Genomic DNA, 72089 nt, shown 5'->3' with positions numbered 1-72089 from the left:
CACACCATCACACCCGACACTGCCCATCACCCTGAGCCCACCATCAAACCCGACACGGCCCATCGCCCTGAGCACACCATCACACCCAGCACTGCCCATCACGCTGAGCACACCATCACACCCAACACTGCCCATGACCCTGAGCACACCATCACACCCAACACTGCCCATCACCCTGAGCACAACATCACACCCAACACTGCCCATGACCCTGAGCACACCATCACACCCAACACTGCCCATCACCCTGAGCACACCATCACATCCAACACTGCCCATGACCCTGAGCACACCATCACACCCAACAATACTCATCACCCTGAGCCCACCATCACACCCAACACTGCCCATCCCCCTGAGCCCACCATCACACCCAACACTGCCCATCCCCCTGAGCCCACCATCACACCCAACACTGCCCATCACCCTGAGCACACCATCACACCCAACACTGCCCATCACGCTGAGCACACCATCACACCCAGCACTGCCCATCACCGTGAGCACACCATTACACCCAACACTGCCCATCACCCTGAGCACACCATCACACCCAACACTGCCGTCACCCTGAGCACACCATCACACCCAACACTGCCCAACACCCTGAGCACACCATCACACCCAACACTGCCCATCACCCTGAGCACACCATCACACCCGACACTGCCCATCACCCTGAGCCCACCATCAAACCCGACACGGCCCATCGCCCTGAGCACACCATCACACCCAGCACTGCCCATCACGCTGAGCACACCATCACACCCAACACTGCCCATGACCCTGAGCACACCATCACACCCAACACTGCCCATCACCCTGAGCACAACATCACACCCAACACTGCCCATCCCCCTGACCACAACATCACACCCAACACTGCCCATGACCCTGAGCACACCATCACACCCAACACTGCCCATCACCCTGAGCACACCATCACATCCAACACTGCCCATGACCCTGAGCACACCATCACACCCAACAATACTCATCACCCTGAGCCCACCATCACACCCAACACTGCCCATCCCCCTGAGCCCACCATCACACCCAACACTGCCCATCCCCCTGAGCACACCATCACACCCAACACTGCCCATCACCCTGAGCACACCATCACAACCAGCACTGCCCATCATGCTGAGCACACCATCACACACAACACTGCCCATCACCCTGAGCTCACCATCACACACAACACTGCCCATCACCCTGAGCACACCATCACACCCAACACTGCCCATCACCCTGAGCACACCATCACACCCAACACTGACCATCCCCCTGAGCACACCATCACACCCAACACTACCCATCACCCTGAGCGCACCATCACAGCCAACACTGCCCATCACCCTGAGCCCACCATCACACCCAACAATACCCATCACCCTGAGTCCACCATCACACCCAACACTGCCCATCACCCTGAGCACACCATCACACCCAACACTGCCCATCACCCTGAGCTCACCATCACACCCAACACTGCCCATCACCCTGAGCCCACCATCACACCCAACACTGCCCATCACCCTGAGCACACCATCACACCCAACACTGCCCATCACCCTGAGCACACCATCACACCCAACACTGACCATCCCCCTGAGCACACCATCACACCCAACACTGCCCGTCACCCTGAGCCTACCATCACAGCCAACACTGCCCATCACCCTGAGCACACCATCACACCCAACACTGACCATCCCCCTGAGCACACCATCACACCCAACACTACCCATCACCCTGAGCGCACCATCACACCCAACAATACCCATCACCCTGAGTCCACCATCACACCCAACACTGCCCATCACCCTGAGCACACCATCACACCCAACACTGCCCATCACCCTGAGCTCACCATCACACCCAACACTGCCCATCACCCTGAGCCCACCATCACACCCAACACTGCCCATCACCCTGAGCACACCATCACACCCAACACTGCCCATCACCCTGAGCACACCATCACACCCAACACTGACCATCCCCCTGAGCACACCATCACACCCAACACTGCCCGTCACCCTGAGCCTACCATCACAGCCAACACTACCCATCACCCTGAGCGCACCATCACAGCCAACACTGCCCATCACCCTGAGCCCACCATCACACCCAACAATACCCATCACCCTGAGCACACCATCACACCGAGCACTGCCCATGCAGCTGAGCACACCATGACACCCAACACTGCCCATCACCCTGAGCCCACCATCACACCCAACACTGCCCATCACCCTGAGTCCACCATCACAGCCAACACTGCCCATCACCCTGAGCACACCATCACACCCAACACTGCCCATCACCCTGAGCACAACATCACACCCAACACTGCCCATCCCCCTGAGCACACCATCACACCCAACACTGCCCATCACCCTGAGCACACCATCACACCCAACACTGCCCATCACCCTGAGCACACCATCACACCCAACACTGCCCATCACCCTGAGCACACCATCACACCCAACACTGCTGATCACCCTTAGCACACCATCACACCCAACACTGCCCATCACTCTGAGCACACCATCACACCCAACACTGCCCATCACCCTGAGCCCACCATCACACCCAACACTGCCCATCACCCTGAGCACACCATCACACCCAACACTGCCCATCACCCTGAGCACACATCACACCCAACACTGCCCATCACCCTGAGCCCAACATCACACCCAACACTGCCCATCACCCTGAGCCCAACATCCCACCCAACACTGCCTATCACCCTGAGCACACCATCACACCCAACACTGCCCATCCCCCTGAGCACACCATGACACCCAGCACTGCCCATCACGCTGAGTACACCATCACATCCAACACTGCCCATCACCCTGAGCACAACATCACACCCAACACTACCCATTCCCCTGAGCCCACCATGACACCCAACACTGCCCATCACCCTGAGCCCACCATGACACCCAACACTGCCCATCACCCTGAGCCCACCATCACACCCAACACTGCCCATCACCCTGAGCCCACCATCACACCCAACACTACCCATCACCCTGAGCCCACCATCACACCCAACACTGCCCATCACCCTGAGCCCACCATCACACCCAACACTGCAAAAGACTTGAGACTGAGCGGATCGTTGACCTTTTAGCAGAACAATAACACTAAACACCAAAGTAGGTTGTGTCCTAAAATGGTCCAGTCACAGCATAGACCTAAGTCCAATAGAGAATCTATGATATAGACTGAAAGTTACCAATCACAGACTTCTCCATTCAATCTGACGGAGCATCTATAGATGTGCAGAGCTGTACAGACATCCCGAAAGACTAAGGGGGATTTTACCAAGTATTGACTCGGGGGGTGAATACTTATGCATTCAACAGATTTTGCAAGTTTTTGTTCCCATTATTGTTTGTGTAAGAATAAAAGGCATTGTGCACTAAACAGGAAACATCTATTTCATTGCTTTTGAATCCCAGTTTGCAACAGAAGCAAAATGGGGAAAAATTCCTGGGGGTGTGAATACTTATACCAGACACTGTAAGTCATATACTAAGAATTATCATTTTAAACAATAAAACCTTTAGTGATAACATTTGACCCTTTATCATCTCTGGACTTGTAATATTAAACATTTGGACAATTTGTAAAGTCTCATATAATTTATTACAATAAATGTAAACAGATCTGCAAAATGGGGGCAGGAATGTGACCCTGGGGTAGGAGAAGAGGTGAGCGGTGACCCCGGGGTAGGAGAAGAGGTGAGCGGTGACCCCAGGGTAGGAGAAGAGGTGAGCGGTGACCCCGGGGTAGGAGATAAGAGACAAAGGTCAGAGGGAGCTGGAATAACTGTTTACAGGGAAAACAACTTGTAAAACAAATTCTCATATACGAGAAATCTCTTCTCCAACCAAACCAGAAATATTACCCCCCAGAACCTACAGAGGGCGCTACATCTTCTGGAGAACATTTGCTGAAAGTCTCCACCATAAACCAAATACTATGACCTCAAATATATAGTGGACTGAAAAAAATATTGATAAATAATCTCTTATCAATGCTGGACAAGGCGACCAACCTGGACAATGTAAGAGACAGATAGATAGATAGATACACAAGCAGGAGAATACAGCAGCACACTGCTAGCACAAAGATACAGATAAAACATGAAATGCTATATTGCTACAATGAAAAATGAAAAATTGAGGAGCTTCGCCCACCATTTGGCCAAATAGTTTGGACCATCATAGTAAGTGTAGGGTCCGTCCCAATGAGGTCACTTTATCGTGGTGGGATGGTCCAAACTATTTGGCTAAATGGTGAGCGAAGCGCCTCAATTTTTCATTTTTCATTGTAGCAATATAGCATTTCATGTTTTATCTGTATCTTTGTGCTAGCAGTGTGCTGCTGTATTCTCCTGCTTGTGTAGATTTAGCCCAGCAGCCTGCACCTGTATGCCGGGTCCACGCAGTAGTTTGGTATCAGTATGTGCTGCCAACTTATCCTTTTTTTTTTTTAATAGATAGATATGAGATAGATAGATAGATATATATGAGATAGATAGATAGATAGATAGATAGATAGATAGATATGAGATAGATAAGAGATAGATAGATAAGAGATAGATAGATATGAGATAGATAAGAGCTAGATAGATATGAGATAGATAGATATATAGATAGATAGATAAGAGATAGATAGATATGAGATAGATAAGAGATAGATAGATATGAGATAGATAAGAGATAGATAGATATGAGATAGATAAGAGATAGATAGATAGATAGATAGATATGAGATAGATAAGAGATAGATAGATATGAGATTGATTGATAGATAGATAGATAGATAGATATGAGATAGATAGATAGATAGATATGAGATTGATTGATAGATAGATATGAGATAGATATGAGATTGATATGAGATAGATATGAGATAGATAGGTAGATATATAGATATGAGATAGATAGATAGATAGCGAACATGCTCCGGCGACTGATTTTAACTGGGGTGCTGCGTACAAGATCACGGGAGTCCCCAGCGGCGGGACCCCCGCGATCAGGCATCTTATCCCCTATCCTTTGGGTAGGGGATAAGATGTCTAAGCGCCGGAGTACCCCTTTAAGTAATTAAGACAGGGGGCGGACACTCACCACTGTACCCGACTTCATAATGTATACATCACAACGTTAGCGTGGGCGAAAGAACTACTGCGCCGGCGCAAGGTCTAAAACCCCTGCCGGCGTCCGGAAGAAGCAGGATTGTCACAGCCAATAAGAGAGAAGCATCACGGTCACTATAGTAATCAGGTCTCCGTTAGTATGCGCATGTGCATGACCATTCTGCGCTCGTATTCTCCATCTTGCACACCGGCATCAGCATAGTTTATGGCCATCACGTGTCTAATGTCTGATGCTGATGCCCGTTTGCAAGATGGAGAATACAAATGCAGAATGGTCATGTGCATGCGCGTACTAACGGAGAGCTTTTTACTGTAGTGACCATGATGCTTCTCTCTTATTGGTGCCAGAGGTTGGTGATGTGAGATTACCGAAACGGTGCACTTTGTCTTGCTGATGATGGAATAAACGAGTCCCTTTTTTTGCACTGAAGATACTTTGTATCTATCTATATGTGATATGAGATAGATAGATATAGATAGATATGAGATAGATAGATAGAAGAAAAATAGATAGATAGATAGATAGATAGATATGAGATAGATATGAGATAGATAGATAGATATGAGATAGATAGATAGATAGATAAATATGAGATAGATAGATAGATAGATATGAGATAGATAGATAGATAGATAGATAGATGAAAAATAGATAGATATGAGATAGAGATAGATAGATAGATAGATAGATATGAGATAGATAGATAGATAAATATGAGATAGATAGATAGATATGAGATAGATAGATAGATAGATGAAAAATAGATAGATATGAGATAGAGATAGATAGATAGATATGAGATAGATAGATAGATAGATGAAAAATAGATAGATATGAGATAGAGATAGATAGATAGATAGATAGATAGATAGATAGATATGAGATATATAGATAGATAAATATGAGATAGATAGATAGATAGATAGATATGAGATAGATAGATAGATGAAAATAGATAGATATGAGATAGAGATAGATAGATAGATAGATAGATATGAGATAGATAGATAGATAAATATGAGATAGATAGATAGATAGATATGAGATAGATAGATAGATAGATAGATGAAAATAGATAGATATGAGATAGAGATAGATAGATAGATAGATATGAGAAAGATAGATAGAAGAAAAATAGTTAGATAGATAGATATGAGATAGATATGAGAGATAGATATGAGATAGATAGATAGATAGATATGAGATAGATATGAGATAGATAGATAGATAGATAGATATGAGAGATAGATATGAGATAGATAGATAGATAGATATGAGAGATAGATAGATAGATATGAGATAGATATGAGATAGATAGATAGATAGATAGATATGAGATAGATATGAGATAGATAGATAGATAGATATGAGATAGATAGATAGATAGATAGGTATGAGATAGATAGAACTTTGTCTTGCTGATGATTGTTACGCCGAGCGCTCCGGGTCCCCGTTCCTCCCCGGAGCGCTCGCCTCATCTTCGTTGTTGCAGCGCCCCGGTCAGATCCACTGACCGGGTGCGCTGCGGTCCCGCCTTCAGCCGGGGTGCGATTCGCGATGCGGATAGCGCCCGCTCGCGATGCGCACCCCGGTCCCCGTACCTGACTCGCTCTCCCTCGGTCCTGTCCCGGCGCGCGCGGCTCCGCTCCCTAGGGCGCGCGCGCGCCGGGTCTCTGCGATTTAAAGGGCCAGTGCACCAATGTTGGTGCCTGGCCCAATCTTCCCAATTAGCTTAATTAGTTTCCACCTGTGCACTCCCTACTTATACCTCACTTCCCCTGCACTCCCTTGCCGGATCTTGTTGCACTTGTGCCTAGTGAAAGCATTCCTTGTCTGTTCCTAGTCCGTGTTCCTGACCTCCTGCCGTTGCCCCTGACTACGATCCTTGCCGCCTGCCCCCGACCTTCTGCTACGTCCGACCTTGCTTCTGCCTACTCCATTGTACCGCGCCTATCTTCAGCATCTTCAGCAGCCAGAGAGGTGAGCCGTTGCTAGTGGATACGACCTGGTCACTACCGCCGCAGCAAGACCATCCCGCTTTGCGGCGGGCTCTGGTGAAAACCTGTAGTGGCTTAGAACCGGTCCACTAGCGCGGTCCACGCCATCCCTCTCTGGCACAGGGGATCCACTACCTGCCAGCCGGCATCGTGACAGTAGATCCGGCCATGGATCCCGCTGAGGTTCCCCTGCCAGTTGTCTCTGATATCGCCCGACAGATCGCCCATCTAACCCACCAGCTGTCGGAAGTGTCCACCATTTTGCACCAACATCCCCTACCAGTTGCCTCTGATATCGCCCGACAGGTCGCCCTTCTAACCCACCAGCTGTCGGAAGTGCGCCAACATTCGCAACTTCTTCAGCAATCATCTCCTCCGCCAGCTCCTGCACCCCTTCCGCAGCGAGTGGCCACTCCTAGCCTCCGCCTGTCCTTGCCGGACAAATTTAATGGGGACTCTAAGTATTGCCATGGCTTTCTTTCGCAATGTTCCCAGCACTTGGAGATGATGTCGGACCAGTTTCCTACCGAAAGGTCTAAGGTGGCTTTCGTGTTCTGCCTTCTGTCTGGAAAAGCCCTGTCATGGGCCGCACCGCTCTGGGACCGCAATGACCCCGTCACTGCCTCTGTACACTCCTTCTTCTCGGAAATTCGAAGTGTCTTTGAGGAACCTGCCCGAGCTTCTTCAGCCGAGATTGCCCTGCTGAACCTGGCCCAGGGTGTTTCTTCCGTTGGCGAGTACGCCATTCAGTTCCGTGCTCTTGCTTACAAGTTGTCCTGGAATAGTGAGACTCTCTGCGCGACCTTTAAAAAAGGCCTATCCAGCAACATTAAAGATGTTCTGGCCGCACGAGAGACTCCTGCTGACCTACATGAACTCATTCATCTAGCCACTCGCATTGACATGCGTTCTTCCGGATGGCGTCTGGAGCTCCGCCTGGATATGGACTTTGTTCGCACGAAGCGTTTTTTCTCTCCGGCTCCTCTCTCCTCTGGTCCTCTGCAATCTGTTCCTGTGCTTCCCGCCGCGGAGGCTATGCATGTTGACCGGTCTTGCTTGACACCTCAAGAGAGGACACGAAGCCGCATGGAGAATCTTTGCCTGTACCATACCGGTACCGAACACTTCCTGAAGGATTGTCCTATCCGTCCTCCCCGCCTGGAAAGACGCACGCTGACTCCGCACGAAGGTGACACAGTTCTTGATGTCAACTCTGCTTCTCCACGCCTTACTGTGCCTGTGCGGATATCTGCCTCTACCTTCTCCGTTTCTACTATGCTCTTCTTGGATTCCGGATCTGCAGGAAAATTTTTTTTGGCCTCTCTCATCAACAGGTTCTACGTTCCTGTGACCAGTCTCGCCAGACCCCTCTACATCTATTGTTTTTTCAATAAAAGATTGGACTGTCTCGTACATTTCCACACAGAACCCCTCCTAATTTGCATTGGACCTAATCTCGGAAAAATTGAGTTTTTTTTCTTCAGGTTCTTTGGCCCCAAGAAGAGGGGGAGACCCAAGGGGGGGGGTACTGTTACGCCGAGCGCTCCGGGTCCCCGTTCCTCCCCGGAGCGCTCGCCTCATCTTCGTTGTTGCAGCGCCCCGGTCAGATCCACTGACCGGGTGCGCTGCGGTCCCGCCTTCAGCCGGGGTGCGATTCGCGATGCGGATAGCGCCCGCTCGCGATGCGCACCCCGGTCCCCGTACCTGACTCGCTCTCCCTCGGTCCTGTCCCGGCGCGCGCGGCTCCGCTCCCTAGGGCGCGCGCGCGCCGGGTCTCTGCGATTTAAAGGGCCAGTGCACCAATGTTGGTGCCTGGCCCAATCTTCCCAATTAGCTTAATTAGTTTCCACCTGTGCACTCCCTACTTATACCTCACTTCCCCTGCACTCCCTTGCCGGATCTTGTTGCACTTGTGCCTAGTGAAAGCATTCCTTGTCTGTTCCTAGTCCGTGTTCCTGACCTCCTGCCGTTGCCCCTGACTACGATCCTTGCCGCCTGCCCCCGACCTTCTGCTACGTCCGACCTTGCTTCTGCCTACTCCATTGTACCGCGCCTATCTTCAGCATCTTCAGCAGCCAGAGAGGTGAGCCGTTGCTAGTGGATACGACCTGGTCACTACCGCCGCAGCAAGACCATCCCGCTTTGCGGCGGGCTCTGGTGAAAACCTGTAGTGGCTTAGAACCGGTCCACTAGCGCGGTCCACGCCATCCCTCTCTGGCACAGGGGATCCACTACCTGCCAGCCGGCATCGTGACAATGATGGAATAAACGAGTCCCTTTTTTTGCACTGAAGATACTTTGTGTGCTGCATTTTTTCGATTTTTTGATGAAGTTGGAGTCCTTAACCAAGTCTCCTGTGACTGCGTGCACCTTACTACTTCTCGAATTTGGATTGCCAGTTGTGCTGCTTTTCTGGAAACTAGATAGATAGATATGAGATAGATGGATAGATAGATAGATATGAGATAGATAGATGGATAGATAGATGGATAGATAGATATGAGACAGATAGATAGATATGAGATAGATAGATAGATATGAGATAGATAGATACTTGAGAAAGCCAGTGTGAGACTGGCGAAACCTTGTCTTTGCACATGATGGAATAAACAACCACCTTTTGCATACCTGTGGAGTGCTGCAACATCTTTATTTATCTGGATTAAGGAACCAGTGGAACCAGGTTCCAGGAATGCGGGCACCCCATCTCTTTTTGCTACTTTGGACAAAGTGCTGTCTCTATCTATTTGCTAGATAGATAGATAGATAGATATGAGATAGATAGATATATAGATAGATATGAGATAGATAGATAGAGAGATAGATATGAGAGAGATAGATATGAGATAGATATGAGATAGATATGAGATAGATTTGAGATAGATATGAGATAGATATGAGATAGATAGATATGAGATAGATAGATAGATATGAGATAGATACAAATGAGATAGATATGAGATAGATAGATACTGTTGATATATATGAGACAGAAGTTAATGTGTTACTATATACATTAGATTGTGTGATACTTTTTTGGCACTTTATGCGGATAATACTTCTGTATGCGGATAATACTGCTCTATATTATTTCTTCCCTTCCGGCTCCATTCACCTCATTCGTCTTCTCGGCTTTTATTGTTATTGTAAGAGAAATCAAACTCTGCTCTTCTACTTTACATCTGATCAGGAGACGACGCAACATTGTAACAAAACTGTCACCATCTGAAAACGTTCCGTTCCCTCCCAACAGCCTGAACTGAGGGGGAGATGTTTAGCGGATGCACTTATCTTCCTTACAACAAATCCAAAAAATAACAAGTTTCTGCTGCCTGGATGGAAGTCGCAGACTTTACAAGGTATTATTATTATTATGATTATCATTTATTATTATTTATTTATTTATTATTATTAGTATTTATAAATACTTTATTTTTTTTCTCATTTATTATTATTTTTATTTATTTATTATTAGTAGTATTTATTAATACTTTTTATTTTTTTCTCATTTATTATTATTATTTTTTTTATTTATTATTATAATTTTTTTGCACAGTTCTTTTTTTCTTTGTGCCCTTAGGAGACTCGTATTCCGACACAGACACCGAGGCTGAAGTTCCAAAATCCTCTCTAGTTATTTTCTCGAAATGCGTTTCTTCACACACAAAAAAAAAGTGTGGCTCATTGAACGCCAAGCGCGTTCGCATTACTTAGGGAAGTGTTTCCCAACCGGGGCGCCTCCAGCTGTTGCCAAACTACAACTCCCAGCATGCCCGGACAGCCGGAGGCTGTCCGGGCATGCTGGGAGTTGTAGTTTGGCAACAGCTGGAGGCGCCCCGGTTGGGAATAAGCGATTTAGAGTCTATTTGTCGGCCCTTACATCTGCTCAATAACAAGTCTTGATCCTCTGGTGCTTCTTAATCTTCAGGTATGTCGGAATGTCTTGAGATTCTCCACCATTGTACCACTCAGCACCATCTCAGTGGGATCTGGCAGAGGTGCCACCTTCTTCTGCTTTCTGTCTGCATTGTGTTTGTCAGGCTCCTTCATCCTCCCTCAGACGTTCCTCAGATGTTCCTCCTGGTTCCTTATTAGTCAGGTTGTACCACAGACTCCATCTCCGCATCCCTCATCCCTATCGCGCCTCATGACACCATTATCTCCAATGTAAATTGGACCTGGCCAAATATTCTTCTCCACTATCTCCGGCCATGCCTGCCTCTGCTTTGTACTTTCCTGCCACTCAATTAGTCAGAGCTAACACCAAGATTAGTCAGCGGATCCTCCCCTGCTGAGTGTGAACAGCGTCAGACGTCTCTACTGACACCGGGTTATCTCCACTTGTCTCCACTCCTCATTTGTTGCATTAAAGGAGCCATTACACTAAGTTACGAGACCTCTGGGAAATGCCGATAAATGTATTTTATCACTAAAAACATTCAAGAGATCCGATGTGCCTCCAGCTGTTTCAAAACTGCAACTCCCAGCATGCCCAAACAGCCGCCAGCATGTAGAAGAGGAAGAAAAACCTCAGTAGAGGAAACTTATTGGGAACCATGGCTGGAGGATTGGCCTTGGCCTAGAGCAGTTTATCTCAACCTGTGTGCCTCCAGCTGTTGCAAAACTACAACTCCCAGCATGTCCGGACAGCCTAAGGGTGCGTTCACACTATAGAATTCCCACGGAATTCCACAAGCGGAACTCCGCGGTGTGAACTTAACATTAGTATGAATGGGTCTCCGCGAGACCTGTTCACACTGCAGAATTTCCGCGGCGGACAATTCCGCAGCAGAAATTGTTCCGCGCAAAGAAAGAACATGTTCATTCTTTGCGCGGATTCCGCAAGCACTGCATAGCCGTCAATGGTGACGGCTCAGTGCCCCGCGGCCCTAGCGCTGAAGTATCATCATCGGCTGCCACCAGGAGGAATCTCCGCTCGCAGAATTCAGCAAGCGGAGATTCCGTAGTGTGAACGCACCCTAAGGCTGTCATGGAATTAAATGTACGTCCTGGTGAGCTGGTACTTGAGGCACCAGGATGTACATTTACGTCCTACACATAACCGCGAGCATCGGAGCGATGCTTGGGTCATGCGCGGCAGGGACCCGCCGTTAATGGCGGACATCAGCAATCACGTGGATGTCCGCCATTAACCCCTCAGATCCCGTGATCAATACAGATCACGGCATCTGCAGCATCACAGTCACTAAAATGGATGATCGGATCGCCCGCAGCGCTGCCGCGGAGATCCGATCATCCAGAATGTCAGACGGAGGTCCCCTCACCTGGCTCCCCTGCCTTCCATGGGTCTTCTGCTGACCGATAGCACTGAACAGTATTAGCAATCGAATGATTGCTATAAATAGTCCCCTATGGGGACTATTAAAGTGTAAAAATAAAAGTTTTTAAAAAAGTAAAAAAAAAATTGAAAAACCCCCTCCCCCAATAAAATGTAAATTGTCCCATTTTCCCTATCTCACCCCCAAAAAGTGTAAAAAACATATATACATATATACATATGTGGTATCCCCGCGTGGGTAAATATACAAAATATTAAAATAAAATGTTAACAATATCGTACAGTGAACCACGTGAATGTAAAAAAAAAAGTCCAAAATAGTTGCTTTTTTATAACATTTTATAAAAAATAAAATAAAAAATGTATTAAATGTTTTATATAAGCAAACGTACTAATTTGGTTGAAAAGTTTGCAATTTTTTTTAAGTGCAACAATAATAGAAAAGAATGTTATCATGGGTATCATTTTAATCGTATTGACCCAAAGAATAAAGAACACATGTCATTTTCCAAAATTTTAAAAATTGCGGTTTTCTTTTTAATTTCCCCACAAAATAGTGTTTTTTTGGTTGCGCCATACATTTTATGGTAAAGTGAGTGATGGCATTACAACGGACAACTGGTCGCGCCAAAAACAAACCCTCATAATAGTCTGTGGATGAAAATATAAAAGCGTTATGATTTTCTTAAGGCGAGGAGGAACAAACAAAAACGTAAAAATAAAATTGTCCTTTAGGGGTTAAACAAGTTGCAGTCGATCCTTGTTACACTCATCTTCTAAGATGATCCCATATAGACACAATCCACAAGGTGACATTCAGTCTTTTTTCCATCTAGAATTCTTTACCATCTATTCCAAACATCTCGGAGCCGGATGAGATGTCGTCTCCTCTGTATAAGTGTCAACTCTTGTTGTTGCTGCTGTCGGTGAATCCCAGATCAGGTTCCAAGGAGCAAAGAGATCCCTAGGCAGCCTGGCCAGGAGACGTTCCTCCGGAGGATGAGATTTTCTTCTTTTATATTGACTTTATTGGAAGGAAATGTCAACTAAAAAATGCACCTAACTAATATGGCCACTAGGGGGCTCTCCTTATACAATCCGGGTAGATTCGCGATTTATCAATTTTTTCTTTATTTTTAGATTTTTTTTGCATTTGTTAATTATTGTGATTTTAATGCAGTGCACATATATATATATATATATATATATATATATATATATATATATATAGTGAACACATGGTAACAACCGCCACACTGCACCACAACGCCATCCGACTTTTCCATCTCATTTTAGAGCAATTATGCGGCGCTACTAAAAGCTGTCTTTAAACTTTTATAAATGTGTTGAAATGTTTGATTCATGGTGTAAACATTTCTTATTTAGGTGCAAATCAGTATTTAATTCATTTAAATTGTTTAAAGGGGTACTCCGCCCTACCTATCCAAAGGATAGGGGATAAAATGTCTGATAATGGGGGTCCCACCGCTGGAGACCCCCATGATCTCACTGCTGCACCCGGCGTTCCTTTAGAGCATCGGGTGCAGCGCCGGAGGCTCGTGATGTCACGGCCATGTCCCCTCAATGCAAGTCTATGGGAGTGGGCGGGATGGCCATCACGCCCCCTCTGATAGCCTTTCATTGAGGGGGCGTGGGGGTGACATCACAAGCCTCCGCCTGCAGAGCCAGTCATTCGGCATGGAGCAATGTTTGGATAGGGGATAAGATGTCTAGGGCAGCGGTCTTCAAACTGTGGCCCTCCAGATGTTGCAAAACTACAACTCCCAGCATGCCCGGACAGCCAACGGCTGTCCGGGCACGCTGGAAATTGTAGTTTTGCAACATCTGGAGGGCCACAGTTTGAAGACCACTGGTCTAGGGGCAGAGTACCCCTTTAAAAAAACAGAAAGCAAAAACATATATATATCAAAAACAACAGTCGGACACCAATCAGCTAATATTAATGTTTAGATAACCCCTTTAGAGGGGTTCTCCACCATAAGGTGATTTTAGTATGTACCTGGCAGACAGTAATGGACATGCTTAGGAAGGATCTGCGCTTGTCTTGGGGATAAATGGCTATGTTGTGAGATACCATAACACTGGGGCTAGCTTTCTGTGAACTGGTATTTCCTGTTTGAGTTTTCTTCCCATAATTCCATTTTCCTCCCTCCGACACTTCAGCCACCCCACCCATTGAAACATAAAGACCTGTGGTTTTCAATCAGGGTGCCTCCAGCTGTTGCATTAGTTGCAGATTGATCTCTCTCCCACCAAGCGATCGTTCCACCCATTGAAGCAGACAGGCTCCCTGTCATCAGCTGACTAGTGATGTCAGGTCTCGGCCGCATTGCAACCTGGGAAAAATCTGAGACAACAGTCATTTTGTATGCTGGTAAAGATAAATATTGGAGGGAAAACAGAGGAATTGTGAGAAAACCATCACATACAGGTACAGACACTATATTATGAACTACACTAACTTTACAGCCCCTGTAGAACAGGCAAATAAAAAAAAAAAAAATCCTGGAAGACCCTTTAAGGTCTAAAATAGGGCAGTCACTAAGGGGTTAAAGAGTGGTGCATTATTGGTTATTAAATTCCAATAGTATTTACAGTTACAGTTAAATGTAACAAAGAATAATAGTAACAGAAATAACAAAATAAACTAATAGATTCTCATAGCACTTGTGCTCCCCTAGTGGTCATTATGTGGATAGCAGGTGAAGTAATAAAATGAGGCTTTGGTGTTGATGTGCACAGATCTTCTCGCTCCTATGACCGCTTGCTCTGGTTTTCTGTCTTCGCAGTGTTCGCAGCTGCAGCCATGACTTGTGTTCTGTGGACACCGATACGTAACGTTCTCCTCGCCTCTCGTGTCTGCGCCGTTCCCTTCAGATCGCATTCCTGTAATTTCTCACAAATAACAGTTTAATTTGTTTACATATAATCCAAACACTTTCTTGGAGAAGGATCAGCTGTGCGGGGTGAGGAGCCGGTCACACAGTGCAGCGCAGATTAATGCTCGTGTACTAGGCCCGCGCCGATCCTAACTATAATATTAACCCCTTAAAGGGGTATTCCAGGAATCTTTTTTATTTGACTATGCTACAGGGGCTGTAATGTTAGTGTAGTCCATAATATAGTGTCTGTACCTGTGTGTGACGGTTTTCTCACAATTCTTCTGTGATTTTCCCTCCAATATTTATTTTTACCAGCATACAAAATGACTGTTGTCTTAGATTTTTCCCAGGTTGCAATGCGACCAGAGACTTGATGTCACTAGTCAGCTGATGACAGGGAGCCTGTCTGCTTCAATGGGTGGAGAGATCGCTTAGTGGAAGAGAGATCAATCTACAACTAATGCAAAAGCTGTGGGCACCCTGACTGAAAACCACAGGTCTATTTAATGGATGCAGCTCATATATGTTTCAATGGGTGGGGGGGCTGATGTGTGGGAGGGAGGAAAATTTAATTATGGGATTTGTAGGCAAAGAAGAAAACTCAAATAAAAATACAAGTTCACCAAAAGCTAGCCACAGAGTTATGATAATCTGCGGGCGCACTGCAATGCGCAAGAAGAGAAGGAGTCACATTTGGCTTTTGGAAAGCAAATTTTGCTGAATGGTTTTTGGGGGGCATGTCGCATTTAGGAAGCCCCTATGGTGCCAGAACAGCAAAAAAAAAAAAAAAAAAAAAACACATGGCATACTATTTTGGAAAGTACACCCTCAAGGAACGTAACAAGGGGTATAGTGAGCCTTAATACCCCACTGGTGCTTGAGAAATTTCTGGTAAAGTTGGACGTGAAAATGAAAAATTAGATTTTTTTCACTAAAATGCTGGTGTTACCCCAAATATTTCATTTTCATAAGGGGTGATATGAGAAAAAGCCTCCCAAAATTTGTAACCCCATGTCTTCTGAGTATGGAAATATCCCATGTGGAAGTAAAGTGCTCTGTGGGCGAACTACAATGCTCAGAAGAGAAGGAGCTCCATTGAGCTTTTGGAGAGAAAGTTTGGTCGGAATGGAAGTCGGGGGCCATGAGTGTTTACACAGCCCCCTGTGGTGCCAGAACAGTGGATCCCCCCACATGTGACCCCATTTTGGAAACTACACCGCTCACAGAATTTAATAGAGGTGCAGTGAGTATTTACACCCCACTGGCATTTGACAGATCTTTGGAACAGTGGGCTGTGCAAATGAAATATTTATTTTTTCATTTTCACGGACCACTGTTCCAAAAATCTGTCAGACACCTGTGGGGCGTAAATGCTCACTGTACCCCTTGTTACATTAGTATCCAACAAAATATTTTATTGAGACTTAAGAAACAAGGTACATACTTCTCAATGTGCAATCCTGTACAGGACACCAACAAGTATAATATTGCTACAAATAAAAAGGTGTACAAAAAATATAAACGGGGTATGAAAACAAGGAGAGAGGGCATAACATACACAAAAACAAACGGGTATGAAGGGTACAATAATTACCATAGAGATCTTGTCGCAGGGCAAGCGTCCAAAATTATCACTGTCGAAAGTGTCCGTTTGGGTAAGGAGGTCCCTTGAGAACATATGTGTAAAATGACACATCTACAGTATGGGGGGAATCTAGCCATGGTTGCCAGATTCTGTAGAATAGGTCTAACTTATCTTCCCTCACCGCAGCCATTTTTTCTGAGAGCATTGTGGAGTTGATCCTATCCCCCACTGCAGAGAAGGAAAGTTGGGGAGATCGCCACCTGGAGGCAATATGAATTCTAGTGGCTAACATTATAAACTGGGCCAAATTAAAAGGGGCATATCTAACATGTGTTGGCCTATCCCCCAACAAACAAGTTGCGGGGTTCAGAGGCCAACGTATATGCAATATGGAGCGTATCACATCAACTACGGACCTCCAGAGGGCGATAAGCCTAGGACATTGCCACCAAATGTGACCCATTGTTCCTGGGACTAGACAACCCCTAAAGCATTCAGGGGCAACCGATGGATATATCGTGTGTAAGCGTGTAGGGACATAATAAGCGCGGTGCAGAAGTTTAACAGCCGTCTTGACCACTTGCATACTACCCCTTGTAATGTGTTCACAGCAGGAGTGCCATCTGGATAGAGAGAGTGAAGTTCAATTCTGATTCCCATTGGGTCATGTAAGGGAGTTTTGTGTCAGGAGGGGGTCTGGTAGAGGAGGAATACATCCTGGACAATGCCCCTGAAAGCAGAGGCGTGTAGAGTGCCATGGCTTTATAGCTCGTAGTCGTCAAACCTGTCAGTGACCCCACCATAGAGCTCAGAAAAAAAAAGACCTGGTTAGCTCTAAAGCTTTCCGTAAGCGGAGGAGCAAACCTATTGTTAAAAGTGGCAATGGACATGAGCTGTCGGCCTACCAAAAAGTCGTGTACCCTGAACAGTTTCTGCGAATGCCACCACGCAAAGTTCACAGAGTCCAGACCAGGGGGGAAAGAAGGGTTAAGGAAAAGTGGAGTAGCGGGAGGAACAGAGGATTGAAGAGATAGCTTAAACCTGACAGATCTCCAAAGAAGGAAAGAGTATCGTGGGAGAAGAGCCACCGAGGGTAGGTAACGGGAGACAGAACCAGTCAGCCACATTAAGGAGCATAAAGAATATGGGGCTACAAGGTCGTTTTCAAGAAATACCCATCTAGGGTGCCCTGTCTTCGCATTACAAAGTAGCAATTGAGCTAACCGAGCAGCTTGGAAATATTTAACTAGATTAGGTACTGATTGGCCACCCAAAGATTTATGGTAATACATCATTTTGCGGGGAATACGAAGCCTAAAACCTCTCCATATAAATTTAAAAATGTCCGCCTGAAGTTTGTCAAGGTCCGGGACCTGAATAGGGATAGTGTGAAATAAGTAGAGAAGGCGAGGAAGGAGAACCATTTTAATAGAGTGGATACGACCCATCCAGGAGATGTGAGGTAGATCCCATTTCCTCATGTCCTCACGAAGTGATTTGAATAGAGGGAGGTAATTCAGATTGTAGAGAGATGATAGGGAAACAGGGAGAGCTATCCCAAGGTAGGGAATAGATGAGGAAGCAGAAGGCAAGTCGAAGTTGAGAGATATACGTTTTTGGGTATGGGGTGAGGTTTGGTAGTATAGTACATCCGGCTTAGACCGGTTTACTTTTAAACTGGAGACCCCCGCAAAGCGGTCTAGTAGGGAGAAGAGATGAGGAAGGGAAACCAATGGGGAAGTGAGAGTGAGTAGGAGATCATCTGCAAAAAGATTAGTAAGGTAAGAAGAGCTGGCAATCTGAACCCCCTTGATGTCCGGATGATCCCTTATAAGTATTGCAAGTGGCTCCATTGCTAGCGCAAATAGTGCCGGGGAAAGGGGGCACCCCTGGCGTGTTCCTCTCTCAATACTGATGGGGACGGGAGAAGGCATAGGTAGTTTAAGGTAGGCTTTAGGGGAGGAGTATAGCGCACCTTGAGCCTGAATAAAAGGGCCAGAGAATCCCATATGCTGGAGGACTCCAAACAGGTAAGACCAGGAAACAGAATCGAAAGCTTTTTCTATGTCAAGTCCCAATGAAGTCAAAGAAGAGGAAGTGGTCTCTGCCCAATGAATGATGTTGAGAACTTTCCTAATGTTGTCAGGTGCTTGTCGACCAGGTATGAAGCCCACCTGGTCGTGATGTACTAAACCAGGGAGCAGGGAGTTCAAACGGCCAGCTAGGATAGATGTGAAAAGTTTAGTATAATGAGGGAGATAGGTCTGTAGTTGGAGGGAAGCAGAGGATCCTTTTTGGGTTTAGGGATGACCACCATAGAAGCCTGAAGAAAATCAGAAGGCATGGGGCCCCAGAAAGAAGTTTGTTGCAGAAAGAGGAAATATGAGGAGTTAAGGTATCAGAGAACTTCTTATACCAGTTTCAGGGCATAGATTACCTTTGCTACTTCCTTAGAAGTGATCGGAGAGTTAAGATATTCCCGCTGATCTGGGGTTAACCTTGGCAAGGATAAATATGATAAAAAGGCGTCCACTGCTGCAGGTGAGGGAGGGGACTGTTCACTGTAAAGAGAAGTATAGAATGAGTTAAAAGAATCATAGATACGGGAAGGGTTTGAGGAAAAGCATCCGGCCTGATCTGGACTCTGTGCACCCTATTAATGCGCTGTCTCTTCCTCAGCATATGCGCTAACAGTTTGTCCGGCTTGTTAGCCCACCTATAATAAGTCGCCTGGGTCCGCCTCAAGGCCCTCTCAGTGTTATCTGTAAGGATAGTATGGTAGCCCATGGGGGGGTGTATGGTAGGGATGGTATGATGTTGATATATGAGGGGTTAATATTAACCCAGTCACTCGTGACGCCAGGGTGGGGGCTGGTATGCTGAATCTATGTTCCGGCCTATCGCCGCCCTTCCCAGAAGCGATAGGTGCAATGAAATGACTGAAGGTCCACAAGCAGATTTAACTTGAACTTGAATAACTTTACTGCAGTGCTTGCAATATCCAATACGTAGTAACAGTCTCTTAATACAGTTGGTTACTTAGCGACTGGCAGAAGTTGCGGACCTTGCATTAAACTTGTAGTCTCTGAATTTAGGGAGTGATGTGCAGATCCATCTGGATTTAGGGGAAATATTGGGTCCGGTGATACTGCAGAGTGCTTAGGGGATGATACACTCTATAATTTAGATCATTTGGCCGTTGCCGCAAGGCTCAGGCCTAACTCACTGTGATTACTGCGATATAGGTCTTCTCTCATCCAGAGCTAGGAGAAAGAGAGTGAGAAGATGGCCGCCGCTCCCTTATATGGGCAGGGGGCGTGGCGATTCTGATTGGTCCGAACGTCTGCCATTCACCAGTACATGGTGTGGTGGGATTACTGACATAAGAGTGCCTCCAAAGGTCCTTAAGCTAAAGCCATAGAGTTCACCCTGTCACATGACCCGCAGATCCTGCAACGCTAATAGAAACAGGTAATTAACCATTTATATACTGAAATAATACTATATACATTATTCCATGGACAAATTAGAAATCTATATACAATAATAGAGGCGACTAGGGGCGGACTGACTAACAGAGATTACTAAGTCCTACAATAGCATCTAATTGTCGTTTAGTGGAACGCATAGAATGGTATAAATATGGAGTCGGCATTTGTTGATGGGCTATGACCAATCTTGCAAATTTATGTTCAAGTAATGTTTGGGCCTTACGACAGGAGCGTTTAAGACCTGAGGCTATAGCAATGATCCTGCCCCTAATGGTGGCTTTATGAGCCATCCAGGTCCAACCAGGGTTGGACTCTGGGGTGACATTTTCAGCAAAGTATGTAGTCAAAGCGGCATAAGGTGTGGTGTCACGGGGTTGGAACGAGAAGACAGAGAAAACCATATCATGGTCAGACCAGGAACACGGAATATGGCGGGCATATTGTAGAGCTGGGATTGAGGAGGTGTTTGTAAGGATCCAGTCTATCCTAGTGTATAGCTTATGTGCTGGAGAATAATAACAGTACCCACGCTGTGACAGGTTATGTTCCCTCCATGTATCTACAAGGTCAGTGTCAGGGAATGAGTTTTGAAGAACTCGCTGCTGTGCACCGGACCTCCTAAACGCTGTAGTATGGGATCTATCCAGAACACCATTGAACACAACATTAAAGTCCCCACACCAGATAAGGAGTACATACTGCAAAGACATCCATTTCTGACACATAGTGGCAAAAAAGTGGATTGGGTCCTCAGTAGGGGCGTAGGTATTAACTATGCACATAGGGGTGTCACGGTAAAGGCCCTCCAGGATTAGAAATCGACCCTCAGGGTCAGATATAGTGGAAGTGACGGAAAAGGGGAATGAGTTGTGGAGAAGGGTCACCACTCCTCTAGATTTAGAGATAAATGAGGATGTGAAGATTCTATTATAATTTGGATTAAAATAAGCTGGGAATGAGGAGGGAGTGAAATGTGATTCTTGGATACATAAAATGACAGGGTTATGGGAAACATAATCCCAGAAGGCCTTTTTCCGCTTCACAGGGGAGTTGAAGCCCCTCACATTGTGCGATAGGACTCTACACATAACAAATTATACAAAACAATTGCCTATGGAACACTAAATACCCTGGGCATAGACATAGGGACACTGGTACAATATGCATCTGTGAAGGACAGGAGATCCATTTGGTAGGGTAAATCTGGAAAAAGGGTACGCCCTCAAAATAAGAAAAAACATACAAAGGGATAACAAACTGGGGAAACAAAAACCAAACAATCAGTACAGTAGTACAGGACAGGGTCACCACATTAAGCCTGGTCGTGACCAACGATCCCATGTGTCTAGGACACGGAGGCAACAAGGTAGTCCGGACCGCCAAGCCTCCTAAAGTGGGGGGGTAGCAGCAGATAGTTTTCAAGAAGACAATGATGAAGAAAAGGGGGAAGGGAGAAAAAAGAAGATAAAGAATGTAGTATCAGGAATAGTCAAGGTGAGGGAAGGAAGGGGGGGGCGGAGGGGATGGTGAGGAAGATGGGGGGAAGGAAGGAGAGGGGGGAAGGAAGGAGAGGGGGGAAGGAAGGAGGGGGGGGGAAGGAAGGAGAGGAGAAGGAAGGAGGGGGGGGGAAGGAGAGGGGAAGGAAGGAGGGGGGGGAGTCAGGGGGGTTAGAGGGTAGAAATAAGCGTATGGAGACAAAAAGAAAAACCAAAGAGAGAAAATGGTCAGGAATGCATTCAACAGAAGAACTGGAACAGGTGGCTGGATGCATTCTTAGGTCAGGGAGATCCAACTGCAAAGGAGCAACAGAACATCCATGGAGACAGGAACCGTCCAGAGACAATCCTCAGGTAATAGGTAACATAATCCAACATAGTCAAAGGTAGCTTCAGCCATCAGGGTACGAGGGAAGGGACCTGCAACGTTTCTGGCTGGATCCAGTACGGTGCCAAACTCTCCTGGATATTTGTGATCTGGGTGGCTGGGGTGGTTGATCGTCATATTTTATCTTTTCGCGTTGCAAGACAGTGTATGGACTAGGTAGGCATGAGAATTGACTTGGAACTGCAGGCTAAAAGGAAAGCCCCACTTATATTTAATGTGTTGTTTCTGTAGAGCCAAGGTTATAAGTTTCATGGTGCGGCGCCTCTCCAGCGTGGAGGGTGCCAAATCTGCATATATATGGACAGACACAGGCATGCCCGGCAGGGGAGAAACATTACGTGCATCTTGGAGAATACGGTCCCTCATGTCAGCATAATGTAGTTTAAGGATCACATCCCTGGGAATGTCCTGGTTTTTAGGCCGTGAGAGGGCTCTGTGAATCCTGTCCATACGGAATTGACTCACATCCATTTGTGGAAGGAGGGCAGCAAATGAGCTCGTAACTGCTGGAGTCAGGTCAGAGACATTTTCTGGCAGTCCCCGTATACGTAAATTAGCTCGCCTCGACCTATTCTCGAGGTCTTCCAGTTTAAGCTCAAGGGCTTTCAGCTTGTCTGCATGGTCAGTGAGAGTTAGCCTGTCATGCTCTAGGTCATCTGCAAGTTTGTCATGTTAAAGTTCCAGGTCTGAAACCCGTTGCCCCAGCTCACCCACCTGTTTAGTAAAGTCCACCACCACCTTGGAAAGTTCCTCTCTAAACATCTTTTGGATGTGGGTAAAAAGGGCAGAAGAATCCATGTGGATCTCCGCATCGGCTTGAGCTGACGGCACATCAGTTATGTCGTCTTCATCCTCTGTGGTAGTAGCAGCGTGGGACGCCGCCGGCGCCATATTTGTTTGCAGGCCCGCCCGGAACATTTCGGGAATTGTCTGCGATAACTGCTGAGGATCTCCGCCAGACTCCTTCTTGTCTTCCACCGACATGTCAAGAGGAGGTATGAGGAAAATCTGCTGCTTAGGAGCCCTGCTCAGCGAGGCTAAGAGATTGCGGCCGGTACGGAGCTCGCAAAGAGTGCATCCTACTCAGCAAGCTCCGCGCATGCGCCTCCCCTTATTACATTACGTGAGGGGTGTAGTTTCCAAAATGAGGTCTAATATGTGAGCGGGGGGGGGGGGGGTAACTTTTCAGGCACTATGGGGGCTTTGTAAACGCACATGGCCTTCAATTTCGGACACAATTAAGGCTCACTATACCACTTGTTATATTCCGTGAGGGGTGTAGTTTCCAAAATGGGGTCACATCTGAGTATTTTTTGTTTTGCGTTTATGTCAGAACCGCTGTAAAATCAGCCACCCCTGTGCAAATCACCAATTTAGGCCTCAAATGTACATGGCACGCTCTCACTCCTGAGCCTTGTTGTGCGCCCGCAGAGCACTTTACACCCACATATGGGGTATTTCCATACTCAGGAAAAATTGTGTTACAAATTTTGGGGATCCCCGGTCGGAAGAAGCACACATTCACGTGTGAAACTGCCGGTGTAGCCTCTGAGCGACATAACACCTGTGCTGATGCTGTGATCCAGCTCCCCGTGAACCGGACTCCCACACGAACTGTCTCCGCTGAGCGGTGAGTGCACGTACATGCTTTCTTTTTTGTTCATGATTAACAAATCTGTTTAACTTTCTGGAGCCAGTTTAACTTTTTTCCTGGAATACCCCTTTAAAGTCTTCTTCTGTTTTGCACCACAGAGCACCGTATTGATTGATGCATCTGTATGTGGTTAGTGTACAGCTGGAGCAGCGTTCACAGGTCAGGGGGCATACGTTGGGTATATTTAGTGCCGACTGTGTTTCTACCTATTTCACAAAAAAGAAAGTGACTGGGTCTTTTCCATTAAGAGAGGCACAAATATAAACAATTAATACTGAATGTGAAGAGATTGCAGTCGACTCATCAATATATACAAACTGTTACGCCTAGCGCTCCGGGTCCCCGCTCCTCCCCGGAGCGCTCACGGCGTCTTTCTCCCTGCAGCTCCCCGGTCAGTCCCGCTGACCGGGAGCGCTGCACTGTCATGGCCGTTGGGGATGCGATTCGCACAGCGGGACGCGCCCGCTCGCGAATCGCATCCCGGGTCACTTACCCGTCCCGGTCCCCTGCTGTCATGTGCTGGCGCGCGCGGCTCCGCTCTCTAGGGCGCGCACGCGCCAGCTCTCTGAGACTTAAAGGGCCAGTGCACCAATGATTGGTGCCTGGCCCAATTAGCTTAATTGGCTTCCACCTGCTCCCAGACTATATCTGATCTCCTCCCATGTACTCCCTTGCCGGATCTTGTTGCCTTGTGCCAGTGAAAGCGTTTCCTTGTGTGTTCCTAGCCTGTGTACCTGAACTTCTGCTACCCATCCTGACTACGAACCTTGCCGCCTGCCCCCGACCTTCTGCTACGTCTGACCTTGCCTCTGCCTAGTCCTTCTGTCCCACGCCTTCTCAGTAGTCAGCGAGGTTGAGCCGTTGCTAGTGGATACGACCTGGTTGCTACTGCCGCAGCAAGACCATCCCGCTTTGCGGCGGGCTCTGGTGAAAACCAGTAGCCTCTTAGAACCGGTCCACTAGCACGGTCCACGCCAATCCCTCGCTGACACAGAGGATCCACCTCCTACCAGCCGGGATCGTGACAGTAGATCCGGCCATGGATCCCGCTGAGGTGCCGCTGCCAAGTCTCGCTGATCTTCCCACGGTGGTCGCTCAGCAATCGCAGCAGATTGCCCAACAAGGACAGCAGCTGTCGCAGTTGACCGCCATGTTACAGCAACTTCTGCCTCTGCTACAGCAGCAACCATCTCCTCCGCCAGCTCCTGCACCTCCTCCGCAGCGAGTGGCCGCTCCTAACCTCCGCTTGTCCCTGCCGGACAAATTTGATGGGGACTCTAAACTCTGCCGTGGATTTTTGTCTCAGTGTTCCCTGCATATGGAGATGTTGTCGGACTTGTTTCCTACAGAACGGTCTAAGGTGGCGTTCGTAGTAAGCCTTCTTTCAGGAAAGGCCTTGTCTTGGGCCACACCGCTCTGGGACCGCAATGATCCTGCCACAGCCACAGTCCAGTCCTTCTTCGCTGAAGTCCGAAGTGTCTTCGAGGAACCTGCCCGAGCTTCTTCTGCTGAGACTGCCCTGCTGAACCTGGTCCAGGGTAATTCTTCCGTTGGCGAGTACGCCATACAATTTCGTACTCTTGCTTCTGAACTATCCTGGAATAATGAGGCTCTCTGCGCGACCTTTAAAAAAGGCCTATCCAGTCGCATCAAGGATGTGCTGGCCGCACGAGAGATTCCTGCCAACCTCCAAGAACTCATCCATTTGGCTACCCGCATTGACATGCGTTTTTCTGAGCGACACCAAGAGCTCCGCCAGGAAAAAGACTTAGATCTCTGGGCACCTCTCCCACAGCATCCTTTGCAGTCTTCGCCTGGGCCTCCCGCCGAGGAGGCCATGCAAGTGGATCGGTCTCGCCTGACCCAGGAAGAAAGGAATCGCCGTAGAGAAGAAAATCTCTGTCTGTACTGTGCCAGTACCGAGCATTTCTTGGTGGATTGCCCTATCCGTCCTCCACGCCTGGGAAACGCACGCACGCACCCAGCTCACGTGGGTGTTGCATCTTTTGGTTCTAAGTCTTCTTCTCCACGTCTCACGGTGCCCGTGCGGATTTCTCCTACAGCCAACTCCTCCCTCTCAGCCGTGGCCCTGCTTGGACTCCGGTGCCTCTGGAAATTTTATTTTGGAGTCCTTTGTTAATAAATTCAGCATCCCGGTGACCCGTCTCGTCAAACCGCTCTACATTTCCGCGGTCAACGGAGCCAGATTGGACTGCACCGTGCGTTACCGCACAGAACCCCTCCTGATGTCTATCGGACCCCACCACGAAAGGATTGAGTTCTTCATTCTCCCCAACTGTACCTCTGAGGTCCTCCTCGGTCTGCCATGGCTCCGGCTTCATTCCCCCACCCTTGATTGGACCACCGGGGAGATAAAGAACTGGGACTCTGCCTGCCACAGGAAGTGCCTCTCCCCCCCTCCCAGTCCAGTCAGGCAAGCCTCTGTGTCTCCTCATGGCTCCCGTCCTTGTGTCTCCCTGCCCCGTGCAGGCTTCACCCTCTGCCCTCCCTCCCCATTCCCACTCCTGCTGTACTGCCTGCCATTGAGGAAACCATCCATTCTTTCCCGGTGTCCTCATCCCAGGGGAGGCAGTCACCGGACAAAAAAAAGGGGGAGACCTAAGGGGGGGGGGGTACTGTTACGCCTAGCGCTCCGGGTCCCCGCTCCTCCCCGGAGCCGCTCACGGCGTCTTTCTCCCTGCAGCTCCCCGGTCAGGTCCCGCTGACCGGGAGCGCTGCACTGTCATGGCCGTTGGGGATGCGATTCGCACAGCGGGACGCGCCCGCTCGCGAATCGCATCCCGGTCACTTACCCGTCCCGGTCCCCTGCTGTCATGTGCTGGCGCGCGCGGCTCCGCTCTCTAGGGCGCGCACGCGCCAGCTCTCTGAGACTTAAAGGGCCAGTGCACCAATGATTGGTGCCTGGCCCAATTAGCTTAATTGGCTTCCACCTGCTCCCAGACTATATCTGATCTCCTCCATGTACTCCCTTGCCGGATCTTGTTGCCTTGTGCCAGTGAAAGCGTTTAGTGTTGTCCAAGCCTGTGTACCTGAACTTCTGCTACCATCCTGACTACGAACCTTGCCGCCTGCCCCCGACCTTCTGCTACGTCTGACCTTGCCTCTGCCTAGTCCTTCTGTCCCACGCCTTCTCAGTAGTCAGCGAGGTTGTGCCGTTGCTAGTGGATACGACCTGGTTGCTTACTGCCGCAGCAAGACCATCCCGCTTTGCGGCGGGCTCTGGTGAAAACCAGTAGCCTCTTAGAACCGGTCCACTAGCACGGTCCACGCCAATCCCTCGCTGACACAGAGGATCCACCTCCTACCAGCCGGGATCGTGACACAAACACTTTTGGATCCTGTTCAACAATTGCCTTACAAAGCCTTTTCCTCATGTGCTGGCAATGCAATCCATTATTTGTGCAGCTGTATACTCACTATGGAGAATACATCCTAAAGTCTACACCATTTGTAACTTGAAGCTGATAAGGTCTCGGAAGGGCGATTTTTTTTTGCACAAAAGTAGGCAGTGCGAAACACTTTGGTGGTGAGGCAAACTTAAAGGGTACTCCGCTGCTCAGCATTTGGAACAAACCCCGCCCCCTCATGACATCATGTCCCGCCCCCTTAATGAAAGTCTTTGGGAGGGGGCGTGGCAGCACTGATCAGTGTTATCTGTGCTCGATTGCTCCAGTCTGCTGAGGCTGCCTGGAGCATTGAGGGACAGATCGGACTGCGAGGAGGCAGATAAGGGCCCTCCTAACGTCCTCTCAGCTGATTGGGACAACACAGTTTCACTGCAGTGGTCCCTGTCAGCTTTGCTGAGCTGCCAGGAATGTTTTTTTGTTAGTTTTTTTGATCGTAGCGTATAAAGGGTTATGCCGGGCATCACCGCGATCGGTGATGTCCGGCATTAGACACAGGTCCCAGCGTAGGTGGCTAGGTGGCTCTGTTCTGTTCCCTGCAGCAATTGATACAGTGAGTTTGGTCTCCTCCCGGCCTGGCAGGAGACCAAACTCAGGAAGTGCTTCTTTGCACTGACCTTGATTGACAGCTGCCCCGAGCCTCACTGAAAGCTGCGGCACAGAGCCTGAGGTCTTCTATTCATCAAGCGCTGCAACGATTTGTGGGCGTAAGTGGTCCCCCTACAGCTTCAGTGATGTCATGTCTGCTGGGAAATCCCACTTTCTCCTGCTGGAAGATTTCACTATGTGAGCAAGAAGAAAGGTAAGATACACAGCTTTTTAAAGCTCTGAAATTTTTTTAAAGCTCTGAAATTTTTTCTAAGGGTGGGAGGGGTGTTAGGAGTAGTTAGGGAACATAGCCTGAGTTAGTTTAGAAAAGTTTAGTTAGTGACAGGCACTCTTTGAGGATCTGGACAGTTTTTGAGGGGGAGTTGGGTTACCACCAATATGGCCCTTGGCAGCTGTCGCCCAGCTTTTCCCAGATTCCTGCACACACGTTTTCTAGTACATTTAGCTGGATTTGTTAGGAGTCTGGGAAAGCTGGGTGAGAAGTAATATAAAGCCCTATTGGTAGCTGCCATTTACTGTGTGTGGAGCAGTGTCTCTCTATGGATTTATTACTCGTCACCAGTGCAGGTTAGGTACCAGGGACACTGGGTGGCACAGTGCTTATTAGGGGGCACTATTATGTTTTGACGTGCTGTTGTGTGGCACTTATGTACCGAGAGCCCAGTGTGTGGAACAATTATATCCTGGAAGTGCAGTGTGTGGCACTATAATATCAAGGCAGCACCATCTGTGTGTATGTGGCACAATTGTATGTCCTGGCAACGCAATATGGGGCACTATTATATCCAGGAGGCACAGTGTGTGGCACTATTATGTCCATGGGGCCCTTTTCTATCCATGGGGCACTGTTATATTGGCACAGTGTGTGGCAGTGTAATATTCAGCATGGTTATATGTGGCATGTTTTTTTTTTGTCCTGGTAGCACAGTGTGGGGCACTGACTGATAAAATGACTGACTGGCTAGTGGCTACCTGCCGGCCTCAATGGTACATGTACAGCTACTAGCTAATCTACAGCGGCACTGACGAAATGTTCCCGCCTCTAAGCCTGCCACGCCTCCTGTACCGCCCCTCACTATATACACTCCGCCCAGCGTCAGGACGTAGAGGTGGTAACTGCACACAGCTAGGTGTCAGTGCTGTGACCGATAAGGGGGTGGAGCCTCGGCCCATGGTGGAGCCTGGTAAGTACGGGCGCTTCAGTGAACAGGAGGAGCGGCTTTCGTTGCTGTTGGTGCTGCCACTGCCTCCTGTCACTGCCCGGCGGCCGGTCCTGGGGCGCGGGTGGTCCTGCAGGACGCCTGACAAAGGGAACATTGTTCCTGTTGTGAAAAAAGGTCAGGAACAGCGTTCCAGTGCGTTCCTGCAGGACTCAAGCCCTGGGTCCAGTGGGCCATAAAATGACAAAATAGGTTATGTTCCCAGAATGGTGACCCAGAGCATAGCCAAAACTAAAAAATATACCTGTCCTAAATCCTAATAAATATGCTCTTAATAATTATTCTGGGAATGTGATGTGTGAGGCAACATAAAAAAGACCCCAATGCTAGTGACCCATGATCCATTTTTGGAAAAAAATACCCCCAGAGGTCTTATCAGGTTTTGTTTTGTTTTTTTATTTTTTTATTTTAGTGGTTTAACCCCTTCAGGACATAGGGCGTATGGATACGCCCTGAATCCCGAGTCCTTAAGGACCGAGGGCGTATCCATACGCCCGTGGGAATTCCGGCCCCCACCGCTAGCCGGTTGGGGACCGGAGCCGGATGCCTGCTGAAATCGTTCAGCAGGCATCCCGGCATATCGCCCAGGGGGGTCATTATGCCCCCCCCATGTCGGCGATCGCCGCAGATCGCTGGACAATTCAGTCCAGCGATCTGCGGCGATTCCGGGTCAATCGGGTCTCCAGTGACCCGGTGACCCGGAATTACTGGCTGTTCGGGGCCGTCTCTGACGGCCCCGAACAGCCAGAGCCTGCAGGGGTGAGGTGGCACTGGTGCCACCTCACGATCGCCCTGATTCGTCGGCCGGATTACCGGCCGACCAATCAGGGCGCCTGCTGCGGGTGTCACTCCCGCACCCGCTCCGCCCCTCTTCTGGAGGACGTGAGCGGGTGCGGGAAGACGACCCCCGGTGCTGGGGACCCCGATCCCCGGCGCCCCTGTTGGGATCGGGGCCCCAGGAGCAGCTGCGGCGGCAGAGACGACGAGGGACTGACCTGTGCTGCTGGATCGTTGGAGGTGAGTGACAGCCTCCTGCTGTTGCTTAGCAACAGCTCCCATCATGCAAAAAGGGCATGCTGGGAGCTGTAGTTATGCAACAGCAGGAGGCAGACCACCACAACTCCCAGCATTCCCTTATGGGCATGCTGGGACTTATGGTTTTGCAACAGCTGGAGGCACATTCTTTCTATGGAAAAGTGTACCTTCAGCTGTTGTATAACTACAACTCCCAGCTTGCACAAACAGCTAAAGTGCATGCTGGGAGTTGTAGTGGTGCATCTGCTGGTTGCATAACTACAACTCCCAGCATGCCCGTTGGCTGTCGGTGACTGCTGAGAGTTGTAGTTTTGCAACAGCTGAAGGCACACTGGTTGTGAAACTCAGAGTTTTTTTTTACCTAACTCAGTGTTTCACGACCGGTGTGCCTCCAGCTGTTGCAAACTACAACTCTCAGCAGTCACCGTACACCATGCACCGTACATGCTGGGAGTTGTAGTTTTGCAATAGCTGGAGGCACACTGGTTGTGAAACACTGAGTTAGGTCACAAACTCAGTGATACATAACCAGTGTGCCTACAGTTGTTGCAAAACTGCAACTCTCAGCAGTCACCGACAGCCAACGGGCATGCTGGGAGTTGTAGTTATGCAACAGCTGGATGTCCCCCCCCCCCCCCCCCCCCCCCCCCCCCCAATGTGAACGTACAGGGTACACTCACATGGGCGGAGGATTACAGTAAGTATCTGGCTGCAAATTTGTGCTGCCGCAAACTTTCTGCTGCAGCTCAAATTGCCAGCGAGAAACTACTGTGAACCCCCGCCCGTGTGACTGTACCCTAAAAACACTACACTACACTAACACAAAAAATAAAATAAAAAGTAAAAAACACTACGTATACACATACCCCTACACAGCCCCCCTCCCCTCCCCAATAAAAATGAAAAACGTCTGGTACGCCACTGTTTCCAGAACGGAGCCTCCAGCTGTTGCAAAACAACTCCCAGTATTGTCGGACAGCCGTTGACTGTCCAGGCATGCTGGGAGTTTTGCAACAGCTGGAGGCACCCTGTTTGGGAATCACTGGCGTAGAATACCCCTATGTCCACCCCTATGCAATCCCTAATTTAGGCCTCAAATGCGCATGGCGCTCTCACTTTGGAGCCCTGTCGTATTTCAAGGCAACAGTTTAGGGTCACATATGGGGTATCGCCGTACTCGGGAGAAATTGTGTTACAAATTTTGGGGGGTATTTTCTGCTTTTACCCTTTTTAAAAATTTAAAATTTTTGGGAAAACAAGCATTTTAGGTAAAAAAAATAATTTTTTTTTACATATGCAAAAGTCGTGAAACACCTGTGGGGTATAAAGGTTCACTTAACCCCTTGTTACGTTCCCCGAGGGGTCTAGTTTCCAAAATGGTATGCCATGTGTTTTTTTTTTGCTATCCTGGCACTATAGGGGCTTCCTAAATGCGGCATGCCCCCAGAGCAAAATTTGCGTTCAAAAAGCCAAATGTGACTCCTTCTCTTCTGAGACCTGTAGTGCGCCAGCAGAGCACTTTTCACTCCCATATGGGGTGTTTTCTGAATCGGGAGAAATTGGGCTTCAAATTATTGGGGTATTTTCTGCTATTACCCTTTTTAAAAATAAAAAATTTTTGGGAAAACAAGCATTTTAGGTAAAATTTTTTTTTTTTTTTTTTACATTTGCAAAAGTCGTGAAACACCTGTGGGGTATTAAGGTTCACTTTATCCCATGTTACATTCCCCGAGGGGTCTAGTTTCCAAAATGGTATGCCATGTGTTTTTTTTTTGCTGTTCTGGCACCATAAGGGCTTCCTAAAGGTAACATGCCCCCCAAAAACCATTTCAGAAAAACGTACTCTCCAAAATCCCCTTGTCGCTCCTTCCCTTCTGAGCCCTCTACTGCGCCCGCCGAACACTTTACATAGACATATGAGGTATGTGCTTACTCGAGAGAAATTGGGCTACAAATACAAGTAAAAATTTTGTCCTTTTACCCCTTCAAAAAATTCAAAAATTGGGTCTACAAGAACATGTGAGTGTAAAAAATGAAGATTGTGAATTTTCTCCTTCACTTTGCTGCTATTCGTGTGAAACTCCTAAAGGGTTAAAACGCTGACTGAATGTCATTTTGAATACTTTGGGGGGTGTAGTTTTATAATGGGGTCATTTATGGGGTATTTCTAATATGAAGACCCTTCAAATCCACTTCAAACCTGAACTGGTCCCTGAAAAATACTGAGTTTGAAAATTTTGTGAAAAATCGGAAAATTGCTGCTGACCGTTGAAGCCCTCTGATGTCTTCCAAAAGTAAAAACACATCAATTTTATGATGCAAACATAAAGTAGACATATTGTATATGTGAACCAAAAAAAAAATGTATTCGTAATATCCATTTTCCTTACAAGCAGAGAGCTTCAAAGTTAGAAAAATGCTAAATTTTCAAATTTTTCATCAAATTTACGGATTTTTCACCAAGAAAGGATGCAAGTATCGACAAAAATTTACCACTATGTTAAAGTAGAATATGTCACGAAAAAACAATCTCTGAATCAGAATGATAACTAAAAGCATTCCAGAGTTATTAATGTTTAAAGTGACAGTGGTCAGATGTGCAAAAAAACGCTCCGGTCCTTAAGGCCAAAATGGGCTCCGTCCTGAAGGGGTTAAGGGGTTAAAATTTGGAATGTACTCTGGACTTGGTACATTGGGGTCAAATTGTGAGAAATTAAAATGAAAAGGGAAAATTTAGTACTGCATGGAAGTGTGATACTCCCTGAAACAGTTTTTATTGCAGAGGCCCGGATGATCGGGGCAGGTGTCCCACTGAGTGGTGGTGTCCTTCCGTATCCCCCTCTTGTCCTTCCGTATCCCCCTCTTGTCCTTCCGTATCCCCCTCTTGTCCTTCCGTATCCCCCTCTTGTTCTTCCGTATCCCCCTCTTGTCCTTCCGTATCCCCCTCTTATCCTTCCGTATCCCCCTCTTGTCCTTCCGTATCCCCCTCTTGTTCTTCCGTATCCCCCTCTTGTCCTTCCATATCCCCCTCTTGTTCTTCCGTATCCCCCTCTTGTCCTTCCGTATCCCCCTCTTATCCTTCCGTATCCCCCTCTTGTCCTTCCGTATCCCCCTCTTGTTCTTCCGTATCCCCCTCTTGTCCTTCCGTATCCCCCTCTTGTCCTTCCGTATCCCCCTCTTGTTCTTCCGTATCCCCCTCTTGTCCTTCCGTATCTCCCTCTTGTCCTTCCGTATCCCCCTCTTGTCCTTCCGTATCCCCCTCTTGTCCTTCCGTATCCCCCTCTTGTACTTCTGGACTCCTATTACGAGCGGCATGGATGCTCTTACTAGTGTCAGCCACTGGCTCAATATTATGGAGGGGGTGTGGCCTCGCCTGTCGGCATCTTCGCCACCTTCTGGGGGACTCATCCTCAGTGCTAGATGATGAGGAGGACGAGGAAGAACACAGGAAAGTAGGATCTTCCTCATCCTCACTGGCAGACTCAGAGTCAGAGGCAAGTAAAGCATTTGCCTCCTCCGCCGAAAATGCCCGGCAAGCCATCGCCTTTTTTCCACTGTGTCAGGCGGGGAAGTGTGTAGTGTATGTGCTTGGTGTGAACTATATATAATGGTGGGTCCCGTGACCCGTATGACCGGAATTGCTGCAGATCGCTGGTGTGAATTCATCGGCGATCTGGGGCGATCACCGACATGGGGGGTCAGGACCCCCCTCGGCGTTGTCACGGGATGCCTGCTGAATGATTTCAGCTGTCATCCCGCTCCGGTCCCTGCCCGGTGCGCAGCGGGGACCGAAATTCCCACGGGCGTACAGGTACGCCCTGGGTCCTTAAGTGGTTAATGCTGGAAAGAGAGAAAAATCCTGTAGAGAGATGGAATGGTGACATCGTATCCTCCAGGGATCGTATTCCTGGGGAAGAAACCACAGAGCTGGAGATGATGGAGATGACTGAAATAATGAAGATTATTGAGATGACGGAGCTGTTGGAGATGACGGAGCTGTTGGAGATGACGGAGCTGTTGGAGATGACATAGATGATGGAAATGACAGATGATGGAGATTATTGAGAAGACAGGTTATGGAAATTATGGAGATAATGGAGATGATGAAGCTGATTGAGATGACAAAGATGATGGAGATTATTGAGATGATGGAGATCACAGAGATGATGGAGATTAAGGTCGATAAATAACATGGGTAAAGTGAATAAAATCCCCCCCCCCCCCCCCCAAAAAAAAAAAAAAAAAAACATTAAAAAGACTGAAGGAAATAAGATAATACCAAAAAGGAACACATGGCGCTGGGAGCATAGACATAAACAGGGGCACAGGAGCATTGCGGGAGCAAGATTCCAGTAACCGTTTGTACAATATCTAATACTTGGGCCCAGAGGGTCTTAAAGGGGTACTCTGGAGGGAATACATATTTATAAATTACTTATGTAAAAATCTTAACCCTTCCAGTACTTATCAGCTGCTGTAGGCTCCACAGGAAGTTGGGTAGTTTTTTTCCAGTCTGAGCACAGTGCTCTCTGCTGCCACCTCTGTCCGTGTCAGGAACGGTCAAGATTAGGAGCAAATCCCCATAGCAAACCTCTCCTGCTTTTGAGCCCTTTGGCTCTATCCTGAGGCTATATTTATGTCCAATCTGCTTCCCCTAGAGCTTCTGCAAAACTAGAACTTCCAGCATGACTGGACAGCCATACTTCAGTGGATAACATTTTATTTAATTTTTTATTATTTTTATTTTCAAAATAATTGGTGCCAGAAAGTTAGACAAATTTGTAAATTACTTATATATATAAAAATCTAAATCCTTCCAGTACTTATCAGCTGCTGTATGCTCCACAGGAGGTTATGTAGTTCTTTCCTGTCTGACCACAGTGCTCTCTGCTGACACCTCTGTCCGTGTCAGGAACTGTCCAGAGTAGAAGCAAATCCCCATAGCAAACCTCTCCTGCTCTGGACAGTTCCTGACATGTACAAAGATGGCAGCAGAGAGCACTGTGATCAGACTGGAAAAAACTACACAACTTCCTCTGGAGCATACAGCAGCTAAGTACTGGAAGGGTTCAGATTTTTGTATAGAAATCATTTACAAATCTATATAACTTTCTGGTACCAGTGGAGCTGAAAATAATTGTTGAGTACCCCTTTAAGTGCTAATGGCTGTCCGGGCATGCTGGGAGTTGTAGTTTTACAACAGCTGGAGGCACCCTGGTTAGAAAACACTGGTATTATGCCTAAATCACATGGCCAAAACTAGCATTATTGCATTCTGCATCTCAGTTAATATGAATGGATTCAGTTGCATTGTGATCCGCAATTTGCTGCAACTGCGAACATAAATCCGCCCTCTGTTTTGTCGCAGTTGCGGCCCCTTCCGTGTCCTCTGATTATCAGTATTTTAGCCATTTTGCATCTGTTTATCCAAAGTGCATTTTCTGCCAGGAAAAGCCCATCTGTAGTTACGGTACAAAAATATGGATGTAAAAATGGCGCAATTCTTGTGTACTTTGTCCGCAGTTTAGGTCTGTACATTCATATACCAAAACGTTGATATAAAAGAAGCCTAATACGATGATTAAGCGTAATTTACATGGGACTGTAAATCCTCTTTAATTACATGTACACTTTAATACTAATACGATATTAATAACCCTCGGCTCTCATTGACTTTGGCGCCATCTGATTCTCGCTGGTTTCCGGCCCATATTTCTCTTCCCTCGTTTATTATGTAATGGAGGGCGGATTATTAACATCTGGTTTATTAAGGATGCACAAATCCCCAATTATTTGTCACCTCCCCCCCCCCGCAGTTTACAATACAATTATTGATTGATTTGTAAACCATTAGTAATAAACTAGTGGGAGGCGAATGATTAGGAGCCGAGCTGAGAGGTAATTGCGCCACATAACTCACTCGCCGCCGTTCTCCTAATCTGGCTCCGCAGCCGTCCCCTCCATTAATATTGTTTCGCTCCACCTGTAGTCGTCGGATCCCATCTGGTTATTACATTGCACACTGTAACAAAGTGTCAGCTCATGGGGTCCACAGTGGGATTAAAGCACAATCCATCCAGCTCCGTATTTCATCTGGTCAGCCGCTGCCCGAGCAGACGAGGTTACGGTAAATGGCGCCGGTGCTGATAACAGGACACTTTGTTTCTTCTATGGGGAGAATAAAGAGCCACAATAAATAAAAGAGATGAACATATAGCAGTACCCCTATATATATATTATACACCTCTGCTCTATCTGTATACTGCTGCTGCTATCTCTATGGGATCAGGATATATAGTAGTTATACACCTCCCCTACAGCTCTATCTGTATACTGCTGCTATCTCTATGGGATCAGGATATATAGTAATTATACACCTCTCCCCCAGCTCTATCTGTATACTGCTGCTATCTCTATGGGATCAGGATATATAGTAATTATACACCTCTCCCCCAGCTCTATCTGTATATTGTTGCTATCTCTATGGGATCAGGATCTATAGTAGTTATACACCTCCCCTCCAGCTCTATATGTATACTGCTGCTATCTCTATGGGATCAGGATATATAGTAGTCATTCACCTCCCCTCCAGCTCCATCTGTATACTGCTGCTGTCTCTATGGGATCAGGATATATAGTAGTTATACACCTCCCCTCCAGCTCTATCTGTATACTGTTGCTATCTCTATGGGATTAGGATCTATAGTAGTTATACACCTCCCCTTCAGATCTATCTGTATACTGTTGCTATATCTATGGGATCAGGATATTTTGTAGTCATACACCTCCCCTCCAGCTCTATCTGTATACTGTTGCTATATCTATGGGATCAGGATCTATAGTAGTTATACACCTCCCTTCCAGCTCTATCTGTATACTGCTGCTATCTCTATGGGACCAGGATATATAGTAGTCATTCACCTCCCCTCCAGCTCCATCTGTATACTGCTGCTATCTCTATGGGATAAGGATATATAGTAGTCATTCACCTCTCCTTCAGCTCTATCTGTATACTGCTGCTATCTCTATGGGATCAGGATATATAGTAGTCATTCACCTCCCCTGCAGCTCCATCTGTATACTGCTGCTATCTCTATGGGATCAGGATCTATAGTAGTTATACACCTCCCCTTCAGCTCTATCTGTATACTGCTGCTATCTCTATGGGATCAGGATCTATAGTAGTCATTCACCTCCCCTCCAGCTCCATCTGTATACTGCTGCTATCTCTATGGGATCAGGATATATAGTAGTCATTCACCTCCCCTGCAGCTCCATCTGTATACTGCTTCTATCTCTATGGGATCAGGATCTATAGTAGTTATACACCTCCCCTTCTGCTCTATCTGTATACTGCTGCTATCTCTATGGGATCAGGATCTATAGTAGTCATTCACCTCCCCTCCAGCTCCATCTGTATACTGCTGCTATCTCTATGGGATCAGTATATTTAGTAGTCATACACCTCCCCTCTAGCTCCATCTGTATACTGCTGCTATCTCTATGGGATCAGTATATTTAGTAGTCATACACCTCCCCTCCAGCTCCATCTGTATACTGCTGCTATCTCTATGGGATCAGTATATTTAGTAGTCATACACCTCCCCTCCAGCTCCATCTGTATACTGCTGCTATCTCTATGGGATCAGTATATTTAGTAGTCATACACCTCCCCTCCAGCTCCATCTGTATACTGCTGCTATCTCTATGGGATCAGTATATTTAGTAGTCATACACCTCCCCTCCAGCTCCATCTGTATACTGCTGCTATCTCTATGGGATCAGTATATTTAGTAGTCATACACCTCCCCTCCAGCTCCATCTGTATACTGCTGCTATCTCTATGGGATCAGTATATTTAGTAGTCATACACCTCCCCTCCAGCTCCATCTGTATACTGCTGCTATCTCTATGGGATCAGTATATTTAGTAGTCATACACCTCCCCTCCAGCTCTATCTGTATACTGCTGCTATCTCTATGGGATCAGTATATTTAGTAGTCATACACCTCCCCTCCAGCTCCATCTGTATACTGCTGCTATCTCTATGGGATCAGTATATTTAGTAGTCATACACCTCCCCTCCAGCTCTATCTGTATACTGCTGCTATCTCTATGGGATCAGTATATTTAGTAGTCATACACCTCCCCTCCAGCTCTATCTGTATACTGCTGCTATCTCTATGGGATCAGTATATTTAGTAGTCATACACCTCCCCTCCAGCTCCATCTGTATACTGTTGCCGCTATCTCTATGTAAAGTTATAAATCTCCCTTGAGGTTCTGTTCACACATGGGCCCTCACTTACTATTCTAAACCCGACTTGTTTTGTCGGGTTTTTTTGGCGCATCTTTGTCTGTGACATGCCGCAGACATCGTGCGCCAGTCTGCAACACGATGCGACATTTTTTCCCGACTGACCCGATGTGGATTCTCCCAAACCCGAAAAAGGGGCGTAACCCGACATTTCTGAGCTTTCCCACGTATTTATAAAGGTTTCCAACCCGAATTTGTTGAATTGTTGTGGGTTTTTTCCCGACAGCTCAGAGGAGTTGGAAACCAAAACCAACAAAACCCACGAGCGACAAACAGGATGCGACATAATAATAAATACCAGGGGAAAAAGCAACATAATAATAAATACCAGGGGAAAAAAGAATCGGGTAAGAAAGAAACATAGACTTACAACCCGATTTTCTAAGTAAATGAGGGCCATGATGTTGTTGATGCATTTTCCCAAAATTGAGGGAAATTAGAACTATTTTCCTAAGACTGCAAAAAATACATAATTTTTACAGCTCAAAACACTATAATATTTATAATATACTACACAAAATGTGGTAAAAAAAAAAGCAACATTTGAACACGGCCCAAAGACTTCAAATCTTCATAAAACACCTCAGTGTCACCTTTACCTCATGGAGATGTTGTTCTTTGTTGTTCTTTGAATAAGAAAACATTTTAAAGCTGCAGGTATTGTTAAGTGACTCCCATTTGTCTCAGCAGTTTAGGCTGCTGGAGTCTAGCAAGGTAATAAGATCCCCAGGTGTAGTGATGAGACTTCACCCCCTCTCTCTGCAGTGTATGATTTGAATGATGGAATTGGAACCAATATGGATAAAAAAATTAAAAAAAAAGCATGCCTGCCACAACAGCTAAAACAGGTCAGCACAAGGCATACACATGCATAAAGGGGTACTCCGGTGGAAAACATTTTTTATTTTTATTTTTTTAAATCAACTGGTGCCAGAAAGTTAAACAGATTTGTAAATTACTTCTATTAAAAATCTTAATCCTTCTAGTACTTATTAGCTGCTGAATACTACAGAGGAAATTATTTTCTTTTTGGAACACAGAGCTCTCTGCTGACATCTCTGTCCATTTTAAGAACTGTCCAGAGTAGGAGAAAATCCTCATAGAAAACATATTCTGCTCTGGACAGTTCCTAAAATGGACAGAGATGTCAGCAGAGAGCACTGTGTTCCAAAAAGAAAATAATTTCCTCTGTAGTATTCAGCAGCTAATAAGTAATGGAAGGATTAAGATTTTTTAATAGAAGTAATTTACAAATCTGTTTAACTTTCTGGCACCAGTTGATTTAAATAAATAAAAAAAGTTTTCCACCGGAGTACCCCTTTAATATCAGAGTTAGAGTGTCCACATAATAAAACCAAAATGCTCATCTAAGGGTCTATTCACACAGTGGAATTCCGGCTGAAATGAAAGCCCAATATACTTCTATGGGATTCCGCACTCCCGTCGACACTTCGGAATTTCCGATTGCGGAATTCCGCTAGCGGAATTCCGCAAGCGGAAATTCCGAAGTGTCGAATGGAGTGCGGAATCCCATAGAAGTGTATTGGGCTTTCATTTCAGCCGGAATTCCGCTGTGTGAATAGACCCTAAGGCTGGGTTCACACTGTGGAATTTCTGGACAGAATTTCTGCCAGAGATCAAGCATACGGCACTAGGACCGCACGGACTGCATTGCCGTCCCCATAGATGTCAATGCATTTCTGAGCAGATCTCCCAAAAGATACAGCCAGATATGCATTGCCATCTATGGGGACAGCAATACAGTCCGTGCGGTCCTAGTGCCGCTGGCTCAATCTCCGGCAGAAATTCTGCCCAGATGTTCCGTAGTGTGAACCCAGCCTAAAGGACCAGAATTCACGTGACAAATGGGATCAGCCAACAATACTACTCTGGTCAGTGACTAACTGCTGCTGCCAGACACCCAGCTTTTTAAGGAGCTTTGTCTGCAGTATCCATTAATGGAGAGATCCCAGAAGGGTGGGTGGGCTGCCGGGGCCCTATGCAGGGCCACATCCGCCCACCCTCCTGGGACCTCTCCATTCATATATGTCCGACACCAGACCCCCATGGACCAGGGAGCAGTCACTTACTACATGACAGCTGGAAGTTGTTTTTTAAATATTTATTAGAATGTGGAGCACATGGCTGACGGGTACATCGTGTCTCCTGTTGGCAGAACTTCAAGGGATAACACACGGATCATACACAGCGCCCATGCTGAGCGGAACATTCACACGACTAACACTGAAATAGTCAGAATCTGCACCGTGTAAAGACGACGCCTGTAAAGGGAAATCATCGCGATTATAACTGTATAATAATTAAAGGAAAAGCAACAGGAAGGGAAATGATCAGCACAATATACATTATATATAAAAGACATCCCCTACATTTCTGCATGCATACAACTAGTAATAAACTGCAACATATAGGGAAAAGGAGTAAAATATATATATATATATATATATATATATATATATATATATATAGCAAAATCATGTGTAGTTGCAGTATCTTGTAATAACCTTCTTTATTGGACTAACAAGATTATATAGAGAAGCTTTCGGGATTCCTCCCTTTATCAAGTCATAAGCATTTATGAGCTCACAAAGAGAAAACACACGTTCTGTCTCACAGAATATGCAGGGGTTAAAACAACATATGTGGAGAATGGACATTAAGTTGGGCCATACATTGTATAGTTATAGGATGATAGATACAGATAAGGATGAGGGGGGGGGGGGGGGGGCGGATCCAGAGTGGAGTCTCGGGAGGGGCACTATTAGAGTATTTTGTGTTGGCGGACAGAAAATAAGATTACGGAACTTACTATATTATTAAATGTATCATACAGTCCTAACCTTGTTTAAGACTCTTAGGCCATGCTCACATGTCAGAATAATTATCAAATATACCAATTGCCACAGAATGGGAAAGTGCTAAAGAAATTTTTACCATTTAAAACTACAGCTCCCAGTATGACCTAAGCAGTGGTGAGGGGATGCTGGGAGTTGTTGTTTCACCCATCATTACTGCAGAACTTACAAGTAACTCCAGCTCTGATGGGACATAGTGAGGAGAATACAGAATGATATCAGTGATTACAGGTGACCTCTTCTCTATAGTGAGGAGAATACACAATATCAGTGACTACAGGTGACGTCTTCTCTATAGTGAGGAGAATACACAATGATATCAGTGACTACAGGTGACGTCTTCTCTATAGTGAGGAGAATACAAAATGATATCAGTGATTACAGATGACCTCTTCTCTATAGTGAGGAGAATATACAATGATATCAGTGATTACAGATGACCTCTTCTCTATAGTGAGGAGAATACACAATGATATCAGTGTCTACAGGTGACGTCTTCTCTATAGTGAGGAGAATACACAATGATATCAGTGACTACAGGTGACGTCTTCTCTATAGTGAGGAGAATACAAAATAATATCAGTGATTACAGATGACCTCTTCTCTATAGTGAGGAGAATACACAATGATATCAGTGACTACAGGTGACGTCTTCTCTATAGTGAGGAGAATACACAATGATATCAGTGATTACAGATGACGTCTTCTCTATAGTGAGGAGAATACACTGATATCAGTGTCTACAGGTGACGTCTTCTCTATTGTGAGGAGAATACACAATGATATCAATGACTACAGGTGACGTCTTCTCTATAGTGAGGAGAATACAAAATGATATCAGTGATTACAGGTGACCTCTTCTCTATAGTGAGGAGAATACACAATGATATCAGTGACTACAGGTGACGTCTTCTCTATAGTGAGGAGAATACACAATGATATCAGTGATTACAGATGACCTCTTCTCTATAGTGAGGAGAATACACAATGATATCAGTGATTACAGGTGACGTCTCCCCTATAGTGAGGAGAATACACAATGATATCAGTGACTACAGGTGACGTCTTCTCTATAGTGAGGAGAATACACAATGATATCAGTGATTACAGGTGACGTCTTCTCTATAGTGAGGAGAATACACAATGATATCAGTGACTACAGGTGACGTCTTCTCTATAGTGAGGAGAATACACAATGATATCAGTGACTAGAGGTGACGTCTTCTCTATAGTGAGGAGAATACACAATATCAGTGACTACAGGTGACCTCTTCTCTATAGTGAGGAGAATACACAATGATATCAGTGATTACAGGGGACGTCTCCCCTATAGAGAGGAGAATACACAATGATATCAGTGATTACAGGTGACGTCTTCTCTATAGTTAGGAGAATACACAATGATATCAGTGACTACAGGTGATGTCTTCTCTATAGTGAGGAGAATACACAATGATATCAGTGACTACAGGTGACGTCTTCTCTATAGTGAGGAGAATACACAATGATATCAGTGACTACAGGTGATGTCTTCTCTATAGTGAGGAGAATACACAATGATATCAGTGACTACAGGTGACGTCTTCTCTATAGTGAGGAGAATACACAATGATATCAGTGACTACAGGTGACGTCTTCTCTATAGTGAAGAGAATACACAATGATATCAGTGACTACAGGTGACGTCTTCTCTATAGTCTTTCCTTATCTAATTCAGATGGTAAATACCACCAGGATTTGTTCCAGCTAAATCTTCTCTCTGCAGAACTTGATGCCCAGACGTCTTCTCACTATGTCAGCACATTCTGATCCTCTATATGAAAACAATAATTATCATAATACTGCCAAACACTGTATTCTTTGAATATAATACTGGCACACACCCTCTGAATATAATTCTGACACACTGTACCCCCTGAATATACAACACACTGTACCCTCTGAATATAATGCCGCCATACACTGTACCCTCTGAATATAATACTATCACACACTGCACCCTCTGAATATAATACTACCACACACTGCACTCTCTGAATATAATACTACCACACACTGCACTCTCTGAATATAATACTACCACACACTGTGCCCTCTAAATATAATACTACCACACACTGCACTCTCTGAATATAATACTACCACACACTGCACTCTCTGAATATAATACTACCACACACTGTGCCCTCTATATGTAATACTACCAAACACTGCACCCTCTGAATATAATACTATCACATACTGCACCCTCTAAATATAATACTATCACACACTGCACCCTCTGAATATAATACTATCACACAATGTACCCTCTAAATATAATACTATCACACACTGTACCCACTGAATATAATACTATCACACACTGTGCCCTCTATATGTAATACTACCAAACACTGCACCCTCTGAATATAATACTATCACACACTGCACCCTCTAAATATAATACTATCACACACTGCACCCTCTGAATATAATACTATCACACACTGCACCCTCTAAATATAATACTATCACACACTGCACCCTCTAAATATAATGCTATCACACTCTGCACCCTCTAAATATAATACTATCACACACTGCACCCTCTGAATATAATACTATCACACACTGCACCCTCTAAATATAATACTATCACACACTGCACCCTCTAAATATGATACTATCACACACTGCACCCTCTGAATATAATACTATCACACACTGCACTCTATAAATATAATACTATTACACACTGCACCCTCTAAATATAATACTATCACACACTGCACCCTCTGAATATAATACTATCACACACTGTACCCACTGATTATAATACTATCACACATTGTGCCCTCTAAATATAATACTATCACACACTGCACCCTCTGAATATAATACTATCACACACTGCACCCTCTAAATATAATAATATCACACACTGTACCCACTGAATATAATACTACCACACACTGTGCCCTCTAAATTTAATACTACCACACAGTGCATTCTCTGAATATAACTTGCTGTGCAGTGCACCCTCTGAGTAAAATACCGTAATATATGTATTGTGGCCCCTAAAAAACATACCACCCCAGAAATTCCTCATAATATACACTATACTTCTGAAAGGCAAAACCCTCTGTGCCTTCACATATAGTAATAATGCCCCATCTTGTGCCCTTACATATAATAATTATCACCCGTCCTGTTCCCCCCACATATAATGCCCCCCATGCTGTGCCCCTCACATATAATGCTCCTGTCATGTGCCCCACACATATAATGCCCCCTGTGCTGTGCCCTTCACATATAATGCCCCCATTCTTTGCCCCTCACATACAATGCCTCCATCATGCGCCCCTCATATATAATGCCCCCATCATGCGTCCCGCACATATAATGCCCCCATCATGCGTCCCGCACATATAATGCCCCCTGTGTTGTGCCCCTCACATATAATGCCCCCATCATGCGCCCCTCACATATAATGCCCCCTGTGCTGTGCCCCTCACATATAAAGCCCCCTGTCCTGTCCCCTCAGGGGGCATTATATGTGAGGGGCACAGCACAGGGGGCATTATATGTTTGGAGCACATGACAGGAACATTATATGTGAGGGGCACAGTACAGGGGGCATTATATATGAGGGGCGCATGATGGGGGCATTATATGTGAGGGGCAAAGAATGGGGGCATTATATGTGAGGGGCACAGCACAGAGGGCATTATATGTGAGGGGCGCATGATGGGGGCATTATATATGAGGGGCGCATGATGGGGAATTATATGTGAGGGGCACAGCACAGGGGGCATTATATGTGTGGGACACAGCACAGGGGGCAATATATGTGAGGGGAACAGCACAGGGGACATTATATGTGAGGGGCACAGGACAGGGGGCATTATATGATATAATGCCCCCTGTTCTGTGCCCCACACATATAATGCCCCCTGTCATGTGCTCTTCACATATAATGCCCCCTGTGCTTTGCCCTGCAGACCCTCATTAAATATTCCCTTTTCTCTGACCCCCCCTCCTCCTAACAGTGGTGCATATCCTGTTTCCCTAATCCCCTGGACCCTGAGCATACCCTTACTTACAGTATGTAGGCCGCAGGGACGGGTCCTCCAGGCGCTGGCGCGATGTTGTGACGTCATCGCGCCGGCCTTTAGTGGAGTGGAGTGGAGTGCAGCTCACACGCTGTGTACTCACAGCGTGTGTGAAAGGTTAGTGAATGGTGGAGCGGGAGATTACAGCTTCGGCTCCACCATGCTAGGGAGCGGGGGGGGGGGCAGCAATCTCGGGGGGGGCAATTACCCCGTTGCCCCCCCCTGGATCCGCCACTGGGGGGGGGGGGCTGGTGAGAATGGTGATTACGCTGGACAGAGGAGAAAGGACAATTTTACTACAGAACCATAGACTGAAGATAAGACTAGACAGGGGAGGGGGAGCAGGGGTGTGATGGAGTTAGAGCAGGGAGAGGGAAGACAGTTTAGCAAAGGTTATAGGAAATTTTGATAATGGGATAAGAAGCTTAAATCCACATTAAGTCCTCTGTTCTTGGAGTCATAAAAAACTATCATTTTGGCTTCAAATGTCTTTCTTTCCTGGGTGTTCTTGAAGTTTCCTTTCAGGATCTTGATTTTGAGGTCCTGTAGGGAGGGACCTGTTTGGGTGAAATGGTGTCCAACTGGGGTGCGATAGTCCTTTTCTCTATGGTTATTGATGGACGATCTGTGGAGGTTCATCCTTTTGTTGAGTGGCTGACTGGTCTCCCCAATGTAACATCCCAGGTCACACTTGGTGCATTGTATCATGTAGACTACATTCTCTGTGGTGCACGAGTATTGTCCCTTGATGTTATATGTCTTGTCGTTGTGGCCTCAGGATTTGTGCAGATGTGTTGACAGAGTTTACAGCGCGGTTTGGCGCAGGGTTTGGTCCCATTGTCTGTATCTGATGTGTCTGTGGGTAGTTTCCTATTGACCAGCTTTTGTTTTAAGTTGGGTGGTTGTCTGAAGGCCAAGATGGGTGGTTCAGGGAAGATTTGCTTTAACACCTCATCTTCTGCTAGTAATGGCTGCAGGTCCTTGATGATTTTGATGATTTCCTCAAGGGTGGGATTGTATGTGGTCACCAGTGGTATGCGTGATGAGGTTTGTTTCTCTCTGTATTGCAGCAGGTGTGACTCCTAACTACTACTCCTAACTAATCTATATATATATATATATACATATATATATATATATATATATATATATATATATATGTAAAGTGTGTCTACACTAGTAGTTATATTCTTGTATATAGGAGGCAGTATTACAGTAGTTATATTCTTGTATATAGGAGCAGTATTATAGTAGTTATATTCTTGTATATAGGAGACAATATTATAGTAGTTATATTCTTGTATATAGGAGCGGTATTATAATAGTTATATTCTTGTATATAGGAGCAGTATTATAGTAGTTATATTCTTGTATATAGGAGCAGTATTATAGTAGTTATATTCTTGTATATAGGAGCAGTATTATAGTAGTTATATTCTTGTATATAGGAACAGTATTATAGTAGTTATATTCTTGTATATAGGAGCAGTATTATAGTAGTTATATTCTTGTATATAGGAGCAGTATTATAGTAGTTATATTCTTGTATATAGGAGCAGTATTATAGTAGTTATATTCTTGTATATAGGAGACAGTATTATAGTAGTTATATTCTTGTATATAGGAGCAGTATTATAGTAGTTATATTCTTGTATATAGGAGCAGTATTATAGTAGTTATATTCTTGTATATAGGAGCAGTATTATAGTAGTTATATTCTTGTATATAGGAGCACTATTATGGTAGTTATATTCTTGTATATAGGAGCAGTATTATAGTAGTTATGTTCTTGTATATAGGAGAAGTGTTATAGTAGTTATATTCTTGTATATAGGAGGCAGTATTATAGTAGTTATATTCTTGTATATAGGGGCAGTATTATAATAGTTATAGTCTTGTATATAGGAGCGATATTATAGTAGTTATACTCCTGTATATAGGAGCAGTATTATAGTAGTTATGTTAATGTATATAGGAGCAGTATTATAGTAGTTATATTCTTGTATATAGGAGGCAGTATTATAGTAGTTATATTCTTGTATATAGGGGCAGTATTATAATAGTTATATTCTTGTATATAGGAGCTGTATTATAGTAGTTATATTCTTGTATATAGTGTGGCAGTGTGGCAAGGAAAGGGTGTATTTCCTTGGCTCACCCTGCAGAAGCTCTCACCTGCTTCTTAAGTAATGAGGCAGGAAGGAAGGGAAGTGTATATGAAATGGAGACTCAGTCTAATCTGGGCTCTTCCTAGGAGACAGCATGTGGGCTGTAGGGAAGAGACAGAGCCTGCTGAGGAGTACACAGCCCAAGCTATGAGAGGCTCAAAGAGAGTGACATGAAGTGTGAGTAGAAGGTTGCAGGGGACATATGTTTAACCGGCTGAGGGAAGCTCAGCGGTTGTTAGTCAGGACAAGCTGATCTGTTTAGTCAGTGACCAGACGGTCTAGGATTTTGTTTTGTTCCTGCTTTTTGTTTATTTCTTTCCCTGCAACCTGTCTAATAAAACTGGCAAGGTGCCAGATTTGCATTATAAGCGTTCGTTTGCTGGTTTATTGAGAAGAAACGCATCCTGTGGCGTGGTCCAGGACGATCCCAGAGCTAATCCCCAAGACGGATCGTCACAATAGGGACAGTATTATAGTAGTTATATTCTTGTATATAGAAGCAGTATTATAGTAGTTATATTCTTGTATAAAGGAGCAGTATTATAGTAGTTATATTCTTGTATATAGGGGCAGTATTATAGTAGTTATATTCTTGTATATAGGAGCAGTATTATAGTAGTTATATTCTTGTATATAGGAGCAGTATTATAGTAGTTATATTCTTGTATATATGAGCAGTATTATAGTAGTTATATTCTTGTATATAGGAGCATTATTATAGTAGTTATATTATTGTATATAGGAGCAGTATTATAGTAGTTATATTCTTGTATATAGGAGCAATATTATAGTAGTTATATTATTGTATATAAGAGCAGTATTATAGTAGTTATATTCTTGTATACAGGAGCAGTATTATAGTAGTTATATTCTTGTATATAGGAGCAGTATTATAGTAGTTATATTATTGTATATAAGAGCAGTATTATAGTAGTTATATTCTTGTATACAGGAGCAGTATTATAGTAGTTATATTCTTGTATATAGGAGCAGTATTATAGTAGTTATATTATTGTATATAAGAGCAGTATTATAGTAGTTATATTCTTTTATATAGGGAGCAGTATTATCGTAGTTATATTCTTGTATATAGGAGCAGTATTATAGTAGTTATATTCTTGTATATAGGAGCATTATTATCGTAGTTATATTCTTGTATATAGGAGCAGTATTATAGTAGTTATATTCTTGTATATAGGAGCATTATTATAGTAGTTATATTCTGGTATATAGGAGCAGTATTATAGTAGTTATATTCTTGTATATAGGAGCAGTATTATCGTAGTTATATTCTTGTATATAGGATATATAGGAGGCAGTATTATAGTATTTATATTCTTGTATATAGGAGACAGTATTATAGTAGTTATATTCTTGTATATAGGAGCAGTATTATAGTATTTATATTCTTGTATATAGGAGACAGTATTATAGTAGTTATATTCTTGTATATAGGAGCAGTATTATAGTAATTATATTCTTCACCGTAGCGGGCAGTATTCGGATATTTTTTCACACGCATATTTTCTGGCTTTTTTTGGGATATCTGCCACTAGTGTTGCTTGCGAATATTCGCAATGCGAATTTTATTCACGAATATTGCATATTCGTGAATTCTCGCGAATATAGCACTATATATGCGCAATGACGAATATTCGTTTTTTTTTTTTTCACAGCACACATCACAGTGATCATCCCTCTGCTTCCAGCTTGTGTGGTGTAAAGAAGGCTCTAATACTACTGTGTGAGTCTGGCGTACGAATTTTCGCATATGCTAATTTTCGCATATGTGAATTTTTGCTTATGCTAATTTTTTCATATGTTAATTTTTCGCATAACCAGATGTTCGCATATGCGAAAATAAAACATGAATATTACGAATATGCGAATTTAGCGAATATATGACGAATATTCGTCCATATATTCGCAAAATATCGCAAATTCTAATATGGCCTATGCCGCTCAACACTATCTGCCACTGCAGTTTTTGAGCAAAAGCCAGAAGTATAGTGAATAGGAATGTGGAATATAAAAGAAAGCACTAAGGCTGGGTTCACATATATCAGGTGTCTTGCACAGTTTCCATTCGGCGTGCACCGGAGGGAAACTGATGCTACAACTGATCTCATTCATTTGAACGGGACAGTTCACAAACATTCAGCTTCTCAATTTTGACAAAGGATGGTTGGACACGCCGGAGGGCACCGGACAGGGGAACCCAGCTTGATGTTCTCCCCTGTCTGCTGTACAGAAACAATGGACGCCGAATGACTTACAACTGATGACAAATTGTCATCAGTTGTTGCATCAGTTGCGTCGAGATTTATGCTGAGTTCTCCTATGCCGGACATTTGGGAACCCAGCATTATACTTCTCCTTCATTATGAATCCTATTCTGGTGCATGTAGTTTACTTATTTATTCTATAGGCTTTATATGGATCATGTTATGATCGTTTTCTCCTCTTGCGTCCTCTTCCTCCTCCTTTATACAGAGCTCCTGTCCTTTCAGATGACTTGTTATTAGGTGATAATCTCCTGTTCCATTTTTCATGAGATGTGCAGCATCAGGTCGTCCTGCGCCACCATTCCTGCAGTCAGACATCGGGTCAGGTGAAGAGCCAACATTAATCAACGTTCATCAAAGTCCGCGCCACCAAGACCTCGAAGAGCGAGATGAAGATTCATTGAGACGACACATGTAAACATTTCATTAAGTGGCTCCGAACTGGAGAGTCTCACTGTGATCTTTCATGCAGATTAGTAACACTGCCCTTTTATTTCTTCATTTTTTTCATTTTAATATTCTATTAAAGGGTAAAGAAGCGACTGACTGAGGAAAATGCAAAACGCGGCGTCTGGAGCTGAAAATCTCCCACACGGTTCAGTCCGCAGAATCATTTCCATGCTGGAGCTGCAGGAATATTTTCTTCATTTACATTAGTTATCGGAGAGTTTTCATGGAAGGCAAATTACAAATAATGTATCGGTAATGTAATCACAATGTCTTATAAATGGACATTTACATTTCTATTTGTCCCCTTCTGCCCCTATGAGAAATGTAATAAATATTAATGACACAGAATGGAACATTTATTGCATAAATTATACATTTTTATTGTTATTAACATTTTACAACCATTGTATTAATATTTGTTTGCCTGTTTTATTATGTAGAAAACACAGAAGTCACTGTTGGGGTTGTAGCTAAGTTAACACATTACATTTTCTTTAGTTATTGGCAAAAAAAAAAAAAAAAATGACCATAAAACATTTTACGATCTGTCAACTTGGACTTAGAATCTAATTTACCAATCTCAAAGGCCCTAGAAATCTATGCAGAGGATTTGGAGCTTTGTATCAAAATAAACAGGGTGTTTGCACCAAATAAAGATAGAGAAATATTAACCAACATAAAATGATGATTAAATGGGAAAACTCTTTAGTGAGGCCTGGTCATTGGTACTAGACTAGCTGGGGCCAGGATTATACTTCCAACCTTGTGGGATTCTCTCATGTAGTAGTGAAGAGAGTATATAAAAATGGTGCGATCGAGAAAAATCATGTAAAAACATATCTGTGGAGAAACATGGCCTGGTCAGATGGATCCACATCTCTATAGAGAAACATGGCCTGGTCAGATGGATCCAGATCTCTATAGAGAAACATGTCCTGGTCAGATGGATCCACATCTCTATAGAGAAACATTGTCACGATTCGGCTGGCAGGTGGTGGATCCTCTGTGCCAGCGAGGGATTGGCGTGGACCGTGCTGGTGGACCGGTTCTAAGTTGCTACTGGTATTCACCAGAGCCCGCCGCAAAGCGGGATGGTCTTGCAGCGGCGGTAGCAACCAGGTCATATCCACCAGCAACGGCTCAACCTCTCTGACTGCTGAAGATAGGCGTGGTACAAGGGAGTAGACAAGAGCAAGGTCGGACGTAGCAGAAGGTCGAGGCAGGCAGCAAGGATCGTAGTCAGGGGCAACGGCAGGAGGTCTGGAACACAGGCTAGGAACACACAGGGAAACGCTTTCACTGGCACAATGGCAACAAGATCCGGCAAGGAAGGGAAGGGGAAGTGAGGTTATATAGGGAAGTGCACAGGTGAATTCACTAATTAGAACCAGGCGCCAATCAGCGGCACACTGGCCCTTTAAATCGCAGAGACCCGGCGCGCGCGCGCCCTAGGGAGCGGGGCCGCGCGCGCCGGGACAAGACCGACGGGGAACGAGTCAGGTACGGGGGCCGGGATGCGCATCGCGAGCGGGCGCCTGCCGCATCGCGAATCGCATCCCGGCTGGGAGAGGTATCGCAGCGCACCCGGTCAGCAGGTCTGACCGGGGCGCTGCAATTGCGAGGATGTTGCGAGCGCTCCGGGGAGGAGCGAGGACCCGGAGCGCTCGGCGTAACAGTACCCCCCCCCCTTGGGTCTCCCCCTCTTCTTAGAGCCTGAGAACCTGAGGAGCAGACTTTTGTCTAGGATGTTGTCCTCAGGTTCCCAGGATCTCTCTTCAGGTCCACAGCCCTCCCAATCCACCAGGAAAAATTTTTTTCCTCTGACCGTCTTGGAGGCCAGAATCTCCTTCACGGAGAAGACGTCAGAAGAGCCGGAAACAGGAGTGGGAGAAACAAATTTGGGAGAGAAGCGATTAATGATGAGTGGTTTAAGGAGAGAGACATGGAAGGCATTGGGAATACGGAGAGAAGGAGGAAGAAGGAGTTTGTAAGAGACAGGATTAATCTGGCACAAGACTTTAAAAGGACCAAGATAGCGTGGTCCCAGTTTGTAACTGGGGACACGAAAGCGGACATATTTAGCGGAGAGCCATACCTTGTCTCCGGGCGCAAAAATGGGGGGAGTTCTTCTTTTCTTATCGGCAAACCTTTTCATGCGGGATGAAGCCTGTAAAAGAGAATTTTGGGTCTCTTTCCATATGGTGGAAAGATCATGAGTCACTTCATCCACAGCGGGCAGACCAGAGGGCAAGGGAGTAGGGAGGGGAGGAAGAGGGTGACGGCCGTACACCACGAAAAATGGGGACTTAGCAGAAGATTCTGAGACTCTGAAGTTGTATGAGAATTCGGCCCATGGTAGAAGATCTGCCCAGTCATCCTGGCGGGAGGAAACAAAATGCCGTAAATAGTCACCCAGGACCTGGTTAATTCTTTCTACTTGCCCATTGGATTGGGGATGATAAGAAGAAGAGAAGTTTAATTTAATCTTGAGCTGTTTACAGAGGGCCCTCCAGAATTTAGACACGAATTGGACGCCTCTATCCGAGACGATCTGTGTGGGCAAACCGTGAAGACGAAAAATGTGTACAAAAAATTGTTTTGCCAACTGAGGCGCTGAAGGGAGACCAGGAAGAGGAATAAAATGTGCCATCTTGGAAAATCGATCAACGACCACCCAAACAACGGTGTTGCCACGGGATGGGGGTAAGTCTGTAATAAAGTCCATACCAATCAGTGACCAAGGCTGTTCGGGGACAGGCAGGGGATGAAGGAGACCAGCAGGTTTCTGGCGAGGAGTCTTATCCCGGGCACAGACAGTACAGGCCCGCACAAAATCAACAACATCCGTCTCCAGAGTCGGCCACCAATAGAAACGAGAGATGAGTTGCAAGGATTTTTTGATGCCCGCATGGCCTGCGAGGTGGGAGGAGTGTCCCCATTTGAGAATCCCGAGACGTTGGCGTGGAGAAACAAAGGTCTTCCCTGGAGGAGTTTGCCTGATGGAGGCTGGAGAAGTGGAGATCAGACAGTCAGGAGGAATGATGTGTTGCGGAGAGACCTCTACTTCCGAGGCATCCGAGGAACGAGAGAGGGTATCGGCCCTAATGTTCTTGTCGGCAGGACGAAAGTGAATTTCAAAGTTAAAACGGGCAAAGAACAACGACCACCTGGCCTGGCGAGGGTTCAGCCGTTGGGCAGACTGGAGATAGGAGAGATTCTTGTGATCAGTGTATATGATAACAGGAAATTTTGATCCCTCCAGCAGATGCCTCCATTCCTCAAGCGCCAATTTAATGGCCAGTAACTCTCGATCCCCGATGGAGTAGTTCCTGTCCGCCGGAGAGAAGGTCCTAGAAAAAAAACCACAAGTAACAGCATGCCCGGAAGAATTTTTTTGTAGAAGGACAGCTCCAGCTCCCACTGAGGAGGCATCAACCTCCAATAGGAAGGGTTTAGATGGGTCAGGTCTGGAGAGCACGGGAGCAGAAGAAAAGGCAGACTTGAGACGTTTAAATGCGTCTTCCGCTTGGGGAGACCAGGACTTGGGACTGGCATTTTTTTTGGTTAAAGCCACGATAGGAGCCACAATAGTGGAAAAGTGTGGAATAAATTGTCTGTAATAATTGGCGAACCCCAAAAAACGTTGGATAGCACGGAGTCCAGAGGGGCGTGGCCAATCTAAGACGGCAGAGAGTTTATCTGGGTCCATTTGTAATCCCTGGCCAGAGACCAAGTATTCTAGGAAAGGAAGAGATTGACATTCAAACAGACATTTCTCCATTTTGGCATAAAGTTGATTGTCTCGAAGTCTCTGAAGAACCATGCGGACATGTTGGCGGTGTTCTTCTAAGTTGGCAGAAAAAATCAGAATATCGTCCAGATAAACCACAACACAGGAATATAAGAGATCGCGAAAAATTTCATTAACAAAGTCTTGGAAGACAGCAGGGGCGTTGCACAGGCCAAAGGGCATGACCAGATACTCAAAGTGTCCATCTCTGGTGTTAAATGCAGTCTTCCATTCGTCCCCCTCCCTGATGCGGATGAGATTATAAGCACCTCTTAAGTCCAGTTTGGTAAAGATGTGGGCACCTTGAAGGCGATCAAAGAGTTCTGAGATAAGAGGTAGGGGGTAGCGGTTCTTTACCGTGATTTTATTAAGTCCGCGGTAATCAATGCAAGGACGTAGGGAGCCATCTTTTTTGGACACAAAGAAAAATCCAGCTCCGGCAGGAGAGGAGGATTTGCGGATAAACCCCTTTTTTAAATTTTCCTGGATGTATTCAGACATAGCAAGAGTCTCTGGAGCAGACAGAGGATAAATTCTGCCCCGGGGTGGAGTAGTACCCGGGAGGAGGTCAATAGGACAGTCATAAGGCCTGTGAGGAGGTAAAGTCTCAGCTTGCTTTTTGCAAAACACGTCAGGATAGTCCATATAAGCCTTAGGAAGACCGGTTACAGGGGGAACCACAGGGTCACGGCAGGGAGTACAGGGAACCGGTTTAAGACAGTCCTTGAAACAAGAGGTACCCCAGCTCTTGATCTCTCCTGTGGACCAATCAAGGGTTGGGGAATGGCGTTGAAGCCACGGTAATCCAAGAAGAATTTCGGAAGTGCAGTTGGAGAGGACCAAAAACTCAATTTTTTCGTGATGAGGTCCGATGCACATTAGGAGAGGTTCCGTGCGGTAACGCACGGTACAGTCCAATCTTTCATTGTTAACAGAATTGATGTAGAGGGGTCTGGCGAGACTGGTCACCGGGATGTTGAACCTGTTGATGAGAGAGGCCAAAATAAAATTTACTGCAGATCCGGAATCCAAGAAGGCCATAGCAGAGAAGGAGAAGGTAGAGGAAGATATCCGCACAGGCACAGTAAGGCGTGGAGAAGCAGAGTTGACATCAAGAACTGCCTCAGCTTTGTGCGGAGTCAGCGTACGTCTTTCCAGGCGGGGAGGACGGATAGGACAATCCTTCAGGAAGTGTTCGGTACCAGCACAGTACAGGCACAGATTCTCCATGCGGCGTCGTGTCCTCTCTTGAGGTGTCAGGCGAGACCCGTCTACTTGCATAGCCTCCACGGCGGGAGGCACAGGAACGGATTGCAGAGGACCAGAGGAGAGAGGAGCCGGGGAGAAAAAACGCCTTGAGCGAACAAAGTCCATATCCTGGCGGAGCTCCTGACGCCTTTCGGAAAAACGCATGTCAATGCGGGTGGCCAGATGAATAAGTTCATGCAGGAATTTCTCGTGCGGCCAGAACATCTTTAATGTTGCTGGATAGGCCTTTTTTAAAGGTCGCGCAGAGGGCCTCATTATTCGGGGATAATTCGGAGGCAAGAGTACGGAATTGGATGGCGTACTCGCCAACAGAAGAATTACCCTGGACCAGGTTCAGCAGGGCAGTCTCAGCAGAAGAGGCTCGGGCAGGTTCCTCAAAGACACTTCGAATCTCCGTGAAGAAGGAGTGTACAGAGGCAGTGACGGGGTCATTGCGGTCCCAGAGCGGTGTGGCCCATGACAGAGCTTTCCCAGACAGAAGGCTGACTACGAAAGCCACCTTAGACCTTTCAGTAGGAAACTGGTCCGACATCATCTCCAAGTGCAGGGAACATTGCGAAAGAAAGCCACGGCAAAACTTAGAGTCCCCATCAAATTTATCCGGCAAGGATAATCGTAGGCCGGAAGCGGCCACTCGCTGCGGAGGAGGTGCAGGAGCTGGCGGAGGAGATGATTGCTGAAGCTGTGGTAGTAGCTGCTGTAACATCACGGTCAGTTGAGACAGCTGGTGGCCTTGTTGCTCTATCTGTTGCGACTGCTGGGCGACCACCGTGGTGAGGTCGGCGACAACTGGCAGTGGGATTTCAGCGGGATCCATGGCCGGATCTACTGTCACGATTCGGCTGGCAGGTGGTGGATCCTCTGTGCCAGAGAGGGATTGGCGTGGACCGTGCTGGTGGACCGGTTCTAAGTTGCTACTGGTATTCACCAGAGCCCGCCGCAAAGCGGGATGGTCTTGCAGCGGCGGTAGCAACCAGGTCGTATCCACCAGCAACGGCTCAACCTCTCTGACTGCTGAAGATAGGCGCGGTACAAGGGAGTAGACAAGAGCAAGGTCGGACGTAGCAGAAGGTCGGGGCAGGCAGCAAGGATCGTAGTCAGGGGCAACGGCAGGAGGTCTGGAACACAGGCTAGGAACACACAGGGAAACGCTTTCACTGGCACAATGGCAACAAGATCCGGCAAGGAAGGGAAGGGGAAGTGAGGTTATATAGGGAAGTGCACAGGTGAATTCACTAATTAGAACCAGGCGCCAATAAGCGGCACACTGGCCCTTTAAATCGCAGAGACCCGGCGCGCGCGCGCCCTAGGGAGCGGGGCCGCGCGCGCAGGGACAAGACCGACGGAGAGCGAGTCAGGTACGGGGGCCGGGATGCGCATCGCGAGCGGGCGCCTGCCGCGTCGCGAATCGCATCCCGGCTGGGAGAGGTATCGCAGCGCACCCGGTCAGCAGGTCTGACCGGGGCGCTGCAATTGCGAGGATGTTGCGAGCGCTCCGGGGAGGAGCGGGGACCCGGAGCGCTCGGCGTAACAAACATGGCCTGGTCAGATGGATCCAGATCTCTATAGAGAAACATGGCCTGTCAGATGGATCCACATCTCTATAGAGAAACATGGCCTGGTCGGATGGATCCAGATCTCTATAGAGAAACATGGCCTGGTCAGATAGATCCAGATCTCTATAGAAAAACATGACCTGGTCAGATGGATCCAGATCTCTATAGAGAATCATGGCCTGGTCAGATGGATCCAGATCTCTATAGAGAAACATGGCCTGTTCAGATGGATCCAGATCTCTATAGAGAAACATGTTCAGGTCAGATGCATCCAGATCTCTATAGAGAAACATGGCCTGGTCAGATGGATCCAGATCTCTATAGAGAAACATGACCTGGTCAGATGGATCCAGATCTCTATAGAGAAACATGACCTGGTCAGATGGATCCAGATCTCTATAGAGAAACATGGCCTGGTCAGATGGATCCAGATCTCTATAGAGAAACATGGCCTGGTCAGATGGATCCAGATCTGTATAGAGAAACATGACCTGGTCAGATGGATCCAGATCTCCATAGAGAAACATGTCCTGGTCAGAAGGATCCAGATCTCTATAGAGAAACATGGCCTGATCGGATGGATCCAGATCCCTATAGAGAAATATGGCCTGGTCAGATGGATCCAGATCTCCATAGAGAAACATGTCCTGGTCAGATGAATCCAGATCTCTATAGAGAAACATGTCCTGGTCAGATGGGTCCAGATCTCTATAGAGAAACATGACCTGGTCAGATGGGTCCAGATCTCTGTGGAGAAACATGGCCTGGTCAGATGGATCCAGATCTATATAGAGAAACATGGCCTGGTCAGATGGATCCAGATTTCTATAGAGAAACATGGCCTGGTCAGATGGATCCAGATCTATGTAGAGAAATATGGCCTGGTCAGATGGATCCAGATCTCTATAGAGAAACATGTCCTGGTCAGATGGTTCCAGATCTCTATAGAAAAACATGAACTGGTCAGATGGATCCAGATCTCTGTGGAGAAACATGTTCTGGTCAGATGGATCCAGATCTCTATAGAGAAACATGGCCTGGTCAGATGGATCCAGATCTCTGTGGAGAAACATGTTCTGGTCAGATGGATCCAGATCTCTATAGAGAAACATGACCTGGTCAGATGGGTCCAGATCTTTATGGAGAAACATGGCCTGGTCAGATGGATCCAGATCTCTGTGGAGAAACATGGCCTGGTCAGATGGATCCAGATCTATATAGAGAATCATGGCCTGGTCAGATGGATCCAGATCTATATAGAGAAACATGGCCTGGTCAGAGGGATCCAGATCTCTAGAGAGAAACATGGCCTGGTCAGATGGATCCAGATCTCTATAGAAAAACATGTCCTGGTCAGATGGATCCAGATCTCTATAGAGAAACATGTCCTGGTCAGATGGGTCCAGATCTCTATAGAGAAACATGACCTGGTCAGATGGGTCCAGATCTCTGTGGAGAAACATGGCCTGGTCAGATGGATCCAGATCTATATAGAGAAACATGGCCTGGCCAGAGGGATCCAGATCTCTATAGAGAAACATGGCCTGGTCAGATGGATCCAGATCTCTATAGAGAAACATGTCCTGGTCAGATGGATCCAGAACTCTATAGAGAAACATGTCCTGGCCAGATGGGTCCAGATCTCAGTGGAGAAACCTGGCCTGGTCAGATGGATCCAGATCTATATAGAGAAACATGGCCTGGTCAGAGGGATCCAGATCTCTATAGAGAAACATGGCCTGGTCAGATGGATCCAGATCTATATGAGAAACATGACCTGGTCAGATGGGTCCAGATCTCTATAGAGAAACATGGCCTGGTCAGATGGATCCAGATCTCTATAAAGCAACATGGCCTGGTCAGATGGGTCCAGATCTCTATAGAGAAACATGGCCTGGTCAGATGGATCCAGATCTCTATAGAGCAACATGGCCGGGTCAGATAGATCCAGATCTCTATAGAGAAACATGGACTGGTCAGATGGATCCAGATCTCTATAGAGAAACATGACCTGGTCAGATGGATCCAGATCTCTATAGAGAAACATGTCCTGGTCAGATGGTTCCAGATCTCTATAGAAAAACATGAACTGGTCAGATGGATCCAGATCTCTGTGGAGAAACATGTTCTGGTCAGATGGATCCAGATCTCTATAGAGAAACATGGCCTGGTCAGATGGATCCAGATCTCTGTGGAGAAACATGTTCTGGTCAGATGGATCCAGATCTCTATAGAGAAACATGACCTGGTCAGATGGGTCCAGATCTTTATGGAGAAACATGGCCTGGTCAGATGGATCCAGATCTCTGTGGAGAAACATGGCCTGGTCAGATGGATCCAGATCTATATAGAGAATCATGGCCTGGTCAGATGGATCCAGATCTATATAGAGAAACATGGCCTGGTCAGAGGGATCCAGATCTCTAGAGAGAAACATGGCCTGGTCAGATGGATCCAGATCTCTATAGAAAAACATGTCCTGGTCAGATGGATCCAGATCTCTATAGAGAAACATGTCCTGGTCAGATGGGTCCAGATCTCTATAGAGAAACATGACCTGGTCAGATGGGTCCAGATCTCTGTGGAGAAACATGGCCTGGTCAGATGGATCCAGATCTATATAGAGAAACATGGCCTGGCCAGAGGGATCCAGATCTCTATAGAGAAACATGGCCTGGTCAGATGGATCCAGATCTCTATAGAGAAACATGTCCTGGTCAGATGGATCCAGAACTCTATAGAGAAACATGTCCTGGCCAGATGGGTCCAGATCTCAGTGGAGAAACCTGGCCTGGTCAGATGGATCCAGATCTATATAGAGAAACATGGCCTGGTCAGAGGGATCCAGATCTCTATAGAGAAACATGGCCTGGTCAGATGGATCCAGATCTATATGAGAAACATGACCTGGTCAGATGGGTCCAGATCTCTATAGAGAAACATGGCCTGGTCAGATGGATCCAGATCTCTATAAAGCAACATGGCCTGGTCAGATGGGTCCAGATCTCTATAGAGAAACATGGCCTGGTCAGATGGATCCAGATCTCTATAGAGCAACATGGCCGGGTCAGATAGATCCAGATCTCTATAGAGAAACATGGACTGGTCAGATGGATCCAGATCTCTATAGAGAAACATGACCTGGTCAGATGGGTCCAGATCTCTGTGGAGAAACATGATCTGGTCAGATGGATCCAGATCTCTACAGAGAAACATGACCTGGTCAGATGGATCCGGATCTCTATAGAGAAACATGACCTGGTCAGATGGATTCAGATCTCTGTGGAGATACATGGCCTGGTCAGATGGATCCAGATCTCTATAGAGAAACATGACCTGGTCAGATGGATCCAGATCTCTATAGAGAAACATGGCCAGGTCAGATGGGTCCAGATCTCTATAGAGAAACATGGCCTGGTCAGATGGATCCAGATCTCTATAGAAAAACAAGGCATGGTCGGATAGATCCAGATCTCTATAGAGAAACATGGCCTGGTCAGATGGATCCAGATCTATATAGAGAAACATGGCCTGGTCAGAGGGATCCAGATCTTTATAGAGAAACATGGCCTGGTCAGATGGATCCAGATCTATATGAGAAACATGACCTGGTCAGATGGGTCCAGATCTCTATAGAAAAACATGACCTGGTCAGATGGATCCATATCTCTATAGAGAACCATGGCCTGGTCAGATGGATCCATATCTCTATAGAGTAACATGGCCTGGTCAGATGGATCCAGATCTCTGTGGAGAAACATGGCCTGGTCAGATGGATCCAGATCTCTATAGAGAAACAAGGTATGGTCGGATAGATGAAGATCTCTATAGAGAAACATGGCCTGGTCAGATGGATCCAGATCTCTATAGAGAAACATGGCCTGGTTAGATGGATCCAGATCTCTGTGGAGAAACATGGCCTGGTCAGATGGATCCAGATCTCTATAGAGAAACATGTCCTGGTCAGATGGATCCAGATCTCTATAGAGAAACATGTCCTGGTCAGATGGGTCCAGGTCTCTGTGGAGAAACATGGCCTGGTCAGATGGTTCCAGATCTATATAGAGAAACAAGGCCTGGTCAGAGGGATCCAGATCTCTATAGAGAAACATGGCCTGGTCAGATGGATCCAGATCTCTGTGGAGAAACACAGCCTGGTCAGATGGATCCAGATCTATATAGAGAAACATGGCCTGGTCAGAGGGATCCAGATCTCTATAGAGAAACATGGCCTGGTCAGATGGATCCAGATCTCTATAGAGAAACATGGCCTGGTCAGAGGGATCCAGATCTCTATAGAGAAACATGGCCTGGTCAGATGGATCCAGATCTCTATAGAGAAACATGGCCTGGTCAGATGGATCCAGATCTATATAGAGAAACATGTCCTGGTCAGATGGATCCATATCTCTATAGAGAAACATGGCCTGGTCAGATGGATCCAGATCTCTATAGAGAAACATGGCCTGGTCAGATGGATCCAGATCTATATAGAGAAACATGTCCTGGTCAGAGGGATCCAGATCACTATAGAGAAAAATGGCCTGGTCAGATGGATCCAGATCTCTATAGAGAAACATGGCCTGGTCAGATGGATCCATATCTCTATAGAGAAACATGGCCTGGTCAGATGGATTCAGATCTCTGTGGAGAAACATGGCCTGGTCAGATGGATCCAGATCTCTATAGAGAAACAAGGCCTGGTTGGATGGATCCACATCTCTATAGAGAAACATGGCCTGGTCAGATGGATCCAGATCTCTTTGGAGAAACATGGCCTGGTCAGATGGATCCAGATCTCTATAGAGAAACATGTCCTGGTCAGATGGATCCAGATCTCTATAGAGAAACATGTCCTGGTCAGATGGATCCAGATCTCTATAGAGAAACATGTCCTGGTCAGATGGATCCAGATCTCTATAGAGAAACATGTCCTGCTCAGATGGGTTCAGATCTCTGTGGAGAAACATGGCCTGGTCAGATGGATCCAGATCTATATAGAGAAACATGGCCTGGTCAGAGTGATCCAGATTTCTATAGAGAAACATGGCCTGGTCAGATGGATCCAGATCTATATGAGAAACATGACCTGGCCAGATGGGTCCAGATCTCTATAGAGAAACATGTCCTGGTCAGATGGATCCAGATCTCTATAGAGAAACACGACCTGGTCAGATGGGTCCAGATCTCTGTGGAGAAACATGATCTGGTCAGATGGATCCAGATCTCTACAGAGAAACATGACCTGGTCAGATGGATCCAGATCTCTTTAGAGAAACATGTCCTGGTCAGATGTATCCAGAACTCTATAGAGAAACATGGCCTGGTCAGATGGATCCAGATCACTGTAGAGAAACATGGCCTGGTCAGATGGATCCAGATCTCTATAGAGAAACATGGCCTGGTCAGATGGATCCAGATCTCTGTGGAGAAACATGGCCTGGTCAGATGGATCCAGATCTCTATAGAGAAACATGGCCTGGTCAGATGGGTCCAGACCTCTACAGAGAAACATGGCCTGGTCAGATGGATCCAGATCTCTGTGGAGAAACATGGCCTGGTCGGATGGATCCAGATCTCTATAGAGAAACATGGCCTGGTAAGATGGATCCATATCTCTATAGAGAAACATGGCCTGGTCAGATGGGTCCAGACCTCTACAGAGAAACATGGCCTGGTCAGATGGATCCAGATCTCTATAGAGAAACAAGGCCTGGTCGGATGGATCCACATCTCTATAGAGAAACATGGCCTGGTCAGATGGATCCAGATCTCTATAGAGAAACATGGCCTGGTCAGATGGATCCAGATCTCTGTGGAGAAACATGACCTGGTCAGATGGGTCCAGATCTCTGTGGAGAAACATGGTCTGGTCAGATGGATCCAGATCTCTATAGAGAAACATGGCCTGGTCAGATGGATCCAGATCTCTGTAGAGAAACATGACCTGGTCAGATGGATCCAGATCTCTATAGAGAAACATGACCTGGTCAGATGGATCCAGATCTCTATAGAGAAACATGTCCTGGTCAGATGGATGCAGATCTCTATAGAGAAACATGACCTGGTCAGATGAATCCAGATGTCTATAGAGATACATGGCCTGGTCAGATGGATCCAGATCTCTGTGGGGAAACATGGCCTGGTCAGATGGATCCAGATCTCTATAGAGATACATGGCCTGGTCAGATGGATCCAGATCTCTATGAAGAAACATGGCCTGCTCAGATGGATCCAGATCTCTATAGAGAAACATGGCCTGGTCAGATGGATCCAGATCTCTATAGAGAAACATGGCCTGGTCAGATGGATCCAGATCTCTATAGAGAAACATGGCCTGGTCAGATGGATCCAGATCTCTATAGAGAAACATGGCCTGGTCAGATGGATCCAGATCTCTATAGAGAAACATGACCTGGTCAGATGTATCCAGATCTCTATAGAGAAACATGACCTGGTCAAATGGATCCAGATCTCTGTAGAGAAACATGACCTGGTCAGATGGATCCAGATCTCTATAGAGAAACATGGCCTGCTCAGATGGATCCAGATCTCTATAGAGAAACATGGCCTGGTCAGATGGATCCAGATCTCTATAGAGAAACATGACCTGGTCAGATGGATCCAGATCTCTATAGAGAAACATGACCTGGTCAGATGGATCCAGATCTCTATAGAGAAACATGACCTGGTCAGATGGATCCAGATCTCTATAGAAAAACATGTCCTGGTCAGATGGATGCAGATCTCTATAGAGAAACATGACCTGGTCAGATGAATCCAGATGTCTATAGAGATACATGGCCTGGTCAGATGGATCCAGATCTCTATAGAGATACATGGCCTGGTCAGATGGATCCAGATCTCTATGAAGAAACATGGCCTGCTCAGATGGATCCAGATCTCTATAGAGAAACATGGCCTGGTCAGATGGATCCAGATCTCTATAGAGAAACATGGCCTGGTCAGATGGATCCAGATCTCTATAGAGAAACATGGCCTGGTCAGATGGATCCAGATCTCTATAGAGAAACATGGCCTGGTCAGATGGATCCAGATCTCTATAGAGAAACATGACCTGGTCAGATGAATCCAGATCTCTATAGAGAAACATGACCTGGTCAGATGGATCCAGATCTCTATAGAGAAACATGGCCTGCTCAGATGGATCCAGATCTCTATAGAGAAACATGACCTGGTCAGATGGATCCAGATCTCTATAGAGAAACATGGCCTGGTCAGATGGATCCAGATCTCTATAGAGAAACATGGCCTGGTCAGATGGATGCTTTCTTAGTCCATCCTCTGATAACTATGGATGGACATTAGGACATTGGTGTTTATTTAAGCATTTTGCCCCCCAAGTCCACTCCTTCATAACAGTTGTTTTCTCTATTGTTTTTGGATTACTTTAATAAAAAAAATTCCGTATTCACCGCAAGTGGTATGTTACGTTTTTCTTTGTAAAGCTGTTTCCTCTATGACAGAAGGACGGTCAGTAAGTAGGGTTTCCGCCCGTATTTTCATGCTGCTGCTAGTAATTTTCTACGAAAAATACCGGCCACGCAATGGCCGGTATTTTTCAGTAAGGAGTGCCCGGACAGAATCAAATTAGCCCTGACGCAGCAGCAGCAGCCACTCACTGCTCTAAGTGGCTGCGGCCCGAGCTGCTGAACAGGCAGCGCCGCGGCCGCTTAAAATCAAAATGGATAAAAATATAATGAGCACTAGGTCCACCTCTATTAAAAAGGCTGGCTACCTTATCAAATATAACAAATGTAGTGGAATACTTTAGTTATATAACTTACTTTTGTACAGCATACTGCAGTCCTGGTGCGCTCCATTTCCAAAGCGATGTCTCACCCCGCCTTGATTTTAAAGGAGTACTCCACTGGAAAACATTTTTCTTTTAAATCAAATTGTGCCAGAAAGTTAAATAGATTTATAAATTACTTCTATTTAAAAATCTCAATCCTTCCAGTACTTATCAGCTTCTGAATGCTACAGAGAAAATTATTTCCTTTTTAGTCTGACCACATTGCTCTCTGCTGACACCTCTGTCCATGTCAGGAACTGTCCGGAGCAGGATAGGTTTGCTATGGGGATTTTTTCCTACTCTGGACAGTTCCTAAAATGGACCGAGGTGTCAGCAGAGAGCACTGTGGTCAGACAGAAAATAAATTCAAAAAGAAAAGAACTTCCTCTGTATTATACAGCAGCTGAAAAGTACTGGAAGGATTCCGATTTCTTTCTTTGTTTCTTTCTAACTTTTTGGCGCCAGTTGATTTAAGTACCCCTTTAAGCAGTTTGGATGAACACCCCCATCCATAGGATGGCTGAGAATTGAGTAGCATATGACCATGCACCTCCCTCTGCGTCTTCCATAGGAATGCACTCCATAAACTAACTAGAAATAGAAGACATGTCTACACAGTAGTTGTTCTTGTTAGTCTCTGTTCACACTGCCATCAAAACAATAAACACCATGCAACCCCTACAGACCTCATTGTATCTCTGGTGCTGTCCGGCTTCCCATGATCCACTCTTGCCGGGGTCCCCATGAGTTGTCAATCCATCCCTGCCCCCCCCCCCCCCCCCCCTGCTGTGGACCTTACTGCCAGACTCCAGAGGATGAGGGGTAAATTTGCAGTCGCTGGGCTGGTATGTGATGCAACGTCTGGACAAGGGTGGAGCTTCATGTGATGTCATACATATATAATTAATTGTATAAATTAGCATGGCCGGTATTTTTTTTTTGCAAGAAAGGTAGCAACCCTATCAGCAGGTCAGTGTACCCATATCACAGCCTTCAGCCCACTGCTCCTTACCTCCCCCATCGTCCCTGTGTCTCCTCTGTTCTGCCTGCTTGCCAGCGTGCATCCCTGCCTCCTAGGGCACGCGCGCGCCGGCTCTGTGAAAATTAAAGGGCCAATACTCACTTAATTGGTTCTTGCTGCTCCATGTATACACACTTCCTTTTGACCCTTGCTGGATCTTTGTTCCATTATTGCCTTACAGAAAGCGCTCAGTTTGTGTCTAGCCTTGCTGCGTATCTGACCCCATTGCTATGTATCCTGACCTTGCTCCTGTGCCGCCCTCCTTCTGACCTCTTGCTACGTGACCTGACCTTGCCACTGTGCTGCCATCCCTGACCTCCTGCCTGTTCTGACTTTGTGTTGCCTCATCCTTCCTGTGCCACGTTACACCTCGGCCATCTGTGTGGATGAGTCGTATCAGAGGTACCGACCTGGGTTCCCGCCTGCTTAAAGGAGTACTCCGGAGCGCTGGTACTTAAAAAAAAGTTTACCTCATCTGATAGCTCTTTCAAAGACCTTTCCAACGATACCTCATTTGTCAAATTTGGCCCAGCCATTCTCTTGTAATTGCCGCCTGTAGCAGTAAGCAGCCATGTCATAAAGACTACATTTCCCATGACTCCCTGCGCCAGCTTCCTGTTAGCTGCTGCTCTCTCCCCCTCCTCTCCCCCCCCCGAGGAAATTATTATAAATTATAATAAAGTGACGCCCACAGCTCCTTCCCTTGTGGTTTTCTCCTCCCATCCTCCCCCTCCCAGCTCATCAGCCCTCTCCATGTGCCCACTAGCCCACTGATCCACCCATCCATGTGCCCACTAGCCCACTGATCCACCCATCCATGTGCCCACTAGCCCACTGATCCATGTGCCCACTAGCGCAGTGTTTCCCAACCAGGGTGCCTCCAGCTGTTGCAAAATTACAACTCCCAGCATGCCCGGACAGCCTTCGGCTGTCCGGGCAATGCTGGGAGTTGTAGTTCCGCAACAGCTGGAGGCACCCTGGTGTGGAAACACTGCACTAGCGGTGTCACAAGAATGCCGCAGCACTTCGCAAATAGCGTAGGGCTAACGTAAGCAGCGATAGGAGCCTAGGGTTAGCCCTACGCTATTTGCGTAGTGCTGCAGCATTCTTGTGACACCGCTAGTGCAGTGTTTCCCAACCAGGGTGCCTCCAGCTGTTGCGAAACTACAACTCTGGCTGTCCGGGCATGCTGGGTTTTAGTTCCGCAACAGCTGGAGGCACCCTGGTTGGGAAACACTGCACTAGCGGTGTCACAAGAATGCTGCAGCACTACGCAAATAGCATAGGGCTAACGCTAGGCTCCTATCGCTGCCTATGTTAGCCCTACGCTATTTGCGTAGTACTGCGCATGCGCAGAATAAATTAACTTTGGGGGAGTAGCCGACTCTGGGCGGGGAGGCCGGCGCAGCCCGCAGTGACTCATGGGAGCGATTAGTCACCGGGCGAAGATGGCGGCGGATCAAGAAGAAATACAGGTCGAGTGTCATCAAAAGACCCAGCTTCCGGCCGGAGAGAAAAGCGAGGAGAAGACCGGGAAGAAGACCATATGGAAAACGTGAGTATATTAGAATGTTATATAACTTTGCCTCATGCTCCAATTCCCCCATAAAAGGTTAGCTCCGGAGTCCATCCTGCTTTTCGGGGGGCTCTGGTGAAAACCAATGGCTCCTTAGACTCCGCACCCTGGTACGGCCCACGTCATCATCCACACAGGTTCAGCCGATCCACTTCACCTCTGCCGTAACAATATATATATATATATATATATATATATATATATATATATACATATATATATATATATATATATATATATTATACAGACACACGCAAATGAAATTAATTACATATATATATATATATATATATATATATATATATATATATATAATTGTTACTATTATTATTTTTTCTTTTTTTATGTAAATAATTTTTGATGTTTAATGAGAGTCACGGAGAAAAATTAAATGAAGGATTCTTGTTATTATTCTTGCTATGGCTAAAAGTTATATTTTAGCTGATGGTTGGCTCGTCCATATTGTGCGCCATTAAACATCCTTCTTTACACCTGATCTCCTCTCGCTATTTTAAGATTCTGATGAGAAAGATTATTCTTTAATCTCCACCATTACATAGGCAATGAATTGTTGCGTATGAAGCCGAGGCGTTAATGCCCGCAGACACATGTAAATGAGGAGCGGACGGCCCGCTGCACTCCTCTGTTGTGTCAAATGGGCATATTTAATATGTATTAGCTGGAGCCATGTTTGGATTAAATCTATCAAATTCTCCCTTTAAATAGCTGCCATTACAGATCTGACATCTGTCGACTTTCAGTGAATAGGAACAATGTCGCTATCTCCTGGTGCCGTCGCCTGGTGAATGACTTATATTTCATCAATCTCAGTATTTAACATTTTCCATGGCTCGATGGTCACCAGTAATTGTCTCCTATGTGAAGAAATCTGTTCATGTTCTGTATATATTATCATCATACATCAGGAATCAGTGTTCATATGAGGCCCCATCTACGTCATGTTATAATGTCTATGTATTGTATATTACTGGTTATATCTCACATCATTCATAGCGCTCCTATATTTACTGTTAGTCTACATAGGAACACTAGATAGTAAATATTGTAAACCACTTATCCTGTACTGATCCTGAGTTATATCCTGTATTATACCCCAGAGCTGTACTCACTATTCTGCTGGTGAGGTCACTGTGTACATACATTACATTACTTATCCTGTACTGATCGTGAGTTATATCCTGTATTATACTCCAGAGCTGCACTCACTATTCTGCTGGTGAGGTCACTGTGTATATACATTACATTACTTATCCTGTACTGATCGTGAGTTATATCCTGTATTATACTCCAGAGCTGTACTCACTATTCTGCTGGTGAGGTCACTGTGTACATACATTACATTACTTATCCTGTACTGATCCTGAGTTATATCCTGTATTATACCCCAGAGCTGTACTCACTATTCTGCTGGTGAGGTCACTGTGTACATACATTACATTACTTATCCTGTACTGATCCTGAGTTATATCCTGTATTATACCCCAGAGCTGTACTCACTATTCTGCTGGTGAGGTCACTGTGTACATACATTACATTACTTATCCTGTACTGATCCTGAGTTATATCCTGTATTATACTCCAGAGCTGTACTCACTATTCTGCTGGTGAGGTCACTGTGTACATATATGATATACAGTGTATGTACATTTATTATGTGTAGACATTTTTTTCTCTCTCATTTCTCTATTTCAGGTGTAAATCTGTATATATTCACCCCGCCCTGAAGTTCCATTATGCAGAGGACACTGTTTCTCTTATTGTCGGTATAATGATCCATTTTCCGTTCCTCTTGGTCGCGCTCCCGTCCGGTATTTCCTGTACAGGCTCCGCACACTCGGCTCTGCTGCATACATGTAAAGCTTATAGAACAGTCGCTGCCACAGACAATGTTCAGTGCATTTCTCCTCCTGGTTGAGTCTTTGTGATTTGTGTCTTTCTCGTGGTTTTAGTCTTAGTCGGTCGGTGAAGGTGTCATTAACCGTTTATACAAACATGTGACCATTAGCTGAGGTGCCTTCTGGATTCCTTAAAGAAAAGTTCCTGATCCCTTAGAATAATATGGGTTGCCCCTCAGGAGACTTTCTCACATCTCCTGTCTCCCTCGGTTCGGACGCCCCCTTCCTCACGAGTCGCCGGGGGCCATAATTACCTTTTCTGGCTTAATTATTTTTCCAGCCTCTATTACTGATGGGTCTCCAGATATGGGAACCATTGTCTGGGAAACACATGAAGACATTGCCTCTGGTCTCCAGTCACCTTCGTGTAGGGAAAATCCACAATGTCACCTGGAGAGGCCAAGACTCCAATTATTCCTGGTACTTTTTGTTAATTGAAGTATTTGGGGTCTTGTGCCCCCATTGCTGAGCTCACTTGTCTTTTCTATGTGATATTTACCATTTGATTTACAATGTATTTACTGAGGGAGATTTATTAGGTGACAATGGATATATCGTGATAATATTTGCAGAAATTGCTGTACTACTATGCCAAGCTCTATACTCCCATGCCAAGCACTGTACTACTATGCCAAGCTCTATACTCCCATGCTGAGCACTGTACTACTATGCCAAGCTCTATACTCTCATGCCAAGCACTGTACTACTATGCCAAGCTCTATACTCCCATGCCAAGCACTGTACTACTATGCCAAGCTCTATACTCCCATGCCAAGCACTGTACTACTATGCCAAGCTCTATACTCCCATGCCAAGCCCTGTACTACTATGCCAAGCTCTATACTCCTATGCCAAACACTGTACTACTATGCCAAGCTCTATACTCCCATGCCAAGCACTTTACTCCTGTGCCAAGAGCTGTATTCCCAAGTCAAGCACTGTACTACTATGCCAAGTGCTGTAATCCCATGCCAAGCATTGTACTACTATGCCAAGCTCTATACTCACATGCCAAGCACTGTACTACTATGCCAAGCTCTATACTCCTATGCCAAGCACTGTACTACTATGCCAAGCTCTATACTCCTATGCCAAGTACTGTACTACTATGCCAAGCTCTATACTCCCATGCCAAGCACTGTACTACTATGTCAAGCTCTATACTCCCATGCCAAGCACTGTACTACTATGCCAAGAGCTGTACTCTCATGCCAAGCACTAAACTCCCATGGCAAGTACTGTACTAACCTGTCAAGTGCTGTACTATCATGCTAACTGCTTTAGTGCTGTGTGTATTCCCATGCCAGCTCTGCACTCCAATGCCAAGAGCTGTACTATCATGCCAAGTACTATACTCCTATACCAAGCACCATACTCCCATGACAAGCACTATACTATCATGCCAAGCACTGTACTCCCATGCCAAGCACTGTACTATCATGCCAAGCACTGTACTATCATGCCATGCACTATACTCCCATGCCAAGCACTGTACTCCCATGCCAAGTGATGTTTTTCCATGCCAAGCACTATACGCCCATGCCAAGCACTGTACTATCATGCCAAGCTCTATACTCCCATGCCAAGCACTGTACTATCATGCCAAGCTCTATACTCCCATGCCAAACACTATACTCCCATGCCAAGCACTGTACTATCATGCCAAGCTCTATACTGCCATGCCAAGCACTGTACTATCATGCCAAGCACTATACTCCCATGCCAAGCACTGTACTATCATGCCAAGCTCTATACTGCCATGCCAAGCGCTGTACTATCAGGCCAAGCACTATACTCCCATGCCAAGTGATGTACTTCCATGCCAAGCACTATCCTCCCATGCCAAGCACTGTACTATCAGGCCAAGCACTATACTCCCATGCCAAGTGATGTACTTCCATGCCAAGTACTATACTCCCATGCCAAGTGATGTACTTCCATGCCAAGCACTATAGTCCCATATCAAACACTGTGTGTATTCCAATGGCAGTCGTGTACTCCTATGCCAAGCACTGCACTCCCCTGGAAAGTATAATACCCAAGGTATAAGGTGCAATTAATACTTAACTTTTATTGATCTTTATTGATTTTATCTATATACTGAACATTATAGGATCCACTGTGTCCTCCATTACATATGCTGTATGTCTACGTAATTCTTACCTTATTGACTATATGAGGATATAGCAGGTGTTGTGTAGCAGACGTTCTTGGACTCAATATCATATATTTACTGCCCCAAGCAATTTGGACAGTGCTGTATGGTGACAGATCTATTGACTTGGTCCCAATTTTAGTTGTGCTTGCTTGTTGGTGCATATCCCCTGAGGCCACAAACAATAGATAGAACTTTCATATACATGCATAACTACACTATTGTATCAGAATATCTACACGGCTGACTAAATATGAAGTGAGCCTTGCAGTTTTGTTTTATGTTGGGTTCACTTTGTGGTGATATTTTCACATATCAATAAAAGTTAAGTATTAATTGCACTCCCCCTTATACCTTGGGTATTATACTTTCTTGTATTATTTTTGCTGCGGTACCTTATTATGCACAAAAGCAGCCTTCAGTGGGGCATCCAGACAGTACCACAGTTAATTTGCACTGTACTCCCCTGCCAAACACTAGACTCAAATGCCAAGCACTGTACTTCT

The sequence above is a fragment of the Hyla sarda genome, chromosome 9 (assembly GCF_029499605.1).
Source record: "Hyla sarda isolate aHylSar1 chromosome 9, aHylSar1.hap1, whole genome shotgun sequence".
Taxonomy (NCBI): domain Eukaryota; kingdom Metazoa; phylum Chordata; class Amphibia; order Anura; family Hylidae; genus Hyla; species Hyla sarda.
This window is presented reverse-complemented; position numbering follows the sequence as displayed.